Raw genomic sequence first — 72,089 nt, 5'->3', positions numbered from 1 at the left:
CAGTGGCAGTCCAAATGTCCCCGACCATCATCCCAGATGGCCTCTATCGTATCAACCTACCTATTGTATTTATTGTGAACTTGTTCTCGTCCTGAATATGCATGACATATTTGCCACTGGACGTTAAACAACCAACAATCAATCAATCAATTTCAGATTTATGTATAACAATAAATTAGAACTTAAACGGTTTTTTTTACCTTGCATCAATTCTTCAAATGGAACATTGTGTGACTGGTTGAAAAGTTCCGTTGGAACTTTTGGGCTTGTTTGTAAGTTCTGGTTTTGACTTCTTTGCTAAAGAGGACCTTTGTGACTAGTTGGTAAGTCTCTATTGACTTTTGTAATCAGTATATCGGTTACCCTTTTAAAGGATCAAATATAATACGTTGCGCTTAATAAAATATATAATTTGCGGGTCAAAAGCTTAAGGCCTCTATAATCAATACAGAATCTCCAAGTCTGGTCCTTCCCAGAGTGAAACTGGGGAACTCCAGGGACTATTAATGTGCTCAGTTATGCTATTTTATGTCATCTTTCAACATTTTGTCAATTTCTTGACTAGTTATGTCTTTCTAGACAAAAGCAACTCTCCTTGGGGGAATTCGGATGGCCCTGGCTTCACCAGTATCTGAAGTATGCTTAACAATGTCCGTGAGACTTAATTTTTCTTCGGGTACCAAGAAAATATTCAAACAATCTGAATATTCAATTATACAAGATCTGTTATGAAATAAATTGGTGTAAAGTTTAATTACACTGCCCTAATTTAATAAACATGCCTTGGCTGGGCCAAAGTGGTTGATGATAACTTGCTTCCGGCATTCAGAACGTAGCGACTTGAAAGTTACATTGTTTGTTTTTCCATCACACTGGGTGTGAATTACATGTGTTTCAATTATTGCATCTTTTACATTTAAATCAGAATATATATGTTCATTTTCATCTAATATGTCAAGATCATAACCCGTTAAACAATCACGGAGTTTAGCTGGGGGTTCGATGCACGTGTATTTGTCGCGTCCACATTATGTGTTTGAATTTGGTGAGACAACAAAATTAAATATAAATGTGGGTAATTGATAACTCTTACCTATTCTACTGGGTAAATTATTTGAAGCTGAAGCAATGTTATTATTAATATTAGTACAAGTATTAGATTCAGGACATGCAGATCTACGTATAATATACTCTACAAACTTACAACCTAATGCTGTGGTAAGATCCAAAACGTCCATGTCAGCGTTATCGGCCGCTAACGTGTATGGTCACAGTTGCAGTAGGTTTGTCCGAACAACAATTGTGATTTATTGAAAGGATATTCCCCTCTTTTCAGAACAGTTGCTCTGATCTTCTCATGTCTTCTGGGCAAGTATTGTATTGACCAAAAACAAAAAAAAATCTCTTGATTGCTTGCCTAAACTTTTCATTGAAAATGTAAGTAATTTCGTCTCACTTTTATTTCATTTACTTGTAGATCTGTTTCCACAATCCCTTCTGTATTCATTAGTTCATTACTAAACAGTCCTTCAATTTTTACCAGGATCTTCAACATTTGGTTCTTCTATATCCTGTTAAAGTCATGTAAAATATTTCGAAATGAGATTTTAAATTATTGTGAATATAACCCTGTGGTCTTTTTCACAATACTTTCTGAATTTACAGTAAATTTAATTCACTTAAAATATTACCATCAATATATCCTTGTTCTTATATTTTGTAGTACTGAAATCTTATAACATTATTTTTGACTACAGGTTGTCAAATTCCTGCTCACACATAGGTGCTTTGCTCTTTAAAATAGATTTAGCTGTCAAGAAGGGTTACACAAAGACATGTACAGAGGAACCGTGAAAGTGGAATACAGACTTCGTCATAAAGGTTGTCCCGGAATCAATTAGTAATCAATTTCTATAAAGCAGTCAGAGTGAAGACTAAAAGAAAAATGAAGAGGTTTGAAGTGTCCATTGACCAGCAGCAAGAACTTTTAAATGCACTTTACTCATGTTCAACAAGGCCAGTAGCGTTGTCTGCATTTTTGTCCCCACCCATAAACCATATATATTTTTGTATGGGACAACTAAATAAAATCAAATGAAATATAGAAGAAGGTACCAATGTGACCCCAACCTCCTTCTTTTTAAAAACTAGCAACCGGTAGAAATCCCCACCCCTAAACCATTTATACTCTTTTATTGGGTAACAAAACAAATGAAATATAGCGGGATTCTCTCTGGGTCATCCCCACCCCCTTATGTTTGAGAAATTTTAAACGGCTGAGATCCCCACCCCTTAACCATATATATTCTTGTATTGGACAATAATACGAATAAAATGAAATATAAGGAGAGTCCATTAGTGTCACCCTACCCCATCCTGTTTTGAGAACTTGTAAACAGTCAAGATCCAACCCCTTCTTTTCGAAAACTGTCGAAATCCCCACACTGAAACCACATATCCAATGTATTCTTGTACGAAATAATAAAGCAAATCAGATGAAATAACAGGCTAGTCCCTCATGTCCACTCTTACTACTACCTCCTGTCTGTTTGAGAACTTGTAAACTGTCTAGTTCCCACCCATAAATCATGAATATTACTGAACATGATTTCAAGAAGATTTGAATAACATACAGGTGTAATACCTAAACGTCACTTGTGCATATCACTTTACTAGACCAGACCAATTTGTATTGGACTTTGCCAAATGTCAGGCGACCGTTGGAATGTCTAATTTTGAGAGCTTTGTTTGGGAGACTTCAAAGCAGCATCCTGGTACAATTATATCTTGATAGATTTTTGTTCTTCAAAAAGTTAACCACGCAACCTACATATTTACAATCTATATGAGATATTACAATCTACCGTTGCAAACTTTCCATAGGTGCTATCCAGCCCTTTGATTAAAAAAAAAGACTGAGGACAGGGAGTCCTTGATATAATCTCTTACATCTAGCGGGACGGCTGCAGTGCAGGCGATTTGGTGTCACGATATCTCAGTAGCATGGGTTCGAATCCCGGCGAGGGAAGAACAAAATATTTGAGAAAGCAAATTTACAGATCCAACATTGTTGGGTTGATGTTTAGACGAGTTGTATATACATTATGTACACAGCCATGTATCACCATCATTATATAATAATAATATTAATCCATTGATAAAGGAAGCTTTTTCTCTAGCACAGTCTCTAGATTTGACAGGAACTTACTCATGGTATACATATGCAAAAAATATTGTTAAAGAGACTAATGTTGACCTTAATATTCTTTCTACTTGTAAGGACATAAAAGATGTAAATAAATTAAAAAATAGATATGAAGATTTAATTCAAAATAAATTTCAAAACATTGATGATAAAAGTAAATTTTTTTTTTATAAAAAAAATTAAAAAAGATTACAAACTAGAATCTTATCTTAATACATCTAATTTTCAGATAAGGAGATTAATCACTAAATTTAGAATAAGTGATCACTCCCTTTTGATTGAAAAGGGGAGATATTTTAAAATCCCAAGAGAGGAACGACTTTACCATAAATGTAAAATACTAGAGGATGAGAAACAGTTTTTACTCTATTGTGAGTATAATAAAACTCTAAAAAATGATTTTTTTCATCACATATGTACTGACAATAATAACTTTAATAATTTAAATGAAGAAAAAAAATTCAATATTTACTTAATCCATCATCGCCTTTATAAACAAATAAGTTAGGATCCTTCTTGAAAAAGTCATTAGAACTGAGGGCAGGGGACTCTTAACAACTTGTTTGTTGTTAAAAAATTTTGATGCTGTTGTTATTCTGTATGTTTAATATGTATGTTTATTGTGTTAATATATGTTGGTCACAAACTGTAAAGTTTATATGACAATAAAATGTTTGATTTGATTTGATTTTGATTTGTTAATATCTAATCCAACTGTTAGTACACATCAGAAAATTATCTTGATGAAATGACCAATTGAAGGTAACAACAAATAAAATTTTCCAGAAAAATGTGACAAATTATCAATACCCTGATAGCAGGTTTGGTGTATATTCTATAAAACTATCCATTAAATATGGTGTATATTCTATAAAACTATCCATTAAATATGGTTGATTTATGGTTTCATCTAACACAATTATTTCAAAGAGATTTAATCAACTGAAAAAAGTAAATTTTAGCAAAGCTGTGGTTTGTCTTTGTTTATATTCGATCCATCTGTCAGTACATTTCAGAAAATTATCTTGATCAAATGACCGATTTAAGGTAACATCAAATGAAATTGTCAAAACAGATGTCAAATTTACAATAACATATGTTAAAAATACCAATATACCGATGAGAGGTTTGGTGTACATTCTCTGCAAGTATCTATTAAAATATGGTCGATTTTTCAAAGTATCAAAACAGATGTCATATTTAGTCAAATGTAGAAAAAAATAGAATTAAACCGATGTCAGGTTTTGGTGTTAGTCTATACAATTATTTTTAGAATATGATCGATTTAAGGTTTTAACTAGTTCAATTATCCAAAAGAAGTTAAATAAAAAGGAAAATGTCAAATTTGTATCAAGCTGTGGTTTGTTATTGTTTATATCTAATCCAACTGTAACTACACATCAGAAAATTATCTTGATCAAATGACCGATTTAAGGTAATATCAAATAAATTTATCCCAAAAATTGTCAAAATCACATTAAAATGTGGAAAATTATCAATGCATTGATGGCAGGTTTAGTGAACATTCTATACAATTATGTATAAAATATGGTTGATTTAAGGTTTCATCTAACACAATTACCCTATAGATGATTAAATCAACTGAACAATGTAAACTTTTAAACAAACTGTGATTGGTTCATTTTAACATCCGCTACAACTGTAAGTATATATAAGAAAATTATGTTGATCTCATAACCGATTTAAGGTAACATCAATATAGTTATTCAAAAAGGTGTCAAAATCACATTAAAATGTGGAAAATTATTAATGCACTGATGGCAGGTTTTGTGAACATTCTGTACAAATATCAATTGAACGTGGTTGATTTAAAAAAAAATATCAAAATTGTTGTCAAATGTAAAATAAAACATGTATCGCTGAGGTTTGTTATTTTTTATATCTGATCCAACTATTAGTACACATCAGAAAATTATCTTGATCAAAAGTCCGATTTAAAGTTACATCAAGTAAAATTATCCAAAAAGTTGTCAAAATTAGAGTAAAATGAGACAAATTATCAATACACTGATGGCAGGTTTTGTGTATATTCTATACGATTATCTATAAACTCTGTTTTCGCGTATACTTCATTTAAAACATTTAAAAAAATAAGTTGTCATGTTTTCATTGAACAAAAATATCAAATCAAATTTCTGTTGTTCACCCATTACATTAAAATTAAAATCAGAATATGTTATCCTATTTACTGGAAAAATCAGTTGAAAAATTAAAAATCTATGTTCAGCGTTTTATCTGGACACGATTTAATTGATAGAACAAAATGTTTTATTTTAGTTTAAAAGTCAATATATTAAGATATACATTCAAATTTAATGTAACTTGTACACTTCCTTTGTCAATTGATTATTTGTTGAGCTGCTGGCTTTGTTGTTTTTCTACACATGTTCCTTATATCGGTGTTGATGGCTATCATTCCATGGGTCAGATTTTCTGGATTGGGCCCATAACAGTCGATAATGGCATGCTCAATAGCATGTTTTCTTTTTGGTGACAAAACTATCTTTCCGTTTTTGCCACTGTAATTTCTCCCGTTTAATTGGTCAACTGTGTATAACTTCCTGTCTGCTTGAACTTCCCACATGGCAGTCATCTCTACTCTTAATTCGGTATGTTGGTTGCTAAACATTGTTAATAAGTCGGATGCAGATGTTAATTCTAGAATGTTGCTCGTAAAACACGGTTTTAATGTTTTGTGTGCTGACTAGGATGTGGGTATGGTAGAAGTCAAGTTGTTAAATGATGGCTGGTTATTTGGTTTATTTGGTTTATCTGGTGTATCTATATTAAAAGCTAGTTCATCAAGAACTGTTGGTGGTTGTTGATCATTTACCGGTGGATAACACTGTGTTATGGTAGGCTGGTTTTGCTCTTCAGCTTCTGATGATTGAACAATGACAATGTCATCTGGATTTGCCTCTTGTAAAAATGCAGATACAAAATCTACTAAAGGTCTTGGTTCTTGATTCTTTTGCAATAGGCTAATGATCTTGTTGAATTTATGTCGTGTTTTATCTTGTGTAGCTACGTTTTTGTCTTGTGTTGTTGTTGCAGGTAAAATGTCTACAGAGTCATCATTACTGGCAATCGGGATGTCTTGTGTTGTAGTTGCAAGTAAAATGTCTAGAGAGTCATCATTACTGGCAATTGGGATGTCTTGTGTTGTAGTTGCAAGTAAAATGTCTAGAGAGTCATCATTACTGGCAATTGGGATGTCGTGTTGTAGTTGCAAGTAAAATGTCTAGAGAGTCATCATTACTGGCAATTGGAATGTCTTGTGTAGTAGTTGTTGTTGTCATATAAAAGGTCTATCAAACCGGAATCTTTATTTGTTGTATTGGTGTCGTCTTGATGTTGTTTTGTTGCTTTCTCATTACCTATGGTTATTTCTGGAGACATTGGAAACAGTTGTCTATTGCCTCTGATGGATACTTCTTTGGGGCTAGTCACAGTTCTGTCTAAATCCTCTGTTTGTTGAGCTGATGATGTTAATTCTAGAAGTGACATTTGAGTTATAATGGCTCCTGTTGAAGATGTTTTACTTAGCTGCCATGGGTGAAATGCTGCAGCTTCTTCGTCTGATGAGATGAAAACAACAGTTTCTGTCTGTCTGAACACCAACGCTAATCAAATTCTTGCTGGTGTTTGCAATTTGAAGATTAACTAAATCAGCTTCATCAATTGACAAATCTTGAAGATATAAGGGTTTCCTTTGAGGAGCAACCCTAGCATCTGTGTTGTCTCCAAACCCCTCATGAAAAATCGTAAGATGCCGTCAATTAGAGCCCTGAAATGAAAAGAACCGGTTAAGGGTGGTTACAACAATTACTTTAAAACTGGTTTGTTATCAAGAACTATGCTAACTAATTAGTGAATGCAAACTAAGGCTCATCTCCATCTATGTGCAAATGACAAGAATAACATGAATTTTCTCTCTGCACATAACCTCTTTCCCCCTCTTGCAATTACGGCTTACAACATCATACATATTCCATTAATAATATTGTTTTATGCAGGCTGTTAGAAGTTTGCCAACATTGAGACATATGTTCAGCAACAATTCACCAAGGCTAACCGTTAAAAAGCTCATTCAATTGCTGATGCCAGAATTAAGTGAAATAGGTTCAAATAGATTACCACTGGAGAAGAATGTGTATTCATTTTTAATGAGATACATAGGGGCAGTTTCAGGTATGTGGTTCAGTAGTAAAATAGTAGCAAATATTTCTATGTCCATGTAAGCTTGTCTGAACTCATCGGCCATAGGAATTACTGCCATCATTATTTTCCATTCACTATGTAAACTTTTGATTGCTCTGCTTTTTTTTAGTAGGCTTTTCCCTATCACAATTCCAATTTCTATTTTTTTTGCCCAAAAAACAGTTTGAAGCACCTCTGCACACTGTTCAAGTGGTGAAACATTTTAGCTCATTGCTTCAGTGTAATGCTGTTAGTAAGCATTAAAAAAATTACCATCCGCATCCAACTATATAATGTCTAAGTTATTAGTTAAAAACATTGTTTTATTTGTCAATAATTCCTTGCTTAGTTTTCAAGACTAACAAAAAGTTATTGTGTATCTTTGATTTGGATATTTTTCTATAGCTAGTACTAATCCGCTAATAGTAAACCGAAGGGAAATAATTTTCTTCTGTACATAAACTCATCATAGATACCAGGAATACAATTTAATATTTACCCCAGACGCGCGTTTCGTCTAAAAAAAGACTCACCAGTGACGTTCGAATCAAAAATGTTATAAAAGGCCAAAAAAGTACGAAGGTGAAGAGCATTGAGGACCAAAAATTCCTAAAAGTTTTGCCAAAATACAGCTAATTTACCATACAATGACAAAATATAAATTATGTCAGCATAATTTGTGTCAGCATAACAGCATTACACTGAAGCAATGAGCTAAAATGTTTCACCACTTGAACAGTGTGCTGAGGTGCTTCAAACTGTTTTTTGGGCAAAAATAATAGAAATTGGAAAAGCCTGATTCAGTAGTTGAAAAAAATATCAAAAATAAGAATACACAACAACTTCCTGCAAGTAAACAAAGCAATAAATTATAAACGTTCATAGGAATAAACTGTCCGTTTAAAGATGATTTTGTTTTCATTTTCTTATTTATCCATCATCCTTCTGTCTTTCCATTTTGCGTTTATCTTTACTTTTTTTATAGGCTGCCCTTGCAACAACTCTTTGAGGGGTCCGTAGGTGGCCTGTTGCAAGGCAAAATTTCGGTCCCTATCCAATATATCCTCATTTTCTAGTGGTAGTCCAAATTTCCCCGACCATCATCCCAGATGGCCTTTATTGTATCAACCTATCTTCTGTATTTATTGTGAACTTGTTCTCGTCCTGAATATGCATGAAATATTTGCCACTGGACGTTAAGCAACCAACAATCAATCTGTCTTTCCATTTTGCGTTTATCTTTACTTTTTTATAGGCTGCCAAGTAGGCTGAAGATGTTGATTGCATCTTTATTTTTGAATTTTTTCCTTGTTCTTTCATAGCTTTTTATTCTGATTTTGAGTTTAGCCAAGCGGCAGCATTTTGTACAGATTTGCGTTTTGATATATGAGAATTTTCAGTTAATGGTTTTCCATACATTGCATTTTCTTCTTTTCATCAGTTAAGAGTTTTTTTGATTTTTTGCCAGATGAATAATTTCGAAATTTACAGGTTTATGTTGAGAGCTTAAGTTGTCTCTTCTTTTTTTGATTATTATTTATTGAAACTTATTTATAGTATTTATATAGTTTTTCCTTGGTTACCTGTGTCTAGTCCGCCATTATGGACGAGACAGTAAATAGTCATTTGAAACTGACGACTTCTATAACGCATGGGTTCAATGATGTTAACTATTGGTTACAGTTTTCATGTTCATATCATTTACTTTATATCACTCAATCTGGAATAAATAAACTGCTTAGGAAACAAAAGGCAATCTATATTATATAAAGACAATTACATATTTCAGGGCATAAACAGTAGAAACAAGCTGTTTACCAGACACCTCCAAATGAAAGATAGCAGCCCAAACCCTTTGTCAATAATGATCAGTTTCATAGCGATGCAGACCCCAAGGGTGACTGGGGTATAGAAATATGGTCACTTGGTCTTCTCCCGACCGGCAGTAAAACGCTTGCTGAAGTGGGGCGTCCGTTTGGCTGTGCGGGATGTATCAAGTTCGCAGTCCCGTCCGTCAGAAGGGGACGTTAAATCCGATGCCTCTTTTAAAGAGAGTGCCACGCTCTTTGCACGTTAAGAACCCTTGCAACAACTCTTTGAGGGGTCCGTAGGTGGCCTGTTGCAAGGCAAAATTTCTGTCCCTATCCAATATACCCTCATTTTCCAGTGGCAGTCCAAATTTCCCCGACCATCATCCTAGATGTCCTCTCTTACAACAACCTACCTATTGTATTTATTGTGAACTTGTTCTCGTCCTGAATATGCATGAAATATTTGCCACTGGACGTTAAGCAACCAACAATCAATCAATCATAGCGATGCAAGAGGCAATGTCTGACATGCGTGTATCTGCACTGGGAGAAATCGGGTTGGACAGGACCGTCAACCCAATATACTGGATGTCCCAGGAGAAGATTTTAGATAAATTGTTGGGTTTGGCCAGACCAAACAAACCAGTGATTTTACATTTGCGTGGTCAGGCCATGGAGACGATGTCAGACGGTGTATACACCAGAGCTTTGGAAATTGTCCAGAACAACTGTGAACCGGAGCAAAAGATTCATCTCCATTGTTTCCATCGAAGTACGAGACAAATGGACACTTGGCGTCGTGCATTTCCAAACACCTATTTCAGTTTTTCACTAAAAGTCAAAAATTTTCACGAAGATCAAATACAGGCCACCAGGAATGTCCCAAACCACCGCATTTTAATTGAGACGGATTATCCATATTGCACGATCCCATCTAACATACGGATTAATAATCCGCGTAGGATTGGACAAGTCGCAATGATTTTGGCAGGCATCAGGAGCCAACCTGTAGCTGAATATTTGCCATTACCAGGGAGAATGGAAAAAGCCTATATGGCTAAAAAGTGGACTGTATTATATATGTATTAGTGTAACAGCCTGCAGGAGACAGGTTAAATCAGATGAGTATATATTAGTGTTGTCAAATCGTACACTTTTTCCTAACCGGTTACTCGGATAATCGTTCGACCGATTAACCGGTTAACCGGTAGTTTAAGTTGATGTTTGAAAGTTTATCAATAGTACCCTACACATAGATAAGACAGGTATGAGTGTTAACTTGACAACCGTTCATTCAAGTCATATATTTACGCTTACGAAATTAAAGTTTGTCCTTTGGCATTATAAGGCTTGTCTGTGAGGAATCCTGGCGAAGTTTGACTTCTAATAATCCAATACACCGTATCAACTATATAGCGATTCGTCAGATTTCAGATTGAAAAATAAAAAAATACTTCTTGATCTCGTAGAATTGAATATGTCTGAAATCGATTATTCTTTCCTTTTCTCTTGTTGTCTCCGAAAACAATGTGGAGTGTTTCAATTTGAAATGATCAATCATCAAAAAAAGAAAATGTGGTATGATTGCAAATGAGACATTTATGCACAAGAGACCAAAATGACACAGAAATGAACAACTATAGGTCACCGTACGACATGTTTCTTTACTTTGTTTGCTTGTTTCTTTAAATATGTTACTCGTACTATCACGTATACATTGAGTACATTCACATTGGTTTGCATTTCACAATTTTTGAGTTAGAATTTCGTTTAAAATAAGACTTAACCTAGCACTACAGAGGTTGCACATTTAGATGTAGGTTTACACAATATTAGATCAAAAACGAAATAATGAAGTAATTAGTAAAATTTAATCGCATCACTGATTTAAAGTTACTGTTAAAAAAAACATGTATACTAATTATGTTTATTTAAGATCCTGCCCGAGCTCTAATTAAGTTTGTTTTTAGAATTAACAATAGCAATCGTTATACTGGACAATTGATCTGTCGAATTAATTACCACGACGACATTTTTTCTTTCAATACATCATAACTATTTATTGATTTCAATACAAATTTATATCAAATCTATCAAAATTGAAAAAAAGTCCGGTTAACCGGTTAGCGTTTATGGTATTCGGTCGTTTGACCGGTTAACCGGTTTATCGTTGACAACCCGAGTATATATGTATAGATCAGATGCATGTGGACATAGAAAATCAGCTGTTAATTTTAATTGGAAATTAGATCATAAGTGGAATTGTTTACAATATATATATATATATATATCAAGGAATGACATGCTAGTTACAAAGTGAATCCGCAAAGCGAGAACGGAGAAATTGTGAATTTTGAAAATATATATATATACAGGTGTGTTGTTAATATGTCGATCAACATTGGAAAATATACGACTTCAGTATGTATATTAATGAAATTTATCCTGTTGAACTTACTTTAAATAAAGCTAATACTAACAATGACCACTGCCCTTTTCTCGATCTTGATATCTATATCACTAATGGAAAGCTGAATACTAAAATTTTGGCGTTAATATTGAGTCATTGATAAGGTCTTTGCATCGGAACTAAACACATTTATTCTAAAAACAGTTGTTGGCATGACACGGGTTATGTTCTTCTCATATATGTTATGATGGTATGATACTAAACCCCTAACGGGAAGGATTGTGCCTGATGTTCATATGATGCAATCATAATCTTTCAGTCAGTTTAGTTGAAGTCTGGAGCTGGCATGTCAGTTAACTGCTAGTAGTCTGTTGTTATTTATGTATTATTGTCATTTTGTTTATTTTCTTTGGTTACATCTTCTGACATCAGACTCGGATTTCTCTTGAACTGAATTTTAATGTGCGTATTGTTATGCGTTTACTTTACTACATTGGTTAGAGGTATAGGGGGAGGGTTGAAATCTCACAAACATGTTTAACCCCGCCGCATTTTTGCGCCTGTCCCAAGTCAGGAGCCTCTGGCCTTTGTATTATTTTAATTTTAGTTTCTTGTGTACAATTTGGAAATTAGTATGGCGTTCATTATCACTGGACTAGTATATATTTGTTTAGGGGCCAGCTGAAGGACGCCTCCGGGTGCGGGAATTTCTCGCTACATTGAAGACCTGTTGGTGACCCTCTGCTGTTGTTTTTTATTCGGGCGGGTTGTTGTCTCTTTGACACATTCCCCATTTCCATTCTCAATTTTATTCATGATAGTTGGAGATTATTTTTTTTATCCCCATGGTGCGACCAGACGGGATGGACTAAAGGAATATAGTGAATATTCTAATAGGAAGTAAACTCACTCCTTTCAAAGTTTGAGGGAGTGATGTGTAATATAGTATAATGGATTGATTGATTGATTGTTGGTTGCTTAACGTCCAGTGGCAAATATTTTATGCATATTCAGGACGAGAACAAGTTAACAATAAATACAATAGGTAGGTAGGTTGTAATAGAGACCGTCTAGGATGATGGTCAGGGAAATTTGGACTGCCACTGGAAAATGAGGGTATCGTTTGGATAGGGACAGAAATTTTGCCTTGCAACAGGCCACCTGCGGACCCCTAAAAGAGTTGTTACAAGGGTTCTTAACGTGCAAAGAGCGTGGCACTCTCTTTACACGAGGCATCGGATTTAACGTCCCCTTCTGACGGACGTGACTGCGAACTTGATACATCCCGCACAGCCAAACGGACGCCTCACTTCGGCAAGCGTTTTACTGCCGGTCGGGAGAAGACCAAGTGACAATATTTCTATACCCCAGTCAGCCTTGGGGTTAGTATAATGGACGTGACATTACTATGTAGACAGTACGGTAGTTAGATATACCGCGTAGTCCGGTTCCCGGGATGATCCATTGATAACTACCTAACTCAAGATAAGATCTCGAATAGTTACCAGGTTACGAGAGTTGGCGTATTGGCGGGAATATAGCGCAAGATATATTGCCAGAGCAAACTAAGCGAAGAAGATATTCGGTGAGTTAGTACAATTAGGAGCATTGATGTATTACGAATATAAGTATTAAGTGATAATACTCGGAAATCACATCAGTAATATTAATAATAGAACAAAGACAAATGAAAGAATAATAAAACACGATGTTAAGATGATAAACAACATCAATACGCAGAATCTATACATCAAGACCATCGTGTATTATTTGAGAAGTTGATACGGAATATTTATTAACAAGGTCTTACATCGCAAACCTATCTTCAACAGTATTTACATGCCATTTGTCTTGGATCAAACACTTTTATTCTGGTCTTTTTGCAGATTTCATTGATTAAATCCATAACGATTTGATAAAAGTAGAGATAATTGTTTCAGTAATGTTGAATTTTATTTCTGATGTTAACGCCATTAAATCGTTTGCCGTTCAAATGAGATGAACAATTTGATCATACGTACAGTAATGTTGAATTTTATTTCTGATGTTAACGCCATTAAATCGTTTGCCGTTCAAATGAGATGAACAATTTGATCATACGTACAGTAATGTTGAATTTTATTTCTGATGTTAACGCCATTAAATCGTTTGCCGTTCAAATGAGATGAACAATTTGATCATACGTAAATGATAACTTTAACTGTTTCATTTAAACTAAAACGACCAGGTTACGAAACGACATGCATTCAGATATTGTTTGTACCACAGATAAAGCAAAATAATTTTATCGTTTGTAGTAGTAAAGGCTACTTTAATGTATGTACATATTGATAGAGTATTATTTTCAAAAAAATAATGTGGACAGTGGAAATAAAAAAATCTACAGAAACCAAATGATGCATTTGTTGCATTGAGGGTAAGGCAGCTAAATAAAGTACGATAAACAAGATGGCCCAATAACTATTAGGTTTAGTTCATTGCTTGATGTGGTCCACAATTACCAAATGATGGCTATAGACGTCATCGATAAATTAGAATTAATGAAGAAGGGAAAAAGGAAATCAAAGTTTGTTAGACTAGATGGGATCCACAAATACAGAGATATTCTAAATGCCCAAAATTTAAGTGGCCTGAAAGTTTGCCTGGTGTAATTGGTAAAGGAAGAATTACTAACTTGCAATTGGATACAAGGGCGATAGATTCTTTTTATTATAACTAAACATTCTTGCTGCTTACAATTATTTCCATCTAAAATGAACTTGGCCCAGTTTCAGTGTAAAAATGTTAGTAAAAATTTACACATTTTATGAAAATTGTTAAAAATTTACTATAAGGGACAATAACTCATAAGGGCTTTTTAACCTCAGGCATAGATTACCTTAGCTGTGTTTGGCAAAACTTTTAGGAATTTTGCTCCTCAATGCTCTTCAACTTCGTAATTTATTTGGCCTTTTTAACTTTTTTAGATTCGAGCATCACTGATGAGTCATTTGTAAACGAAACGCGCGTCTGGCGTATACACTACATTTAGTATCTATGTTAGTGTATTTACAACCACTGGGTCGATACCACTGCTGGTGGAGATTTATAATCCCGAGGGAACCACAAGCCCAGTAGTCAGTACTTTGTGTGCTGACATGAATTGTCATTGATATGGTTATATTTTTAAATTTACTGTTTTCAATTGTTTGAATTTTTTGAAATACTAAGGCTTTTATACCTCAGGCATAGATTACCTTAGCTGTATTTGATGGAATCGCAGGACATTCAAAGAGAACAGAAACTGAAATGCATTTGTTCTTGTAAGATTCCTTTCAAGAGAAAAGAGCCATGTCCAGGTCACGACAATGTTTTCAAAGCACCAGAACATTGTGACCAGTGCTGTGCTGTAACACACACTAAGGAAAATAAGGAAATCGCTCTTTATAAGCTGACGACCATAGAAAGCAGCACAGAATGTACATAACCGATACGTAAAACTAGATTCTGCTGTTAAGAAAGTTGCTAATTTACGGTGTATTGATCTTGATAATTATTCACTAAAAGATCATATAAAACGACGGATTTAGGTTAATGATTAGGGACTTTCTTGTCCAATTATGCTTTTTCGAATGGCATATGGTGGTTCAATAGGCACTCTTAATTTTGTTTGGCAGACCTCACAAGAAGAGAGTGTTGAAACTTCAGAGCGTAATACCAAAATAATTGCTAAAATTACTTCAACTTTGCCTAAATATTCCAGTAGAGCTATCAGGAGAGATTTTATAAACAAGTATTCACAACTCATTAAAAACTCCAAAAATGTTTTAAGGCATATGTTTTCTACCTTAACTGGTTGTGACATTCAAGCTCAAAATAAAGAACAGGATGAAGTTAATCAGCGGGTCACTGAAATATTACTAGGAAGTGATGACCCCCAATTATTACTTGATTTCAGGACGCTTAATGGCAAAGAAATTGATACTAAATTTGATGTGTTTTACTAGACAAGTATTTTGATGAACAATTGATGCAAGTTCATGAAAGGCGACATTCACAAGAACTGTACATGCCACTGGCAATTTCAGTTGAAGACATACGATCAGATGCTTCTGTTCCAAGTATAGAAACAATACGGTTACAATTCACACCAAATATCTGCTAAAGATATAGTGGAAAATGTGATGTTGAGTTCAGACACGCCATGCAAGGGTTAATCATCCAGATGCACGTTTTGTTGCAACATACTTTAAATATTTGAAAGAATTTTGTGTCAAATTTAAACAATTTACAACATTTGTTTGCCTTGATGATAACGTTATTGTACCAGTCGGGGAATAAGGATGGCCAATATCTACAGGTTTAGGAGGTCACAACAGAGTATTAGCACCAGCATCAGGTCCACAACTTGTAGCTACTGATCATGATTGTCATTTGGGTGAAATAGTTCCATCAGTGGCATTAGTTACCACTATCTCAATACACTTTTTTTAAGGGAACATCAAGGATCACATTTCAGTATTAGAGTATAAGTGATACAACACAATCAAGGGGCTGTATATGAGCTTCGAATAGCTCCCTCATATGAGCGTTAGGACTTGTGACTGGCTTGAATTGCAGAAATAATGCTTCTGAGATAAATGAATTTGATATTATTGATTTTTTTAAAGGTATGAAATATCATAATGATTCGTATAAATGTTGATTAATTTACATTCTGCGTAAAAACAAATGATGAAATTGAGTTGAAACGCACTCTAGTAAATGTCCAATATTCGTAGTGTCAAACTTTTACAAAAACTCGTTAATAACGAATTAATTTTGCTAAACTTTGTTTGAAATCGTTAAAATAAGGTGTAACAACATAGTGTATATTAACAGAAACCAAATCAGTGATGTTATTTTACAATGTATACCTCAAAATTCAAAATTTTTCAAAGTTGATTTTTGTTTCAACTATATTGACTTACTTAAAAGCCCATTTTACAAAAATTACACCTTACGATTTTTTGACGACAAATCAAAATGTAAAGTTTAATCTTTAAATTACCGATACTGTGATTTGACGATTAAACTCCTTAAAGAATCGACTTTTCCTTACTTTGTCACCGTACTAATAGGGAACCCAGTTGAATAAGATAATTCTATGTTTAAAAGGGGAAGTGTATCAATTAGAAAGGGTGAACCTATTTTTCTGGAGTTCGGATTGCAAAAAATGACTTAGTTATCTTAGTGTATATATTTATTTTCAGATAGCTCTACTGAATATAAGATTCTTAGATATACCCGACTTCATTGTACGAAGACAAAGATCTCTTGCTGATCATTCACATTGGAAAGGTATAAACAGTTACATTAAAGTAAAGAAAACATTTGCTATTCTGCATTATTTAGCCAACATAGAATAGGGAACAGAAATGGGAAATTTGACTATAAATCTGATATAAGCTATGGCGTTTGGCAAACTTCAGTTTATTTGTCAAATCGTAATCTTTTTCAAGTGTTATGTACATAAAGTTAATTATTTTTTAGAAATGAAATCGGAGTATTAACCAAAAGTTCTTTTCTGTTTCCAGGAGAAAGATCTCAAACAATGAATTTGCATCTACTAAATCATTTACCTGTATTTGAGAAGATGTACGGCCCATTATATGGATATTCTTGTTTTTTGTTTGAGTCCATGAATAGCTATTTGAAGAATATGGAACTCGGTATATCAATAAACAGATTCATATTTGTATTTTTACACAATAAGTGTTTGCGTGTATCTTAATCCTGGCTTTGTTTGTAAATTGATTTATATTTGCTATTCAAATTTAAACATCTGACATACATATATATAGAACATTTGACTTAAATATGTGCAGATATAAAATTTAAAGTAATTTATTTTGCAAATTTAACTGGTTTTTAAATGGGTTAGGGTTAATAGCGAGTTACAGTTGCTCTCCCAATACATAGCTTGTGCAGCTTTAATAGTTTTTCTGCAAACTCTTTCTTTTTCTCTATATATATAGTAAAATCAGTACCATCTATGCTCTTCAACTTCGTACTTTTTGGCCTTTTTGACTTTTTTGTATTCGAGCGTCAATGATGAGTCTTTTGTAGACGAAACGCGTCTGGCGTATATACTGAATTTAGTCCTGGTGTCTATGAAGAGTTTCTTTGAACATGTTTCTTCTATATTGACAGAAATCATGTCAGGACTCAAATGTTCATTACATTTGCTGGAGAATGCCTCCGACTCTGCTTTCTTATAATTATATACTGATTCAGTTTCATCAGTTAGCATTTGTGTATGACTAAAATTTACATTTACAACATGATGGTCACTGCCATAAGAACTAGTGAGGTCAACTGACCATGTTATTTTACTAGCTAGAGTAGAATGACAAAACAAAATCCAATCCTAGTAGGTGCCTGTACCATCATTTAGAAGTACTATATCTTTATACTCAAGGAAAGAGAACAACTCTTTCCCCTTATAAAAGAAATTGCTGGTGATGATGACACTACAGGTTTTCAAAGGGCACAAAAGTTCTAAGAATAAAACTTGAGAAAAGATCGGACAAAAACCATTTCAAGAAAACATATCAAAACAGTTGTTAGCAACAAAAAAGAATTACAAAGAATTGCCTCAAAGGGTCATCAATCACACAAAGCAGAATTTTTCATATATGGTTGCGACCAGCAGTAAAACGCTTGCCAAAGTGAGGCGTCCGTTTGGCTGTGCGGGATGTATCAAGTTCGCAGTCACGTCTCGTCAAAATGGGGACGTTAAATCCGATGCCTCGTGTACAGAGAGTGCCAGCCCCTCAAGGGTGACTGGGGTATAGAAATATGGTCACTTGGTCTTCTCACGACCGGCAGTAAAACGCTTGCCGAGGTGGGGTGTCCGTTTGGCTGTGCGGGATGTATCAAGTTCGCAGTCACGTCCGGTCAGAAGGGGGACGTTAAATCCGATGCCTCGTGTAAAGAGAGTGCCACGCTCTTTGCACGTTAAGAACCCTTGCAACAACTGTTTAAGGGGTCCGTAGGTGGCCTGTTGCAAGGCAAAATTTCTGTCCCTATCCAAGATACCCTCATTTTACTGCTGCTTCCGGTTATAACTGCGCGGTAATCAGAATAATATAGTTCCTCGTTTTTCCAATGATTGTCAAGTCTGTTTTTAAAGGCATTAGCAGACGGTGCCTTAACCACTTTTTCTGGTAGTTTGTTCCAGGTTTTTGCTATTCTCACCGTAAAACTATTTTTTTCTAAGATTAGTATTAAACCTTTGATGTATGATTTTACTACTATTTGTTCTTGTACTTTGCCTATTCTCTGTGCTCGACATTAGTTTTAGGAAAGTACTAGTTTCCGGGTCATACTTATTGTTTATGATCTTATAAGTTTCAATCATGTCTCCTCTTATTCTTCTGTACGCTAGTGTTGGTAATTTTAATTTCTTTAGTCTTTCTTCGTAGCTTAGGTTTTTAAGTCCAGGTATTTGTTTCGTAGCTCTTTTTTGTACACTTTCAATTTTATCGAAATAATTTTTCTTAAAAGGTGCCCATATCTAGAGGTGTTCTTACAAGTGTTTGATATAATGGAATAAAGATTTCTGCATTTAGATTTTTGAATGATCTTCTTAATGCCGCAAAGATTGAATTTGCTTTATTTACTTTCTCACATATATGCTTTCCAATAATTAGTCTAACAAAGAGTATGACACCTGCACATAGCCTAAAACCAGATGCTCCGCAGGGCGCAGCTTTATACGAAGGCAGAGGTTGAACCCTGAACGGTTGGGGCAAGTATGGACACAACATTCAAGCTGGATTCAGCTCTAAATTTGGATTGTCAGATTAAATAATTGACACAGAATGAATATGGTCTAATGAACTTAAAAGTTTTGTTTTGCCTTTGAGCAATTCACTATGCTGTTGAATATTAATCCTCTCAAAAAAATGTTTGAAGAAATTTTCTTTTTATTAATCTGAAATGAGAAAAATTGACACCCCCCCCCCCCCCCCCCCCTTTCCACAATTTTTTTTTCACATCCCCCTTTCCTTTATTCCAAAACCGATTTCAATTCAAATTTCTAATTGAGTTTGCAACAATTATTACTCATTTAAATACATCATAAAATGTTAAAATAAAAAAAAAGTGCTTGTTAATATCACTGAATGGTAAAGATTGTTTTAATTTATCAGTTGGTAGTAAAAGTGAATATACATTGTATATTGTATAAAACAATGATTTAAGTTTTAACTTAATTCAGATAGATAACCTTATTAAACCATTAATTACCCCAAAAGGGGTATTTTGTAAGATAAATATATAACGAAGATAGCTGTAAATTTGATGGAAATCCTAGTTGCTTTGAAATAGGTTATAATTTTTGAAAGATTACTATCTGACTTTTTGGGGATTTTTTACTGCACATTCTATTATTTTTTACCTAGATTAATTAATCCTTAAATTTGACAGCAATACAGCTAGGATTCAGTAAGATCCATATATAACTGAAATAGCAGTATAATTTTAATATGAAAATCCAAGTTAATTTGAAAAAAATAGTAAACAAAATTTAATGTCTCAATTCAGTCCGACTGAAATTTCTCACATTCTACCTATTTATTAAATCCTCAAATTTGACTGCAATAAATCAAACTTCCAAACAACCTGGCATTCTTTAATATCAATGTGTAATTGAGAAAAATGTAGAATTTCATATTCATTTTTTTTTCAGTAATCAAGATATATCAAGTTGTGAAGTGAGGGAAGGAATACATTTATTGTCCACGCCACAACGTGATTGACTCAGTCAGTTACTTTATAAGGTCGTTTAAATCTTAGTCAGCATTTAAATTTTGAAGTATGTTTTGGGTGTTTTGTATGTTTTTAGTAGATATGTTTGGCTTCGTCCGTTGCAGAACAAAAATTTTAGTTACTGTTAAACGTGAATTGAAAAGTTTGAATGGGGAATTTGGAGAACCAAAAGTAATTCAGCATGATTGTGGGAAGGAATTCGAAGGGGAAGTTCGGATTTTTCTGAAAAATAACAAAAATCAAGCAGATAACGAGCCGTCCATACCACCCGCAGAGTCAGGGAAAAGTGGAAAGAATGCATTTAATTTTGAAAAATAAATAGCATTTGACTTATTAGAAATGAAACAAGTAGGAGTCAACTGGGTTAGACAATTACCAAAATATGAAAGGAAAATAAATGATAGTCCCAAGGAATGTTTAGTTTAAACATATTTATTTATAGTGGATTGGGAAACAAGTTTTGCAACTTATATTAATCCCTTTCCACTTTGCGGGTGCGAGTGCTGCCTTGTAGCGGCATTAGCCTGCTCTTTTTCGAAATCTACAAGGGTGTCTTTAACGTGCAAGAGATATGGCTCTCTCTTAACACGGGTCAGCCATTTATCGTCCCCTTCCGACGGACTATCATCGTTTCCTCGAGACCATACTCGCAATGGTGTCAAGGGAGAGCCGAAAATTCAGTTCCTGAAATTTCATCCCAGACGGGAATCGAACCAGGAACCTTTGTGTTAGTAGTCCGATGCACTAACCACTATACCATGTTTAGCGTGAAAGTGTCCATTTGAAATATATTATGGAAGAACTCGCCAAAGTAATCTGAGAAGATCGTTTAAGTCCCCACAAGTTTGGGAGGATCGTGTGAAACATAACAGAAATTGAGCACAGAAAGCAACGAAGCATTGTAACCAAAGAAAAAAGGCCTGGATGAAGAAAAGTAAAACACCGATTTATGAAGTCGGGCAACAAGTTCTAGTGCGATACAGAACTCGAAATAACAATCTAGTTTCAAATAAGGCATGGGCTTTATAAGGTACTGTCATAAAAGCTGAGAAGAGAAACCGTAAATATCAAGTCTCCGTTGTACCGAAGTGTTATAAGAAACAGTGACTCTATGTATCTGATATAACTGGATCAAGTTTGTCTGGACGCAAAAATAGTTCTAACCAACAACATGGACAGAAAAAACACTCAAATTATAAATCGCCTTACTACATGATTTTGACCCCAAAAGATAAAACTTACAATCTTATATCTGATTTTAGATTTACAGTTGCTTTTAATCCACCTGGTGATAGTTATTGTCAATTTGCAGCCATTTTACATCAGTTGCAAAGAAACCTCTTAAAATTTGAAATTTATTGAAATTCAATTTATATTAAAAATTCTTTGAATTTCAAATTTAATTTACATAAACATTTCTTTAAATTAGAAATTTATTCAAATTTAATTTACATAAACATTTCTTTAAATTAGAAATTTATTAAAATTTCGTCTATATTTAAATTCTTTAAATTTGAAATTTATTTTGATTTAAAGATACCTTTAAACGAGGTTGACATTTGGGAATCTATTTGCAATTTTAAATTTAGTTTAAATCTATATTAAATTAATGAATATATAATATGTTTCCGTATTTATGGAGTTCCGTTGACAGCCAGCTTCCGTAAGATGTATTCTGATTGGTTGAATTTGGCGGTAGAATTCAAGTCAGCCACTGCAACAACATTCATTTATCGTCATGTATGCAATGATTCAACGGCCTGATAAAGGATCAGGCTTGATAAATTTAGCAAACGTTACTTGTTTGAAGAAGAGAAACGTATCAGAATATAATGTTACAAAAAGAGGAGGAGAAGAATGGTTAGAATCATATACAGGTTTCAAAATGTGACTGTTTGTATCATTCGCTAACGCAACCGTTTTATTTCTCCTATTTCATACCTGTAACATTCTTTAGGAAGCTCCCCCAAGGGTGACTGGGGTATAGAAATATTGTCACTTGGTCTTCTCCCGACCGACAGTAAAACGCTTGCCGAAGTGGGACCTTCGTTTGGCTGTGCGGGATATATCAAGTTCGCAGTCACGTCCGGTCAGAAGGTGGACGTTGAATCCAATTCCTCGTTTAAAGAGAGTGTAACGCTCTTTGCAAGTTAAGAACCCTTGCAACAACTCTTTTGAGGGGTCTATACGTGGCCTGTTGCAAGGCAAAATTTCTGTCCCTATCCAATATACCCTCATTTTCCAGTGGCAGTCCAAATTTCCCCTTCCATCATCTTAGATGGCCTCTAATACAACAACCTACCTATTGTATTTATTGTGAACTTCTTCTAGTCTTGAATATGCTTGAAATATTTGCTAATGGACGTTAAGCAACCACCAATCAATCATATTAGAGGCCATTTGTTTTCTGTAACCATATTTCTATTCCCCAGTCACCCTTGGGGTTGATCCAAGATGAACATTGAATGTCTCTATAAAGGACGGGTAAATCAATCAAGCTCGTTTCATGAAACTGAATAGTCACAGCAAACAGATGTTCGCATGGCCAGTGTGAACGAAGCCATTCCTCAGACTGGAATGATGGCACTGCCAACATATGTGATGATCTGATCTGTAAAACTACTGTGTGTAAACAAACCATCCTCCCCTTGTTTTTGTAAGAGTAGATTACTTTAAGTGATTTTGGCATTTCAGTTATACGACAGTTTTACATGTGTAGTTAATCATTTGTAATTGAAGAATATAATTGTATGGTTATTGGCACAGGAAATGCCTGAAATCTCCATAAAAATGGGAGAAGAGCTAACAAACATACGAGGTACATGAAAACATGTCGGTATCTGTGTTTAAAAACATGGAACGACAAAAATATTTTCAAATACCTGTGTGATAGACAAAAAATAATTGACACTTATTGTACCTGGTGTTTAAAACATAAAATTCATGAAAAGTACAGAAACAGAGATTGTTGTATGAATTTGCTATAAACCGGTGCGAACGCATGGAAAGATAATCACATGTGATGCTATCTTAAAGGTAAAAAAAAAATCGATAAATTAAATTTAATGGTAATCTGATGTTATAGTATTTTAAGGTGACTACATATTCTTTGATTTCTAACTCTTCTGAACACTTTGTGACAAGTCCTTCCATTTCAGGTTTAAAGATTAAAAGAACTACACAATTCAAATAAAACTGATCACTGTTTCGCGATTATGAAAATGGTTCATAAGAGATAAATTTATATACTCCAGTAAAATTTGAGAAATGTGTAATGCAGCACCAGAAACGTTTGATATGAGAACTGTTATAGGCATTGTTCTGTCGAGAACAACCTCATGCGAACCAACCCTCTTCGCAGCACATCAATAAAATGGTCCTGTCAACTTATTTTTATTTAACTTTTATTTAAAAGGCATCTTTCCAATTTTTTTGCCATTTGCATTAGCAAAACAGTCTATGTGTGGCGGCCTGTTGCAAGGAACAATTTCTGTCCCCATCCAATAAACCCTCATTTTACAGTGGCAGTCAAAATTTCCTCGAACATCACCCAAATGGCCTCTGTTATGACAACACCTACCTATTGTATATATTGAAAACTTATTCTTGTCCTGAACATGCATGCAATATTTGCCACTGAACGTTAAGCTACCAATCAATTAGTCTATGCGTGTGTCCGTTCTTGCCCAATGGAAAAGAAATATTTGACTAGAAGATGCATACACAAATATTTCGCGTTCATTCATTCACCACTCCAGAACTGAACATGACATGCGACACTTGATCATACAACATTCATATACCACTCCTGCACTGAACATGACTGTCATGTCACACATGATTGAATGTTGTATAATCAGGTGTTACATGTCATGTTCAGTACAGAAGTGGCATAACCAAAATAATCACAAAGTACGTACACTACAGCACAGAGGCACGGGAGTTTGTAATTTATGTGTTAAAGTTTATGTTTGAATACCCAAGTATCACGATTTGTTGACCACCAGAGCACATGTTTGCTTAGTCACTTCAAATAAATTATGTTGGATAGTAATCGTATGACTAACAAATGATACATTCTGAGACTCTTCCACTGTGAGACTTTTCAAAGTGTGGTATGGGACTTAAAAAAATTGTTCTGACGAATGCTACCTTGGGAGACTTTAGCACTGTGGGACTAAACATCAGTCAGGGGTACTACTTATACAAGTGTATTTTTTTTTACTTCTACAAGTAAATTTAAATTAATGTGTTTACATAAATATTAATTATTTTTACAAGTAATTTTTTTTTACTCATACAAGTAAAAAAAAATTGAGTAAGAGTTGTTTCCCTTACCTAGAACAATTTTTTAACTTGTACAGGTAAAAAAAAAATGGCAATGTTAAGCCTGTATTATTGTTTGAATTGTCTCCCCTAAAAAAAAGTAAACACAGCCATTATTTTCATTTTTTTATTCAACTATAATCAACAAAATATGTGAACACAATATTGGCATAGGAAATTGTCACTCGCATTCAGATTTTTTATACATTCCTGACTAATAATAAAATCATGATATTGATGAAAAGTAAACAAAATGAGTCAAATCATATTGGCAATACTTTTATTTTACTATTTTTTGGCGTGTTTTTCACAATATTATAACCAAAATTTTGATCTAACAACAAAAATCATAATTGAAAGTTATCAGTTTAAATATTTTTTTATTTACTATAACACATTTAAAATACATTTACCATAATATACATGTATATATACCATGTTTTTGCTCCTGTCCCAAGTCAGGAGCCTCTGGCCTTTGTTAGTCTTGTATCATTTTTAATTTTATTATTTGTATGAAATGGAAATAATTCATGTAAATATAGCGTTCACTGAACTAGAATATAATATTTTTTTATGGGCCAGCTAAATGACGCCTCTGTGTGCTGGAATTTCTCGCTGGATTGAAGATCTATTGCTGACACATTCCCCATTTCCATTCTCAATTTTATATAACAACAATAAATGCTATAGATCATTTTGTTTAATTTTACATTGATTTTATCTTTACCTTTCATGTAATGTTGGGATTTTCCTGGTCTTTGATGGTCCTGGTTTCTCTCTGAAATATTATACAAAGACATTACTGTCATGACTGGTAAAAGAAACTCTGTATCAATACAATTTGTTTTCAATAACATTAGCTATCTTCAATGTTCTTTTAATTTGAACTTTATTTGGCCTTTAAGTAGATATTGGAAGATGTGGTATGAGTGCCAATGAGACATCTCTCTATTCAAGTAACAATTCATAAAAGTAAGCCATTATAGGTCCAGGTACTGCCTTCAACATGAGGCCTTGGCTCACAATGAACAGCAAGGTATAAAGGGCCTAAAAATTACTACTGAAAAATATTTAAACTGGAAAACCAACGATCTAATCGATATAAATACCAAAAACACTTATGAACTATGTAAACGGACTACAACCACTGTACATCAGATCTTATATATAGAAGAAACATGCCTTTTACCTACACATTTACTTCACCTGGAATAATTTTCACAGGTAGATTGTCAAGCGAGTCCTTTTGGATTTCAGCAAGGGTCCTGCCACTGCCCCTACCGAAATTAAAAAGGTCCTTCTCAGGTGTCAAAAATTCTATCTTCTCATCTTTCTCTACTTCTGGCATTACTTTTTGCTTCCGGTTCATATATGGCGGATAGTCTGTGAGAGGTTCACCTTTTATGAACCTCTCACAGAGTTCACCATATCCAAAACATCTGTATAAGAGGCTGCCCCTTTTACGTACAATGAATAAGGTGTCCACAGGCTCATATACCTGTTCATGCTCCAATTTTATTGCCATTTTTTTCAATTGAGTCATGATACGTGATTTGGAGGCATTCAAAGCACTAATTTTGCAGTTTAATTTCTCTAAATTGTTGTTGTATGTTTTCAGTACTCCTGGTTTATGACGACTATGTACACTTTTAGACCGAGGCTCCTGTCTCTCTCACTGTTTCGGAAACTGAAATGTAGAAGATAAAGAAAAATAATTATGACATTAACATGAAGCAATCATAACATCACTTATACCATAAACACTGATGAATAAAATACATGTTTAACCTGCTGCATTTTAAATACACCTTGATTAAGGGAGGATTGTGCGGCTCAGTATATGTCATTTGTCTATGGGGTTCATATGTTGTTTTTTTTTTTAATATATAGATTAGAATGTTGATTTTCCAGTTTTTAGTTTGCTGTTCAGTGTGAGCCAAGACAACATGTTAAAAGTTGTACTTTGACCTTTAATTGACATCTCAATTATATTAATCAATAGACAAACATGGTATTTTTTCACATTTTGATATTCCATTTTTATAATGGTTGTGACAATCTATCTCCTACCATTATGTTTGATTGTCTGTTGCCTTTGTAGCAAACATTGACATCATTAAAAGAGAACCAAATTGTAGATATGATGTCAATATTTCCGTAACCAACAATATTAAGCTGATTCAGGACAGATGCACAGATTGATAAACATTGTCATAAATGAAAGTAAAATGTAAATTTATTATTTAAATTTGATTATTTTCAACTACATATTCTATTAGACTTTAAAAGGCATCAGCACCAAGTATTAAAATTAAAATGTTAATTGTGAATGCATTGCCTGATACTTGCCATACATGCCATATGCTGTTTATACATGCATCCCTATTGAAGTTCTAAATATGTATATCTATTGTGTTATCATTGTTTATTTAGTAAACTAAATAGCTTTCCCTTTCATATGAATGTGAGAGTGCTGTAATTTACCTGAATTTTGTCACTATATTTGTTACTATGTATAAATATATATCAGCTGCAAGCATTTCTCTAAATATAAAATCATGCAAACCATAACAAAATCACTTCCCACATTCATTTAATGGAAAACTTTCAGATTGAAATACCTTGCTTGAAGATTTATTCGTAGCTTTCTCTGAATCACTTGCAAAAATACCAGCAACACAAAGAAGAAAGCTGACATACATGCCATTTGCAAAGAGTCGTCATTCAACATGCGATCTGAAAAAAATGTTATGGATAATGGTTTAGACAGGTTTCACACGAAGGAGTACAACATGCAGATATATTGCCAATATAATGCAAATAAGACATGAATGATACTCAAAAGGGTAAAAGGGTGCAATATAACATACATGACATATCAATTTAAGTTATTAAGAAGCATTCATAACAAAGTTAAAGATAGGTTAATGAGGAAAATGGATAGAATCAGGCATAGCAGGCTTTTTTCATGAAAAATGACAAATTGGTGGTTTGATTCTGAAATTCATGCATATGTAAATCATCAACATGCAAAAATAATGCAATAAGATTGGTACCTATTTATGACTTATTTATTGCTGGTTCATTTCATTGTCAAAATCAACTGTATTGTCGGTATGCAGAGCAGTTTTGACTTCTTGCAGAAAGTGAATGAGTCTTCCCCTTTGTTTTCACTTCCTGCTGATACATTTTTTTTATGGTAATCGGCTTGGTCTGTAATTTGATTTAAAAGTTTTGAAATTTCTTCCTGAATTTTATTGATAGTCATATTGCTGGTACTATACAACTTCTCTCTCTCAAAAGGTGTGACAGGAACCGGATGTCTAAATGTATAATGTTCAGGTTGTAAGGGTAAACCTAAAAATTCTGATTTTAAAATATGGATTCGTTTCCCTAATGCTGCCTGAGTAAATCCTATTAACCCTTCATCAAGAGCCATGCCAGAAATAGAAGTGTGGTCTGTTGGTTTTGACAAATAGTTTGTTTTTCTTAAGAGAACTCTGTAGGCAAGGACAGCATCATCAATACACAAAGAGCGTGTACCACTTTTGGATGAAGATATTCCTAATACATTGAGTGAGTGGTCTTTAATGTTCTCAAGTAAGGTGTTATTTCTGCATACAGTCTGCCATATGTCATCAGTAGGAACACCTTTTGGTATCCAAGATTTTAGCTGTTTATTCTTTTCCTCGAGAACAAAGTCAAAATCTTCTCCTAGTGAATAATTCCCGCTCGTTGTTATGGAGGAGTAATCATACAGATGTTTTACTTCTTCTGGCATCAGTTTATATTGAATGACATCATACAGTTCAATTATTTGATATTTAGGGTGCTGCCTTCCGTGAAACAACTCTTTTGTCATATACTTTGAACTCCATAATAATGATGCATTATTTCTCCGCGTAGCCATGCGAAGATTTATTATTCCTTGAGAGTATTTACAAACTTGATCCATTAGGTATGTAAGGTTAGGATACTCCTTTGAACTGTACAATCTTGCATTAAAACTTAGAAATCCCTTTGCAGACGGTGTTAATTTCAGCTGTAAACAATGGCGTACATATGGTAAAACCAGTTCTTGCAGACTTCCAAGATGGAAAATGAGAAGAAGACGCCAACTCTTATGGTGGTCCTTGCATCTTTTTGCAAATAACTTAGATGCATCAGACTCAAACCCCATCTCTTCACACATTGATTCAAGGAATGGTACCCAGTTTAGTTCAAAGAAAGACTTTACCAGATTCATTTCATAATGTCCAGACCAATCTTGAGGTACAACCAGTCAAACTCAAAGACATATTTCCTCTGCTCTTCAGGGTGAGACTGCTCAGCATGCTTATTGTATTCATCAAGTGTTAAAAATCTCTTATTGCAATCAGAAAATACACAAATAACTGCTTCTTGCTTTAGCTTTTTTATTATCATATATGGAAGACCATCACAACAGATGAAAGTCCAATGTCTTTTGCGTCCTCCATATCGTAGTATGTCATTCTCTACTCCAATCTTTCTTAAGACTCTTGCAACTGTCAAACTGCTATTTGGGTTGCAAAATACTGGATCTGTCAAAAACAATTCATGCTTTCCTTGATGGTTTGATAATACATGGTCAAACTGAGAGAATTCAGAATGCACTTCAGTCGTATCTGAGGTTTTCTTATCATGCTCAAAAACAATCTTCTGAACCATTTCTTTCTTGGTACTCTTTTTTATTGCTTTAGCTTCTTTTATACCGTCTCTTTCCCCACATCCAATACAAACTCTTTTCCGTTTTTCATTCAATGTTTTACAATTTTTGCAAGTTATGTATGTTTCTTCATTATAATTCTTCTTTACTAAATCGTCTATTGAATCTGTAAAATTTCCGCCATTCTTTGTTTGATCTTTTAAAACAATCTGTATTGCATGGTTTATATGGTGATACAACTGTTCATTGTGTTCTGTTTCCATTTTGAGAAAGTCTTCACCATCCTGGTCAATCATGTCTGAAATGATAGACTTCATTTTGTCATTCTCCTGTGTCTTTTCTACGGGTTCCTCTTCAGTATGGTCATTCTCCTGTGTCTTTTCTCCTGGTTCCTCCTCAGTATCTCTTAATGGCTTCATTATCATTTCTGGTTTTAAATCTTGTTTACATTGAATATTTTCTTTGGCAAGCAATTTGACATATCCTTTGTTTGTAATTACAGATATTGCAACCTTATTATGTGGCTGTATAGAATAAGTCTTGCCAATGACTTGTTCGTTATCAAAAACATTCGTTAAATCACAGGCTGGAATTACTGGCAGTTGACTTCCTTGGTACTTTAGCCAATTTGCAATTGTCTTGTAATGACCTGAGGGATTTGTGTTACCAATCATATCAACAACTACTTTGCTCCCTGTGAATGCATATGCTGATATACTCATTAAAAAAGAGACTGGTGATATCAGTTTCTTATTACTTAAAGCGTACAATTGCTCCAATGCACGTGAAACTGAAAGAAGATCAGAAGAAAATAACCTTTCAAGATCAATAGGAACACTTTCTGAAATTTCATTTCCAAGAATACCAAATATGACAAAACGCTCTTATCTCGAAAAGTTAACCATTTTATTACGCTGAAGTTTGACACTGCAATCATGTCTTTATAAAGCAGTGAAAATGATTCAGCGTCTGCAGAAATATTCTTCTTTTGTTTTCTGCCTATGCAGTTGCATAATAAATTCATTGTTTCAGGTGGCATAATGTCCAACAATTTAAAAAGCAGACTTTCAATTTGACTATTTGGTGTATTCAAAATTAGGACTTTCAATTCTTCCATCAAACTATCAGCATCAATATGTGGTGATATATTTTCTGCTGCCAAACTTGTTCTCTTGTTCACCCGCCTCTGCCAGGTCTATTAAATAACTGTCAAAAGGTTCTGCATCATACTGATCATTTGATTCAAAAGTGGATTGATCAAAGTGATCTTTCATTTCAGTTGCAATTTCCTGACTGTTTTGAAAGACATAATTCTCATTTGTTGTGGTTTTCTCATCATTTACAGAACCAATTAGGGATAAGTTATCCGCTCCAATTAAACCGCATGAAGTAATCTGCTCCGTTGGTAAATTTGATACAGGCAGTTCAAAGAACTCCATAAACTTACTTCTTGAGATACATCACAAAAACTGTTAAAGACTTCCATTCTGTACAGCAAGTGAGGTGGTTCACCTTTATTCGTAAACTCAAAGTGTATATGACTTAAATGCCTATTTGAGGTAGAACAAAATGACTTACCAGATTTTTTTACAATCCTGGCAGGATACTTTTTGCCATTAAATCGTGCAGTCACATCCTCTCCTTCTGCGTATTCCGAATACTCCTTTCTTGGGGTTTCTACTGCCCTATATGATATGACGCTAAACATATTTTCCTCGGTCCATTCAACTAATAGAAACATTTTTATGCCCCACCTACGATAGTAGAGGGGCATTATGTTTTCTGGTCTGTGCGTCCGTTCGTTCGTTCGTCCGTCCGTCTGTTCGTTCGTCCGTCTGTCCCGCTTCAGGTTAAAGTTTTTGGTCAAGGTAGTTTTTGATGAAGTTGAAGTCCAATCAACTTGAAACTTAGTACACATGTTCCTTATGATATGATCTTTCTAATTTTAAAGCCAAATTAAACTTTTGACCCCAATTTCACGGTCCACTGAACATAGAAAATGAAAGTGCATGTTTCAGGTTAAAGTTTTTGGTCAAGGTAGTTTTTGATGAAGTTGAAGTCCAATCAACTTGAAACTTAGTACACATGTTCCCTATGATATTATCTTTCTAATTTTAATGCCTAATTAAATTTTTATGCCCCACCTACGATAGTAGAGGGGCATTATGTTTTCTGGTCTGTGCGTCCGTTCGTCCGTCCGTTCGTTCGTCCGTTCGTCCGTCTGTCCCGCTTCAGGTTAAAGTTTTTGGTCGAGGTAGTTTTTGATGAAGTTGAAGTCCAATCGACTTCAAACTTGGTACACATGTTCCCTATGATATGATCTTTCTAATTTTAATGCCAAATTAGAGATTTCACCCCAATTTCACGGTCCACTGAACATAGAAAATGATAGTGCAAATTTCAGGTTAAAGTTTTTGGCTTCAGGTTAAAGTTTTTGGTCAAGGTAGTTTTTGATGAAGTTGAAGTCCAATCAACTTGAAACTTAGTATACATGTGCCCTATGATATGATCTTTCTAATTTAAATGCCAAATTAGAGTTTTGACCCCAATTTTACGGTTCACTGAACATAGAAAATGATAGTGCAAATTTCAGGTTAAAGTGTTTGGTCAAGGTAGTTTTTGATGAAGTTGAAGTCCAATCAACTTGAAACTTAGTATACATGTGCCCTATGATATGATCTTTCTAATTTAAATGCCAAATTAGAGTTTTGACCCCAATTTTATGGTTCACTGAACATAGAAAATGATAGTGCAAATTTCAGGTTAAAGTTTTTGGCTTCAGGTTAAAGTTTTTGGTCAAGGTAGTTTTTGATGAAGTTGAAGTCCAATCAACTTGAAACTTAGTATACATGTGCCCTATGATATGATCTTTCTAATTTAAATGCCAAATTAGAGTTTTGACCCCAATTTTACGGTTCACTGAACATAGAAAATGATAGTGCAAATTTCAGGTTAAAGTTTTTGGTCAAGGTAGTTTTTGATAAAGTAGAAGTCCAATCAACTTGAAACTTAGTATACATGTTCCCTTTGATAAGATCATTCTAATTTTAATGCCAAATTAGAGAATTTATTCCAATTTCACAGTCCTTTAAACATAGAAAATGATAGTGTGAGTGGGGCATCCGTGTACTGTGGACACATTCTTGTTTATCCAATTTCATGGTCCATTGAACATGGAAAATGATAGTGTGAGTGGGGCATCCGTGTACTTTGGACACATTCTTGTTTTTTATAATTTTGGAATTGTGAAAAGATCAATTTGGCGGTATTTTCTGAAGAGGGAAGACGGAAGTGGAATCAACCAATCGTTTTGCATTTTCGGATTTTTTCCCAAAACGCCGTCCAATGAAAACTGGGGTAACTTCTATCAGTCGGGTCTTGTGCGGGAAAGAGGCAGGATTCATCACCATCAAAATAAATGGTTTGACGCATTATAAATTCCAGATATGTTCTCGATCTTTCATCAAAGAGGACTGTTTAACATCGAGTGAAGTAAATGTGTTCATTTCTGACATCTAATGAAGTTTGATTCAAACGCAAAAACGATCATGATTATTATTAGTCCAAATAATTATAACGTCTGGGACGGCTATTTTATTTTTTTTCTGGGACGCCTTCCTACGACCAAATAATTATGACGTCTGGCAAGGCTATTTTAATTTTTTTTCTGGGACGCCTTCCTACAACGTCATAACGCCGAAGCCATTTTTTACGTCTGGAGTTTGAGAGCAAATTTTGGGGGGAACTTTGAAACCTAATTTTGACAAGAAATTTTTATTGCCGGTTAGAAATTTTTACGTAGTTACAAAGTCCTACCTTTTTTGTGCTTATTGATGTAAAATATTTCCAGAAATATCCAAAAGAAAGGATAAAACAAGATAAGATTCCATTTGAAGTGGGGGAATATTTATTTTGTTAGGCAAAGATTTCCCACAATTACCAACGGCACGTGATTTCCGGTGAATATAAAATTTAAAATCCGTTAAAATTTGACAGACCCGAATTTCCGGATAATGTAAATCGAACGTTCCGGAAATTCGGAGCCATAAAAACTGACCGGATTTTAAATTTTATATTCACCGGAAATCACGTGTCATTGGTAATTGTGGGAAATCTTTGCTAAACAAAATAAATATTCCCCCACTTCAAATGGAATCTTATCTTGTTTTATCCTTTCTTTTGGATATTTCTGGAAATATTTTACATCAATAAGCACAAAAAAGGTAGGACTTTGTAACAACGTTAAAATTGCTAACCAGCAATAAATATTTCTTGTCAAAATTAGGTTTCAAAGTTCCCCCCAAAATTTGCTCTCAAACTCCAGACGTAAAAAATGGTTCGGCGTTATGACGTCGTAGGAAGGCGTCCCAGAAAAAAAATAAAATAGCCGTCCCAGACGTTATAATTATTTAGGAAGGCGTCCCAGAAAAAAAAATTAAAAAAGCCTTGCCAGACGTCATAATTATTTGGACTAGATTATTATGAACAGGTTTACGGACGGTCTGTTTTCCTATTATATATATAAATTCACCTGACGGTGAATGTTGTTTGACGTGCTTTTCAAGCAAAATAAAAGACAACTACGATCGATATTCGAAGCTATCCGACGCCACGTAATATTGCGCAATAATGTCTTCCTCCAGTACCGACAGCAATGATGAATATAAAACACCACGAAAAGCGAAAAGACGTTATCGGAGGACCATTCACCATGGAATATCTGAAAGAATGGCTAAATACCACCAACAAGCCCCACCAGCCACATCTGAGTCACTTGCCGCTGTCCGTACGGAAATGTCTTTTTCCGACGTCCGTGACCGTGGTGCTGCAAGTGCATCCACCCCTCAAGAAGTTGAACAGATCGTTACAAGAGAAACTTCAAGTTCTGATAATAACTTTTCTTACCATTCAGACACATCAACTTCCGACCACACAGTCTCAGAGGAAGAAACGACTGAATCCACATTCTCATCAGTTTTTGACTATACTGATGAAGATATGGATATTTCTGATAATGGCCAAGAAGAAGCATTTCCAGAAATTTTAGACCCACTAGACATTTGCGAAGATGAAATGCCAGTATATGATGGCAGCAAATTATCAAAGAAGGCATCATATACTATGGTTATGATATTTGTTACTAGATACAAGTTGCCCCAAAGTGGGTTTTTACACTTGTTACAGATTTTAGCTGCCCATTTACCAAAGAGTTCTAGCTACTGTACATCTGTATATAAAATTAAGGAAAAGCTGAAGAAATATATGGATTTCAAAGACCCTGTTATTCATAAATACTGTGAAAAATGTCAGCAACTTTTACACGATGGACAAAGCTGTACTCGAGATATTTGTGTTGCATCCTCGGCTAAAACTCTTGAGTTTCATGATCTACAAGTAGCAGACCAATTAACGACAATGTTCAAAGGTAATTAATTCACCCTGTATAAATGTGAATTTAGTATGTGAAATATTATATGTATACTGTAAAAAAAACTACGTATGATATGTATGTACTTGTAGATGAAACAAATTATAGATACACAAATGTGTAGAGGCAAATTAAAAACACATCCAAAACAGCGAGGTACCTAAACTACACCAGATGCAGCGGATCTATAAAATACATACAATGCCGACAAAAATTGTAAAAATGGGTTTAAAACCTGACCAACCGCATTACAGCTTTTGTCAGATGGTAACAAATGACAAAAATTCCCATAGAGGGACTTAAGTACATGTGTATATATACACATTTGGTGATAAACAGCTCTAAATATAATTACTTTACTTGTCTGCAAATATAGAATTTATTTGGACAAGCTTAAAAACAGGAAGAAATGCAAGGTTTACCGAGCATTTCTCGTCTGTTTCATAGCGAATACAAAAAAAAATTTATATTTCTATTTGTAATTTTTCCGACAGGGAATGCATGTACATGCATGTTGTTTTTATACTGCAATTCAAATAATTAAAAAAATACCTAAATAAAACAGAAAAACATAGGTTTCAAACGCCAAAATCTGCAGAGTATAATATGTTATGGCAATAATTTACTTATCTTGCATGTACGTAACATCACAAGCAAAATTGTATTTTTATAGATTCTAATTTGAGGCCAAATTTAGGTACCAGGAGACTTTATACATGCAGTTATTTACCGTGTAAACAAAAGTTTATCTGACCCCTTTATTTGTTCAGTAAAGTTATACCAATTGCAGTATATACATTGTAGCACAAACATATAAACCTATGGCACTGGCTACGATTACTCGGAATAAGTAACAATAAGAAATTCTTATTGTTTCTCAAACGACTAATTTCCGGTTGGGATGCCGGATACGGAGCCATTTTCACGGAATTTTGCCGAATAACCGTAGACATTTTTTCAATACTTTACAATAACAATAACGCCGAGTAACCATAGAAAAAATGTCTACGGTTACTCAGCAAAATTCCGTGAAAATGGCTCCGTATCTGGCATCCCACCTGGAAATTAGCCGTTCGAGTAACAATAAGAATTTCTTATTGTTACTTATTCCGAGTAATCGTAGCCAGTGCCTAAACCTATAGGTGCCTTGCATTTAATCGACATGAAGTTTTTGCATGTTTTTGTGAATGGATATATATATATATATATATATAGAAGTGGATCTAATAGAGATCTATTTTTTCTTTACTTTAAAAGTTTTTTTTCAGATACAACACAAAATGCATAATCTATTAGTTATCTTTATTGATATTGCAAATCCTAGTTTCATCAATGCAATAAAAAAAACAGAAGGACAGGAGGGATAACTTGAGTGAACTGGGTGATATTTCCAAAACAAACAGTTACAAGGAAGTAATGCAGGGACAGAAAAAAGCTGATGTTCATTTAACATTCACAATGAATACAGGTAGGTATATAGAATGTGTATTTAAAAAATTACAATATGTATTTGATGCATGTACAAAACAAAATGTATATAAATGATATTGTACACAGTGTAAATTTTTGTAAAATCACTTTTTATATGCTTCATGTCAGATGCTTTTGTAGCTTTGATTGCTTTCCAGTCTGCACTATATGTGTGTTGGATGAAGACCAATTTTTTTTTCAAGTACTGCATGTATATGTGCATGAAAAAAAATATTACAGCAGACCATGCGTGCATGGGTTTCCCCGTGGACCAACACATGGTCTGCTGTAACCAATTTTAGGATCGTGTAGACAGCGTTAAAATCAATCAAGCAATTCAATTTAAAGGATATAAGTGTAACACAAAAAACATGCAGGTTCTATACGTGCAATATATTTTATGTCAGATAAATTTTTAAGTCTCCCAAACAACAGGAGGGAGGGGTTTACTATAGAACCCTATGGGATTTTATATTTTTAAATTTTCAAATGACTTTTACTTAAAAACAGTAAGTGATAAAGACACTTGGTCTTCATTTATGATCACAGGACAATATAACAAAGCAAATACAATAAAGGGTGAGTCCCTAGGGGTCAACCCCTGCCCCCTTCAATTTTAGAATGTTCTAATATCTTGTAAACGGTCCAGATCCCCACCCCTAAACCATATATATTCTTGTATGGGACAATAAAACAAAACATATGAAATATAGGGTGAGTCCCCGGGGGTCACCCTTACCCCCTCCTGTTTGAGAACTTGTAAACGGTAGAGATCCCCACCCCTAAACTGTATATATTCTTGTATGGGACAATAAATCAAATGAAATATAAGGGGAGTCCTTGGGATCACTCCAAATCCCTCCTGTTTGAGAACTTGTAAATGGTCGAGATCCCCACCCCTAAACCATATATTTGGTCAAGATCCCAACAAAACTTTCATTAGAAAACACAATCATTTCAAATTTTCATAGTCATCAAATCCTTTATAAGCAAATGAGATTGGACAGCTATAATGGGAAAAATTATAGTAGTACCATAGTGTTTATAATTACAGGGGCTTTGTTTGGGAGACTTTGTAACAGCATCCTGTTACAATTATGTATTTTTTATGTATGAAATATAGCCATATCAATCTTCATTGGAATTTTTAACAAACAACGTTATGGACATCTAGCCAGTACCTAGATGCATTTGTTACCAAAATTGGTTGAATATTTTTTCATGTTTATTTTGTTGTTCCCTATATATGTATATAAAAGTACGAAGTAATTATAATGATCAGCAGATTGTGTTTAATATTTCTTCATTGTGTAAAGTTAATCAAATCATCATTGTTAATTTATATATGTTTATTGCAGATGGTGTTTCGTTGTTTACATCTTCAAAAAAAGGAAGTCTGTGGCCTGTCTACCTAGCAATTAATGAACTTCCAATCAAATTAAGGTAAGAGTAATATGTAAATTTCAAATATTTTTTTCACATTATAATTTATTCAGAACTATATACCAATGTCAAATAATGACCAGGAAAATCCCTGTTAAATATAAACTTTCGAAATTACCTTTTGACTTGAGGTACAGTACTATAGACATTGCCTATTACCATGATTACAGTATTAGGGTTTTAACATCTATGTGTTAATGTATATATGTTGACAGATGTATATTAATTGTCGAAAATATAGCACATTATTATCATTTATAACATAACTTTTGTATGTGAAACATAATGTTCATAGGCAAATACAGAAAAAAACACAATGCTACATAGAATGACTTTGTTTTCTTTATATTTATATTAAGATTTCTGTACATCCTGTTTATGCACATTCTCATACAGTACATGTGTGTATATATATTCACAAGATTGTACAAAATCACTTCAAATTGGTACAGTCAAGACTTATTGATACATTGATTTATTTCTTGTAGATTTGCAAGAAAGTACTTGATACCCTGTTATCTCCACTGTCAAGTAGAAAAGCCAAATATGGTCTCGTACTTAACACCAATGGGAAACACCTTAAAGGAATTACAAGTCCCTGGTAAGCATTCTCCATTCTTGTACTCTAAACCATATATATTTTAACCATACTTTTATATAAATTTGATAAATGTGAATAATCACTTGAAGAAAATTCATGAAAGCAAACAATTTTTGCTCAAATATCTTCATTTTTTTTTACAGTATTATACCTCTTTTTTTCCATATTATACATCTATACTACTAAAGGAAGAGACCGATTTCATTGAGCCGCAACTCCTCTGAAACCATACAAAGTTGGAAATATTTGTGATATGACGTATATATGTAGTGTTTTGTACTTCCTTAATTTGTCTATGAAACAATCTTTTTTCCACAGAAAACGCCAATTTTTGAGAAAATATCCAAATTCGGAGACTGTTATCGATCCGTGTCTTATACGCTTTCGCGCATGCTCAGTCGACGTACTGCCTGCGAAATCTAAGTGAAAGTAAGACGAAAGGATATAAAGATCCTGTATTGTATTGTTTTGCTAAATTAAACGACATCCACACACTTTACTCAGGTGCAGAACTGTCCAAAAATGAAATGGGAGTTGAACGTGTCGAAGTGATCCTCCCCCCCCCCTTGTTATGTGTAAACACGGCACCCGACGTCCGAACCCTCCCCTTTTTTATTTTTAACTCCCCTACCCAATTTTACCGCGATTTCGCAGGCATCCTCTAGTACAGATACTATGTTGGCAAAATTATCATAGAAAAAGGATCTGTGTTTGGATCTTTGTTTTAAAATTAGTTTGTTTTCACTATTGCATGGTCATTATTTATTTTTTTATCAGGGTTGACAGTCACCACTTCAAATGGTAGTGTAGTACTTGTTCGCGCCAAACTAATGCTTGTGTCTGTTGATTTGCCAGCAAGAGCACTTGTCCTTAATATGAAGCAATTCAATGGAAAGTATGGATGTAGTATCTGTCTTGATGAGGGAGAGTCACCAGCAGGGCAACCTATGTTGAGGTTCTATCCATACAAAGACACATCTACTCCAAGAACCCACCAATCTATGTTGACAGATGCAAGAAAAGTCGTTATGGAAGGTGGTACTGTAAGTAATTGTGTTGCAAAAAAATTCAATCACTAATGGTTTGGGGTTTGACATTGAAAAACTTGATCTCAGCTTTAAGATGGATGGATGGATGATTTGGTTTTTAATGCCAAGTGAGCAATATTTCAGCTATATCATGGCAAGAACAAGTTATGATATGTAATGAGATGAGCCCTGCCTTGTACTGGACCAACACGCTGAGCTGGATTTTTAATGTGCTAGCACACGAGATAACAGTCAGCAGGAAGACATGTCACCCATTCGGACACATTATTCTGATTCCGAGCAGACCAGTCTTTGCTCTCATTCCTTAATGCTGCTTGCTTAGCGGAGAAGCAGCAAATATCAATTTTAACGTCTTTGGTTTGACCCAACCGGGGATCAAACCCACGATCTCCCGCATTCAAGGCGATCACGCTAACCATTACACCACCAAGGCGGTCCAGCTTTAAGAACAAACTGGACCCAAATGCATGACATTTAGCAAATTGTTAAAACCAACAGAAATTAATTACCAATGGTTTACAATATTTTGTTTATTGTAATTCATATTCTCTTGCCCTATAAGGATCTATTTTTTGTTTTTATTTTAGTCTCGTGGAATAAAGGGTATAAATCCATTGATGATGATACAGTATTTGGATATACCAAAAGCGACAGTTGTTGATTGGATGCACAATGTTCTTCTTGGAGTAACAAAAGCCTTATTAACCTTCTGGATCAACAGCAAATACAAAGATAGAGACTTTTTTTTATTGGTAACAAGGTATTTTAATTGTTTCATTTTTTTTAAATTGAAAAAAAAACCATTTGGAAATGTCTAATTTCCTATCAAAATTGAATATGTGGGAAGTGGTTATATTTATAATTTATAAGCAGGCATTACAAATATTTCCAAAAAATATTTTACACCACTGCATGTTGACTTTGGGTCGTGTAATTATTCACAAAATAGCAATAAATAATTAAAACATAAATGTAGTGGTATTGAATTGAAAGGTTGCTGTGGTGAAAATAAGTAACATACGCCCCCCCCCCCCTTTTTCAAAGAGAGAGGATTGTTAATAATACTTAATGGCATATGTTACATATTTTACAGATAGACTTGTTGAACAAAAGATTTTTAAAAATAAAGATTCCAGGATATATAGCAAGACGACCAAGAACGCTTCATGACCATTCACACTGGAAAGGTTAGTACATGTATATATACAGAATTAATGACAATTGCTGAAATTGTTTTATTGTTTTATTTACATATTGCTATATTACAACATACTACATGTACTATAAAACTGGTTTAAAAAGAAGAAATAATAAATCAGTTACATTTTACTGTAAATTTGACCATTTGTTTGATAATTGTAATTGGTGTTATCTTAAATCGGTCATTTGACCAAGACAACTTTCTAATATGTATTGATAATCTCTATTTATAGTTACCTTAAATCGGTCATTTGTCCGAAATACTTTCTAATATGTATTATATCAATTTGAACAAATCAAACCTTCATTATAGAATTATAATACTTTTTTATTAAATTTTACCACTATTTAGATAATTCATTCAGATGTTACCTTTAATTGACCATATTTATAGGATAATTTTAAAAAATACAACAGCAAGGCTGTTGTTGGTTTATTGATAACTTTTCGATATTTTACTGTAAATTTTTTTTTTTTTTATACAGGTAATTGATGTTACTTTAAATCGGTCATTTGACCAAGACAACTTTCTAATATGTATTGATAATTGTATTTGATGTTACCTTAAATCGGTCATTTGACCAAAATACTTTCTAACATGTATTGACAAATGCATTTGAAGTCAACTTGAACAAACCAAACCTTCATTATAGAATTATAATACTTTTTTAGTCAATTTTACCACTTTTGGGATAGTTCATTCAGATGTTACCTTCAATTGACCATATTTAAAGGATAAGTTTAAATAATACAACAGCAAACCTGTTATTTCTATATTGATAACTTTTCGACGTTTTACTGTAAATTTGAATTTTTTTTGGATAATTCTAATTGATGTTATCTTAAATCGGTCATTTGACCAAGACGACTTTCTAATATGTTTTGTTTATTGTATTGAATGTTACCCTAATTCGGTCATGTGACCGAAATACTTTCTGACATGTATTGGCAAATGCATTTGAAGTCAATTTGACCAAACCAAACCTTCATTATAGAATAAAATACTTTTTTTAGTAAATTTTACTACTTTTTATTTTAGATAATTCATTCAGATGTTACCTTAAATTGACCATATTTAAAGGATAATTGTAAATAATACAACAGAACAGTTATATTGATAACTTTTCGACATTTTACTGTAAATTTGACCATTTTTTTATATAAAGTATAAAGTTTACCACTTTTGGGATAATTCATTCAGATGTTACCTTCAATTGACCATATTTATAGGATAATTGTAAAAAATACAACAGCAAACCTGTTGTAGGTATATAGATAACTTTTCGACATATTACTGTAAATTTGACCATTTTTTTATATTTGTAGTTGATGTTATCTTAAATCAGTCATTTGACCAAGACAACTTTCTAATATGTATTGATTATTGTATTTGATGTTATCTTACATCGGTCATTTGACCAAGACAACTTTCAAATATGTATTGATCAATGTATTTAATGTTACTTTAAATCGGTCATTTGACCAAAATACTTTCTAACATGTATTGACAAATGCATTTGAAGTCAACTTGAACAAACCAAACCTTCATTATAGAATTATAATACTATTTTAGTCCATTTAACCACTTTTGGGATAGTTCATTCAGATATTACATTCAATTGACCATATTTATAGAATAATTGTAAATAAAACAACAGCAAACCTGTTGTTTGTATTTTGATAACTTTTCGACGTTTTACTGTAAATTTGATTTTTTTTTATAATTGTAATTGATGTTACCTCAAATCGGTCATTTGATCGAAATACTTTCTAACATGTTTTGACAAATGCATTTGAAGTCAATTTGAACAAACCAAACCTTCATTATAGGATTATAATACTTTTTTAGTAAATTTTACCACTTTTTCGATAATTCATTCAGATATAACCTTCAATTGACCATACGTATAGTGTAATTGTAAATTATACTACAGCAAACCAGTTGTTGGTATATTGATAACTTTTCGACATTTTACTGATTTTTTTTTTTTATAATTGTAATTGATGTTACCTTAAATCGGTCATTTGAACAAGTCAACTTTGTAATATAACTTAACTGTATAATTTTAAAAAAAAATCAATTAATTTAACCACTTTTTGGACAATTTTCTTATATGTATTGATAATTTTATTTGATGTTACCTTTAATCGGTCATTTGACCGAATACTTTCTAATATGTATTAACAAATCCATTTGAAGTCAATTTGAACAAACCAAACCTCCATTAAAGAATTATAATACTTTTTTAGTAAATTTTACCACTTTTTCGATTATTCATTCAGATGTTACCTTAAAGTGACCATATGTATAGGGTAATTGTAAATTATACTACAGCAAACCTGTTGTTGGTATATTGATAACTTTTCGACATTTTACTGATTTTTTTTTTTTTTTTTATAATTGTAATTGATGTTTCCTCAAATCGGTCATTTGATCGAAATTCTTTCTAACATGTATTGACATATGCATTTGAAGTCAATTTGAACAAACCAAACCTTCATTAAAGACTTATAATACTTTTTTAGTAAATTTTACCACTTTTTAGATTTTTTAGATAGTTCATTCAGATGTTACCTTCAATTGACCCTATTTATAGGATAATTGTAAAAAATACAACAGCAAACCTGTTGTAGGTATATAGATAACTTTTCGACATTTTACTGTAAATTTTACCAATTTTTTGATAATTGTAATTGATGTTACCTTTAACATGTATTGACAAATGCATTTGAAGTCAATTTGAACAAACCAAACCTTCATTAAAGAATTATAATACTTTTTTAGTAAATTTTACCACTTTTTAGATAATTCATTCAGATGTTACCTTCAATTGACCATATTTAAAGGATAATTGTAAATAATACAACAGCTGTTACAAGGTATATTGATAACTTTTCGACAGTTTACTGTAAATTTGACCATTGTTTTGATAATTGTAATTGGTATTATCTTAAATCGGTTATTTCACCAAGAAAACTTTCTAATATGTATTGATAATTGTATTTGATGTTACCTTAAATCGGTCATTTGACCAAGACAACTTCCTAATATGTATTTCTAATTGTATTTGATATTACCTTATATCGGTCATTTGACCGAAATACTTTCTAACATGTATTTACAAATGCATTTGAAGTCAATTTAACCAAACCAAACCTTCATTAAAGACTTATAATACTTTTTTAGTAAATTTTACCACTTTTTAGATTTTTTTAATAGTTCATTCAGATGTTTCCTTGTATTGACCATATTTATAGGATTATTGTAAAAAATACAACAGCAAACCTGTTGTAGGTATGTAGATAACTTTTCGACATTTTACTGTAAATTTGACCATTTTTTTTATATATGTAGTTGATGTTATCTTAAATCAATCATTTGACCAAGACAACTTTCTAATATGTATTGATTATTGTATTTGATGTTATCTTACATCGGTCATTTGACCAAGACAACTTTCAAATATGTATTGACCAAATGTATTTGATGTTACCCTAAATCGGTCATTTGTCCGAAATACTTTCTAACATGTATTGACAAAAGTATTTGAAGTCAATTTGGAGCAAACAAACCTTCATGGTATAATTATAATACTTTTTTAGTAAATTATACCACTATTTAGATTATTCATTCAGATGTTACCTTCAATTGACCAGATTTATAGGATAATTGTAAATACTACAACAGCAAGCCTGTTGTTGGTATATCGATAACGTTTCGATATTTGACTGTAAATTTGATTTTTTTTTTGATAATTGTAATTGATGTTACCTTAAATCGGTCATTTGGGCCAAAACAACTTTCTTATATGTATTGATAATTGTATTTGATGTTACCATAAATCGGTCATTTGACCAAGACAACTTTCTAATATGTATTGATAATTGTATTTAATGTTACTTTAAATCGGTCATTTGACCAAAATACTTTCTAACATGTATGGACAAATGCATTTGAAGTCAATTTGAACAAACTAAACCTGCATTATAGAATTATAATACTTTTTTAGTAAATTTTACCACTTTTTACATAATTCATTCAGATGTTACCTTCAATTGACCATATTTGAAGGATAATTGTAAATAATACAACAGCTGTTACAAGGTATATTGATAACTTTTCGACAGTTTACTGTAAATTTGACCATTGTTTTGATAATTGTAATTGGTATTATCTTAAATCGGTCATTTCACCAAGAAAACTTTCTAATATGTATTGATAATTGTATTTGATGTTACCTTAAATCGGTCATTTGACCAAGACAACTTCCAAATATGTATTTCTAATTGTATTTGATATTACCTTATATCGCTCATTTGACCGAAATACTTTCTATCATTTATTTACAAATGCATTTGAGTCAATTTAACCAAACCAAACTTTCATTAAAGACTTATAATACTTTTTTAGTAAATTTTACCACTTTTTAGATTTTTTAGATATTTCATTCAGATGTTACCTTCAATTGACCATATTTATAGGATAATTGTAAAAAATACAACAGCAAACCTGTTGTAGGTATATAGATAACTTTTCGACATTTTACTGTAAATTTTACCATTTTTTTGATAATTGTAATTGATGTTACCTTTAACATGTATTGACAAATGCATTTGAAGTCAATTTGAACAAACCAAACCTTCATTAAAGAATTATAATACTTTTTTAGTAAATTTTACCACTTTTTAGATAATTCATTCAGATGTTACCTTCAATTGACCATATTTAAAGGATAATTGTAAATAATACAACAGCTGTTACAAGGTATATTGATAACTTTTCGACAGTTTACTGTAAATTTGAACATTGTTTTGATAATTGTAATTGGTATTATCTTAAATCGGTCATTTCACCAAGAAATTTTCTAATATGTATTGATAATTGTATTTGATGTTACCTTAAATCGGTCATTTGACCAAGACAACTTCCTAATATGTATTGATAATTGTATTTGATATTACCTTATATCGGTCATTTATGGAAGCGCATATGGTACACCCCTTGTAAAGTTATTTTGTTGCTAATAAGTCGGAATTATTAGTCAAGTTGTGTGTTATAAGCTGGAATCTTATTATCAAGTTGAAGTCAAGTTGTCGGAATGATGTAGAAAAATTGTTTTACAATGTCGACTTGCTGATATAAATATAATGGCATAGTAATAAGAAGTCGACACGTTGAATTCAACTTATTAATTGATTAAGTCGACAACTTGTTTATTTGATATTAAATCATCATGTTGAAGTCAACTTGTCGGAATGATGTAGATAAAGTTTTTATTACAATGTCGACTTGCTAATATAAATGTAAATGACATAAAATAAGAAGTCGACTTGTTGATTAATTAAGTCAACTTGCTTATTTGATGTTAACTTTATTCGTTCTCACGGTCAGATTCCCACGGTCCGTATTTTACTTCCTGTGCTGACACATTAAAGATGGAGATCGACAGCAACAACATCAGCGGGAGCAGTGGAAACGAGTCATAAGTAAGTTTATATTTGTTTTCTTTGGAGACTTAGCGTTATATTTTAATATGAAGCAATACTGAACACAAAATGAAAAAGATCATAGGGAGAAAAAACGTTATTGTTTGAATGAAAGGGCATTGAAAAGTTACAGTTTAACGTGACCTGTGATAAGATCTAGAGTAAGACGTCTGCTATTATTAAAGATATATTCTACTTAAAGGGTTTCACCCCTCTCGCCACCATCCCATCACAAGTACACTACCCGTTCTGTACGACTGTCAATGAAAAATGGAAAAAAACTGAATGGTCCCTCCCTTTCGCCTTTCAGAGTCCTTTGTAGATCAATCTCCATGACTCATTTAATTCATAACAGCTAAGCAAATAAAAATTAGTAATCTAAACAAATAATTTGATTCACAACTAGCAGGGTGGATCTTGTCATTTATAAGGGTTGGGTATGGGGATCCTAGCCCACGATAAAGGGGAGTTCCAACTATATGTCCCCATTCAATTGCATTGATCTTCCAAATAAATGTAAAAAAGGGTTCCAACCCCGGACCCCCTGGATTCGCCACTAATGCCAGGTAGAAAAGCATGATGCGAAACGAAATATGTGTTCACTTTATTTTGATATTGACCGATTAGAAGATTTTGCTATTCATTAAACATTTCAATTGAAGAAATATCGTCTATTTCAGCTGCTTGGTCACCTGCCCGTCTAATAAATGGTCAAAGACTATGGAATCAAGCAATATTTTAAAGGTAATGTTGAAAGTAAAACAAAGAAATATGTTGCTGACATCGAACATCAAATCAACACACTTTGGCTTAAAAACAAACAAAATTTGTCAAAACTTTCTTGTATAGTTTTTATAATGTTTTTCTTCATTTAGACTAATCAGCTCCATCTTCGTGGAAAGTATGAAAAAGGTTTAATACTGTATTGTGATTTATTTTTTGTAAAAACTGCACCTTAAACGGCCAAAAATTACAAAAAATAAAGGATTACCAAAATAGGAAAAATGAGCACACATTTACACGGCTCTAGCGAAAAATATAGTGAACCATGATATAAAGTTTTCTTCATATTTTGTCTAGCATGCGCAGTAAAAGCGAGACATGTAGGTACGGTTTTACAGGCGACGGTGAATATATGGCGTTAACATTGCAACCAAGTTTGCTGTTCATGTCTTTATCTCGTGAAGCATAACGAGTAAGGTTCTTATATTTAGGATGCAGATTTCCTACATATTGTTCTTGCCAGTCAGTCATGTGCCATTTATCTTTGACCTATTTTAAATGCTTGAATGACCCTGAAGAACTCTAATAGTCAATTTTGCAACCGAGTTTACTGCTTAAGTCCATATCTCAAGAAATAGAAGTCTAAGGTTGATAATATTTGGCATTAACGTCTCCAACTACAAGGGGATGATAGTCTGAAGTGTAATTTTAGCTTTGACTTAGGTTGATGATATTAGACAAGGAGGTTCCCCACTACCAGGGGATGTCATTTTGATACCTGTAATTTGATCTTGGCCTTGTTTTTATGGTTGATTGACTTTGACAATATGCGACTAAATTTTATAAATTAGTCAATGATTGATAAAGAACTAGATATCATGTTTAAGGAGGCATGATGTTACAACAAATTTAGCAAAAATTGAAACATATTTTTTTCATAACAAATTTTATTCATTAGGTACACTATTCGTTGTTTCTTTAAGATATGGTACAAAAATCAACCAAACAAAATAAATTCGTTTAGGCATCAGATGACTTTTAAAATGTTTATTCGATTGCAATATGCTGGAAGAAGATATGTCCTCTTGTTTGAAAATGAAAACATGTTCAAATGTAAAAATATCATATGCTTATACCTGATACCTATAACGGGTAAATTTAAAAATGAAATATGTTATAAATATCGCCATGAAGATTTATTTTGGATTGTCAAAACTTACTGTGTATTTTTCCATTTCGTATTCCATTAAATGTGAAGGCGCAGCGCATTTCCTAGTAGTTTTATAGTAAGCTGATGACGTCACAGTGAACACCCTATTTAGATATCAAGCCAATCGGATTTTTCATTTTATCATTACATCATACGTGTAATTTCTATCTTTATGTTTCAGTTACTCTGTTGTCTCCTTTGTGTTGCTGATCATGACGTTACAGGAATACCTTACCCAGGCGATGATGCTTCTGTGCCTGAACTAGTCCAATACTATCATCAATTATGCTACCCGTCCCTTCAAATATGTGGATTTCTCTTGTTTGTTCACGGAACATTCATGAGTTGTTCCATGTTAAAAAGACTTAAGAGAAGATTAAATATCAGACGGCGTAACAACCAGTCGCCATTACCTACAGTTGTAAGGACAATCCTGGCTTTACACCGTAATGGCCTGTCTAATGTTGGATACAGGTATATGTGGAGGACTCTGAACATAGGCTTTGGACTTTGCGTCACACAATCAAGAGCAAGGCTTTGCTTAAGAACAATAGACCAACAGGGTGTACTTAACAGATCGCATCGAGTTCTTCGAAGGAGAGTGTACTACAATAGAGGACCAAACTATCTGATTCATGTCGATGGTTACGATAAATTAAAACCCTACGGCATAGCTATACATGGGGCAATCGATGGATACTCTCGTAAACTTTTATGGTTGATAGCAAGTCCCTCCAACAATAACCCCAGATATGTCGGTTACTGGTATCTTAATTGGATCAAACAAAGAAAGATGCTTCAAAGGGTTGTTCGATCGGATGCAGGAACAGAAAACGTCATAATGAGGGATTTACAAAGATCGTTGCGACATAATCAAAACGATGAAATGTCGGGACAAAATTCTTTTCTCGTCGGCAGATCTGTTGCAAATCAAAGAATAGAAAGGCTTTGGGGTACACTAAAAACGAGTTTCACCCAGTTTTGGAGAAACCGTTTCCAGGATTTCCAAGACACTGGACTTCTTAATGTGTCGTGTCCAGTACATAAAGAATGTGTTCGATTTTGTTTCCTCTCCGTTATCCAACATCAATTGGACATGTTTGCTGAGAACTGGAACTCACATAGAATAAGAAGACAACGTGCTGAAGTTGTAACACCAAGTGGTATTCCAAATATGTTATACTATCAGCCAGAGATCTTTGGTGGAAGAGACTGTTCATTTCCTTTACCATGTAACTTACAAACAATTGACAATCTCATAGAGGAATATACAGAGAACTTTCCAGAGCATGGCTGTAGCAATGAATTTATTAACATTGTCGAGTTGCTTACTGGAAACAGACGAGATCAGTTTCCCATCATCACATCATACGATGACGCAGAGCTATTGTTTCGGACATTGATTGCTGCCTTACCGAATTGAACATTTGCTATACATTTTTTATACAATAATGATTTTGCATAAACATTTTTTTAGAAATTAATTACATATATAATATAAGTAGGTTTATTATTTGGTTTTACCATACAAGAATTAAATCAAACAAAATTACTAGGAGTTACTATATACTGTTTATTGGTCTAGATTTTTTGTTGTTGATTATGGTAAATATAAAAGAAAATACTCTCTACGCCTAGTGCAGCATGATACGATCACATTTATCAAGGGAACAAACAGTAGGGCAAGTGTTGACACCAAGCTCATGCCTGATTTGTAACGCCTGGTCTCGGCACAAAAAAGTTTGCCAATGGGATATGATATTCCTATGTTGATCGCATTCGTTTGAATGGTTTTGTTTCTACTTTCTTGTACTCATGGATATAGTTTAATGACAAACTTTTTGCGCCAATACTTTAGGATATGAAACAAAAGACTATTAAGAGGCTGTATCGCTCACATCAACCGTGGCTACATAAGCCAGCCCAATTTAGACCCCGATATAATAGGTATGTTCCCCGTTATTGCCCATCAAGGATGGATATAGCACTGCTTGAAAAGTGTTCATACAAAATCAAATGTTATCAAGTTTGGTCTCAGTAGTTTTGTTTAAGATCTTTGATCCCCCTGGCCCTCAGCTCAGGGTCCAATGTTAAACTATGTTGTTAGTAATTCCTGCAATCTTGGGTTATAGTCTTGAACCTACCAGACATAGTTTGCCTGTGCATTTTAAAAGATCATTGTGACCAAGTTTCATTGTAATTTGCACTGTACTTTTAGAAAATATCTTTCAATAAATTTCGCCATATGGTATAATCTCAACTACGTTCGTCACTGGCAATCAAGTTGGATTGTACCCTGTCCTGCCGAACACAATTTTGCTAGAAGGCCATCCAATGATAAGTTTTGCTTCAATTTGCTTAGTAGTTTCTAAGTAGAAGATCTTTCTATGCATTTCCAAATAAGATGCACTTACACTACGTTTTCCGCGGGCGGCCATCTACGATTGGAGACATACCTGACAGATATATTTATTGTAAGGATTTACTAGTAGTTTGTTTGCAATTAGTTCTATAAATTCTGTGTAAAAATGTGCTCCGTAGAGCGTAGCAAGTAACGACCGTATAAAGGGTACATTCGGGTAAGTGTTGACACAAAGTAAATGTAGACATATTAAATTGCTAGACTCCATCCAATTCAATCGCCCCGAAAGGGCCAATCACATCTTTAGACCCGATTTGGGCCTCTTGTTTGTTGGAAACGATAAACTAAAAACTTAAAAAATTAAGTAAAACACAATGTATGAAATCTACAAAATAAAAATATAAATCTATAAAGTATACACATGTCGAACAACATTTTTCGTTTCATCAAGTTGAAGCATTTTCAGTCTAGATCCTTTTTGGTACTCTTCTTTTTCAAAACCGCCAACAAATTACATAATCCATTAAAATACCTTCATATGATTTCTGTTCCAAACATCTTCATCAAAATCGGACAAAAAAAAATTGATTTCCAATTTGTTCTTGGTTCACCCCTTTTGGCCTTGTGTTTCTCAAAAACGGTAAATTCAACATCAAATATTTAAAACTATCTCCTACAGGGTCCAATGTGAAATCGTTGTTCCCCTCGGAGGCCTTGGATCAAACCAAAACCGGCCTAAAACAATTTGCAAAGGGAACTAGGTTTTGTTCCAATTGGTTGTTTTGAGCAACTGTTTAACTATGTTCCCGCTATGCCAGATCGTTTAAAAAGAATCAATACAAGAACCAATGTAAACAAGTTTGGTTCCAATTGACCTATAATTGTTAATGTTTGTGTCATTTTGGTCTTTTGTGGATAGTTGTCTCATTGGCAATCATACCACATCTTCTTTTTTATAAGTAAGTTCAGAGAAGATATTTGAATGCATTTCATACAAGTGTGGCAGTTAGTAGATAGATATAGGAAGATGTGGTGTGAGTGCCAATGAGACAACTCTCCATCCAAATAACAATTTAAAAATTAAACCATTATAGGTTAAAGTACGGCCTTCAACACGGAGCCTTGGCTCACACCGAACAACAAGCTATAAAGGGCCCCAAAATTACTAGTGTAAAACCATTCAAACGGGAAAACCAACGGTCTAATCTATATAAACAAAACGAGAAACACGTATATATTACATAAACAAACGACAACTACTGTACATCAGATTCCTGACTTAGGACAGGTGCAAACATTTGCAGCGAGTTTCTGATTTAGGTCTGGCATATCTGGAAAGTAGGATGAAAACAATTTTAAAACTAGATCATCATTGCTGAGTGTTATCCATGCCCGCCGTCATTTTACACCAAATTTATGAAATTTTGGAAGTCTTTTCGAATATTCTCTAGAAAATCTTCAATGGGTTTTTAAATTTTTATTGTAAATATACACACTGCAGTTTAATATTCATAGATCAGTAAAAAAAATATATTGTACTCTTGCATCCAATTACGGCGTTTCTAAGTTGACTTCCTTCATCTGCCTTGGGTACACAAAAGGCCAACCTAATGTTGGGGAAATGTAATATATTGTAGTACCGGTTTCCCTTTAAATGATGTTTTAATTTATTTATTTTTTTTTTTTTTTTTTTTTTACAAAACTTTGGAATTTGCCCAACAAATTTTGCATGCAGTATCACAATAATAATGATTTGTCCTCTGAAACGTCAAATATTACTTTTGAATCATATATTTTCTTGTTTTCCAAAAACAAATGCGTTAAATTTCCATCTTAGAAACTGCCAACTTTAAGTTTGAGAGTTTTACTCGAGGATGGTATTAAATTTATGTCTTCATCAGTCCAATGATCAATTATATGTGCATCGAAAATTTTAATAAAAAGAGTCAATAAATAACAAAATGATTTTGGTTTTGGGATTTAAAGGTGACTACTAACACCGTAAATTGAGGTGTATACCCAATTAAAAGTGCCAAAATACAAAAATGTGACCACAAAACTTTTTATGAACAGAAAGAAATTTAAATCTATATACTGATACTAGGCTATCATTTAAAACAATTTGCAGCCGTGTTTTATTCCGGAACTGTTATATTATAAAAAAGAAGATGTGGTATGATTGCCAATGAGGCAACTATAAATATCCACAAAAAAGACCCAAACATTAACAACTATAGGTCATCGTACGGCCTTCAACAATGAGCAAAGCCTATACCGCATAGTCAGCTATAAAAGGCCACGATAAGACCGGTAAAACAATTCAAACGAGAAAACTAACGGCCTTATTTATGTAAAAAAAAAATGAACATTAAACTGTTAACTAAGCGTCTCTTTTGAGATCAGTTGCAGTACTGTAATGCCAATTATATAAAGAGGCACAGCCTGGACACTGTGTTATGTCTGGACGACCTGATCACTATTAGGCATCAGCCACATTTTGTAGCTGGGTCCTAATAAACCAATACATAACTGAACATACAAAATGCGTTTACAAAGAAAGATACAAGAATAACAGATACTAATAACATCTGTTTCATTGTTAATTTTGACTCAATCAGTGCCCAGATGAAGTATAAAGTCAAGTATATTCAACTTTTTAAAATGAATACTTGAATGTTTTGATAACCCAAGTCAAAGTGGACAGCAGTTTATTAGCATTCACAGTTCTAACTAATGACAGCACTTCATTAGCATTCACAGTTGACAAATTGAAGGCAATGGCTAGTTTGCATAATAGGCATTTCATAGCAGTTTATTTAGCCTTCACAATTATTAGCAGGTTTTTGTGACGAAAATTTTAAATGAGATAAATGTACCCAAAAAAAACTGATGTCAGCACTGAATATTCATGAGAACTGGTATACTAACAGCTATCAATAATGCATATTCATACAAAGTGCTAAGTTGATTTTCTAAGCTGTACATCAGAGAAACAGATTTCACCACTAATAACTCGTGTATTACAATATTTCTCCATTCTCCACAGTAAAATTTAAAAAAACTAAGAAAGTCTAGCACTTAAAATATTGAAAATTGACTGTCTCCAGTGGAGAAATATTGCAACACACTTGTTGCAGTGGTGAAACTATATTAATTCTCTTTCTCTTTTGGATTTAAAAAAAAAAAAAAATAATACACGTAATAATAATGTTATGTAATATGTAAAACATTGTATTATGTTTCCAAAATTATGTTTCCAATTTTGGAAACAAACTTCAGTAACATACATCAACTTCGTTAAAAGAGGGACGAAAGATACCAGAGGGACACTCAAACTCATAAAATGGATTGTTTGGTCAATATTAACCATAACCAATCGGCTATTTGCAGCCTATGTTTACCTAATACTCCCTCCCCGTTTTTCAAGTCTTGAATAATGAATATGATGTATTTTTGTTTTTTAACAAAATCATATTAAAATAGTCGTATCTTCATTTTCAAATAACATCTTGCACTGCAAGTATATGATATTAGTTTATTACATTCCTGCCAACATCAACTATTCTATTTGAATAAACCAGTATCCCCCCTTTTTGGGCTGTCTGTGTGATTTCTGTTTTCCCCTACAAATTTATGTCAGAATATACACATGCATTAACTGTAACTTCAACTTACTGTACTGTGGGTTTGTGAATGCATTCCATTTAGCCTAAATTATAATTTATAATTGACAAAAATAGTTTTTCACTAGCAAGAATTTACACACAGTTTGGAGCCAAAAATGCACATTTGATCATTCAAATGAAGGTTTACTTTCAAGCTGAAAACACAAGTCAGGTCCAAGCATTTTTATAACAAAGATTAAAATCCAATCAGCTATCTAACTGCTATGGAACTGCTGTCATAACTGTTGTCCAATTGACAACACTTTAAAAGGTACCATGACTGCTAAGAAATGGTCAAATTAGACAGTTTTTTCAAACTGGTATTATATGGAATGCTAAGAACAGCTAAAATAATGCCAAAAATATGAAGAACTGGTAAATAACAGCTATTAGCTAACGATAGCAGTTCAGTTTGACTTGGTAAATTCATAGTTTGGGTGGAATTAATAAAGTGATGACTTCACCGAATATTAATCACATTTTTTTCAGCAACTACCCATCTTTGAATCCTGATGGACAATTCATTATGTATTAATGCCATACCCTGGGTGCAATGAGAGAGCAATTAAACATTCACTTCCTCTTTATCGTGGACTTCATTTTATATGGCCTCAAACAGTTTTCGTGGTTGCATATTGGTATGGCTTTTTTTTTTTTTTTTTTTTTTTGTCATGAATTGTGAGATCTGTTCCTTCCTAGGCCAATTAGAACCAAACTCTATCACAAGTATTCACGGATGGCGTCCTTTAAAAATTGTGTCTGGTAGGTTCAATCTATAAGATTACTGCCAGCATGGAACATAGTTAAACATTGGACCATAAGGAAAGTCTTTGAAACTACTTGCCAAATTGTAACCAAACATGGTCAAAATGGGTATCCAGATGGTTCGGGTCCGATCCAAGATGGTTAACAACATGCCACAGATCTTAATTGAACATTTGAACTTAAAAGGGAAACACAATCTAAGATAGCTGAAAGTATTTGGCCAATAAGGATCAAAATTGATCATGGTGGTCCTTGGAATGTAACCTTTTTATGCAGTTAAGCTGCTTTATGCAAGCACCCTGGATTTGTGTTCTACCCAATAAATGCTGAAATACTTGCCATTGTCCTTATCTAGCTGGTAACTTTGCTATTTATAACTTAAAGGATAGTTTTTTCATACTTTTCGTTCTGGATTACAAAAGATATGACCAGAAAAACCTTAAATGATCGATTTTCCCAAAAGTTTTGAAGTTGCACATAGGAAGTAGAGCACATTAGGATTCCTTATGTTGTTTATAATCCCCCGAGTCGAAACAGTCGAGATCCCCACCTTTAAATTAAACCATATATATTCATGATTGAGAACTAATCAAATGAAATATAGGGAGAGTCCTTAGGGTCACCCTACAAACTCCTGTTTGATAACTTAGAAACAGAAATTTATATCCAAAATTTTCCACTTTATTTCATCTGGATTAGAAGTCTGCTAGTCACTGATGTTTCAAATAATGCTTCCTCAACCATATATATCCATGTATTGGACAACATAACAAATCAAATGAAATATACTAGGATCATCCCACCCCACCTGTTTGAAAACTTGATAACGATTGAGATCCCCACCCCAAACCATATATATGCATGTATTGGACAAGATACAAAAACATTAAATGAAATATTAGGGCAGTCCCTAGGGTCACCCCATCCCCTCTTGTGTGTGTTTTGAGAACTTGTAAAAGATTGAAAAACCAACTCCTAAACTAAAGCATATTCATTCCTGTTTGTCATTTCAAAAAGATTGAATGACATACAATGTCAATGTCATAGGCGTCACATATGCATGTCTTTCTATGTTGTGATGTTATGCTATTGTTTCTGTAAAAGGGAGAAGGTTTGGATCCATTAAAACGTTTAATCCCGCTGCAAATGTTTGCACCTGTCCTAAGTCAGGAATCTGATGTACAGTAGTTGCCGTTTGTTTATGTAATTTATACGTGTTTCTCGTTTCTCGTTTTTTTTATAGGTTAGACCGTTGGTTTTCCCGTTTGAATGGTTTAACACTAGTTTTTGGGGCCCTTTATAGCTTGTTGTTTGGTGTGAGCCAAGGATCCGTGTTGAAGGCCGTACATTGACCTATACTGATTTACTTTTGAAATTGTTATTTGGATGGAGCGTTGTCTCATTAGCAGTCACACCATATCGTCCTATATCTATGTCACTTTGATAGACCTAACCAACGTGTACTAGATCTTGCCCAATTTTCGGTGACCATAGGAATGAATAATTATTGAAGTTTTGTTTGAAAAACTTCATAACAGCATTATGTAACAATATTTTTTTTTGATAATTGTAAAATTTTATTGATGGAAAATAATTAGTAGGTTTAAAGAATTTCCCTTAATTATAATTTGAATTATTACTGGTCCTATAAAAATGTGCATTTTTATATGGCTCATTATAAAGAAAACATATCGTTCAAGCCCAAGAATGTTTGACCAACTGTTTTTATAATTACCTGCCATTTTATTCCAAACTCAGACATCATAAACTTGGGGTGAAGGTGGGGGACATTAACATTTACTATGGACAGGTTAGTCAGACCTCACCTTTGATCCTTGTAGTAGTAAACATTTGTCTGATTTGTGTCTCATAACTTTTGTACTGTTGAACACAAACTCAGTTTTCTTTCCAGGGAAGCAAGTCCATTCATACTTTTACGAGCTCGTACTAAAGGCAACTTGAACTACTAACAGTCAACTTATACCAACGTTAACTATCAACTAGAAGAACTACAATCATTGCAAACTTGTACCACTGCAGACTCATTACCATGAAAAAAATATACTTAATATATGCGATGCTTTTAAAACTTTGACAAAATATGAATTATTTGCCTTAATGATTAATTCATTAAATGAACATAAATGTACAATATATGACTGTCTATGTTTGTTCATTTTAAAAAAATCTTTAAAACAATTGAAGCAACATTGCCACAGTTTTTATAATTATGTTTGGCTTGGGTTTTGGTTAACTGCCTACAGCGCTTACGGTGCTTTGATTAAATTATGTCAGCAGTTTATGGTACCATCCAAGATTACCGCAAGAGGGAAACATTAAAACATTCGACCCTATAGGAAACATTCAAAGATATTTTCCAAGATGACCAACAGCTGTTAACAGAGTTTAACATTTAAACCTATGGTAAAACTTTCACAATTGTTTCCCTCTGGAACTAAATGGTCAATTAGAACCATACTTGGTCTCAACGACTCTTAAATGGTACCCTTTGAAAATTGTGTTCGACAGGTCAAGGTCCGTTCCAGTACATATCATACATCATGGAACTTAGTTTAACAATGGACCTTTAATAAGGAAAAATACTTCAAAGATCTTTTCTGAAACTTAGTCACAATGGTCCTTGGATCACTTGCTTTAAAATGTTAGTCCAGTAAGTTCGTTTCTAAACAAAAATTGTTGACAACATACATGTAACATATCTTAACATAACAGGACCTTAACATTGAAGAATCTTTTCCTCTGAAATTACTTGGCCAATGGGGTTATTGAGTGCAAACAATACATTTTCTTTTAAGATAGGGTTGTTGTATATCAAATGAAAGGTCATGATATGAACATATGAAATATCAAATTCCCGACCTCCAAAAATAAGTTGAATAGGGTTATATAGTGCAAAAATCAAACTTTCTAGAACATGGAGTTGTCGCATATAAAATGAAAGCTCATATACTTTATGTTACATATATCATACTTCCGATCTAAAAAAAATTAGGCGGATGAGACCATTAAGTGTTATAAGCGAAAAGTTTTAGAAGGTATGCTTGTCGTATATCAAACGAAAGGTCGTACAAAGTACATTACGAAAACATCACTTTAACAGGAAAGACCTTTCAATTGTTTTACAAACAATTGAGATACTAGTTCTAGTTTGTAAACTGATGTAATAGAAATGACTGATGCCAAATGTGATGCGCTAAAATATATCTAAGTGAATGAAAACCAAAAACTGAAAACAATATATAATTTAATTAACAAAGTACAACTTTTATTATCACATGCCAAAGGTAATCAGAAATGGAGCATTCAATATCTTCAAACTCGTACTTCGAAAGCATGTAGCAAATGCACTAATGTACTATGGAGGCATGTAGCAAATGCACTAACCTAAATTCTGTTTTGAGAGCTTGGCTTTCCTTGGTTGGACTGAATATCAATCCTTAGAGAATTCAAGATAATAATCTAAAACAAGAGGCTGGCTGTCACAACGACAGCAAACCGGATTTATTATCATTTATTTTTGTCCTGCCAATATCACAAGAACCATAACTGATGGACGGTGAAAGTGAAAATTGTCAGTATCAAATTTGACCTCCACTTTGTCATCAATATCAACATATTAAAATTTGAAAAGCTTAGATGGAATGGTTCATGAGTAAATGCAACCACTTGAATGGAAATGCCATTTCACATTCTTTCAAGAACCATAACTCCTAAACGGTAAAAGTCAAAATCGTCATTATTGAACTTGACCTTCATTTTGTCATCAATAATAACATATTAAAATTTGGGAAGATTTGGTAGAACAGTTCATGTGTAAATGCATAGACACGACTGGAAACTTCAATATTCTATCTTTCAAGAACCATAACTCCTGAACAGTAAAAGTCAAAATCGCCATTATTGAACTTGACCTTCATTTAGTTGTCAGTAACAACATATTAAAATTTTAAAAGCTTTGGTTGAACTGTTCATGAGTTAATGCACGGACACGACTGGAAACTCCATTTTTCCATCATTTAAGAACCATAACTCCTGAACGGTAAAAGTCAAATTCGCCATTATTGAACTTGACCTTCATTTAGTTATTAGTATTTTAAAAGCTTTGGTTGAACGGTTCATGAGTTAATGCACGGACAACATTTGATTGCCGCCCGCCCGGTCGCCGTACATCCCCAATCAATAACCGACATTTTTGTCCCTAAAATCCGAGTTCTATAAAATATATAAGTTTCTCAAAGGTTTTGCGACGGTGCAAATATTAAACTTTACAATATAAATAGATATCCTTTACCAATGAATTCAAATAGCAAAAGCTATGCTATTTAACAAATATATAGCGAATAAGCTTCATCTAAATCATCAAATAAAGAAATATGAAATTTATAGTTTTAAACAAGGGAAATAATGATGACATAATAAATTTTGTTTATATAGATTAGACCGTTGGTTTTCCCGTTTGAATGGTTTTACACTAGTAATTTTGGGGCCCTTTATAGATTGTTGTTCGGTGTGAGCCAAGGCTACGTGTTGAAGGCCGTACTTTAACCTATAATGGTTTAATTTTTAAATTGTTATTTGGATGGAGAGTTGTCTCATTGGCACTCACACCACATCTTCCTATATCTATCTACTAACTGCCACACTTGTATGAAATGCATTCAAATATCTTCTCTGAACTTACTTATAAAAAAGAAGATGTGGTATGATTGCCAATGAGACAACTATCCACAAAAGACCAAAATGACACAAACATTAACAATTATAGGTCAATTGGAACCAAACTTGTTTACATTGGTTCTTGTATTGATTCTTTTTAAACGATCTGGCATAGCGGGAACATAGTTAAACAGTTGCTCAAAACAACCAATTGGAACAAAACCTAGTTCCCTTTGCAAATTGTTTTCGGCCGGTTTTGGTTTGATCCAAGGCCTCCGAGGGGAACAACGATTTCACATTGGACCCTGTAGGAGATAGTTTTAAATATTTGATGTTGAATTTACCGTTTTTGAGAAACACAAGGCCAAAAGGGGTGAACCAAGAACAAATTGGAAATCAATTTTTTTTTGTCCGATTTTGATGAAGATGTTTGGAACAGAAATCATATGAAGGTATTTTAATGGATTATGTAATTTGTTGGCGGTTTTGAAAAAGAAGAGTACCAAAAAGGATCTAGACTGAAAATGCTTCAACTTGATGAAACGAAAAATGTTGTTCGACATGTGTATACTTTATAGATTTATATTTTTATTTTGTAGATTTCATACATTGTGTTTTACTTAATTTTTTAAAGTTTTTAGTTTATCGTTTCCAACAAACAAGAGGCCCAAATCGGGTCTAGAGATGTGATTGGCCCTTTCGGGGCGATTGAATTGGATGGAGTCTAGTAATTTAATATGTCTACATTTACTTTGTGTCAACACTTACCCGAATGTACCCTTTATACGGTCGTTACTTGCTACGCTCTACGGAGCACATTTTTACACAGAATTTATAGAACTAATTGCAAACAAACTACTAGTAAATCCTTACAATAAATATATCTGTCAGGTATGTCTCCAATCGTAGATGGCCGCCCGCGGAAAACGTAGTGTAAGTGCATCTTATTTGGAAATGCATAGAAAGATCTTCTACTTAGAAACTACTAAGCAAATTGAAGTAAAACTTATCATTGGATGGCCTTCTAGCAAAATTGTGTTCGGCAGGACAGGGTACAATCCAACTTGATTGCCAGTGACGAACGTAGTTGAGATTATACCATATGGCGAAATTTATTGAAAGATATTTTCTAAAAGTACAGTGCAAATTACAATGAAACTTGGTCACAATGATCTTTTAAAATGCACAGGCAAACTATGTCTGGTAGGTTCAAGACTATAACCCAAGATTGCAGGAATTACTAACAACATAGTTTAACATTGGACCCTGAGCTGAGGGCCAGGGGGATCAAAGATCTTAAACAAAACTACTGAGACCAAACTTGATAACATTTGTTTTTGTATGAACACTTTTCAAGCAGTGCTATATCCATCCTTGATGGGCAATAACGGGGAACATACCTATTATATCGGGGTCTAAATTGGGCTGGCTTATGTAGCCACGGTTGATGTGAGCGATACAGCCTCTTAATAGTCTTTTGTTTCATATCCTAAAGTATTGGCGCAAAAAGTTTGTCATTAAACTAGATCCTTGAGTACAAGAAAGTAGAAACAAAACCATTCAAACGAATGCGATCAACATAGGAATATCATATCCCATTGGCAAACTTTTTTGTGCCGAGACCAGGCGTTACAAATCAGGCATGAGCTTTGTGTCAACACTTGCCCTACTGTTTGTTCCCTTGATAAATGTGATCGTATCATGCTGCACTAGGCGTAGAGAGTATTTTCTTTTATATTTACCATAATCAACAACAAAAAATCTAGACCAATAAACAGTATATAGTAACTCCTAGTAATTTTGTTTGATTTAATTCTTGTATGGTAAAACCAAATATCAAACCTACTTATATTATATATGTAATTAATATCTAAAAAAATGTTTATGCAAAATCATTATTGTATAAAAAATGTATAGCAAATGTTCAATTCGGTAAGGCAGCAATCAATGTCCGAAACAATAGCTCTGCGTCATCGTATGATGTGATGATGGGAAACTGATCTCGTCTGTTTCCAGTAAGCAACTCGACAATGTTAATAAATTCATTGCTACAGCCATGCTCTGGAAAGTTCTCTGTATATTCCTCTATGAGATTGTCAATTGTTTGTAAGTTACATGGTAATGGAAATGAACAGTCTCTTCCACCAAAGATCTCTGGCTGATAGTATAACATATTTGGAATACCACTTGGTGTTACAACTTCAGCACGTTGTCTTCTTATTCTATGTGAGTTCCAGTTCTCAGCAAACATGTCCAATTGATGTTGGATAACGGAGAGGAAACAAAATCGAACACATTCTTTATGTACTGGACACGATACATTAAGAAGTCCAGTGTCTTGGAAATCCTGGAAACGGTTTCTCCAAAACTGGGTGAAACTCGTTTTTAGTGTACCCCAAAGCCTTTCTATTCTTTGATTTGCAACAGATCTGCCGACGAGAAAAGAATTTTGTCCCGACATTTCATCGTTTTGATTATGTCGCAACGATCTTTGTAAATCCCTCATTATGACGTTTTCTGTTCCTGCATCCGATCGAACAACCCTTGGAAGCATCTTTCTTTGTTTGATCCAATTAAGATACCAGTAACCGACATATCTGGGGTTATTGTTGGAGGGACTTGCTATCAACCATAAAAGTTTACGAGAGTATCCATCGATTGCCCCATGTATAGCTATGCCGTAGGGTTTTAATTTATCGTAACCATCGACATGAATCAGATAGTTTGGTCCTCTATTGTAGTACACTCTCCTTCGAAGAACTCGATGCGATCTGTTAAGTACACCCTGTTGGTCTATTGTTCTTAAGCAAAGCCTTGCTCTTGATTGTGTGACGCAAAGTCCAAAGCCTATGTTCAGAGTCCTCCACATATACCTGTATCCAACATTAGACAGGCCATTACGGTGTAAAGCCAGGATTGTCCTTACAACTGTAGGTAATGGCGACTGGTTGTTACGCCGTCTGATATTTAATCTTCTCTTAAGTCTTTTTAACATGGAACAACTCATGAATGTTCCGTGAACAAACAAGAGAAATCCACATATTTGAAGGGACGTGTAGCATAATTGATGATAGTATTGGACTAGTTCAGGCACAGAAGCATCATCGCCTGGGTAAGGTATTCCTGTAACGTCATGATCAGCAACACAAAGGAGACAACAGAGTAACTGAAACATAAAGATAGAAATTACACGTATGATGTAATGATAAAATGAAAAATCCGATTGGCTTGATATCTAAATAGGGTGTTTACTGTGACGTCATCAGCTTACTATAAAACTACTAGGAAATGCGCTGCGCCTTCACATTTAATGGAATACGAAATGGAAAAATACACAGTAAGTTTTGACAATCCAAAATAAATCTTCATGGCGATATTTATAACATATTTCATTTTTAAATTTACCCGTTATAGGTATCAGGTATAAGCATATGATATTTTTACATTTGAACATGTTTTCATTTTCAAACAAGAGGACATATCTTCTTCCAGCATATTGCAATCGAATAAACATTTTAAAAGTCATCTGATGCCTAAACGAATTTATTTTGTTTGGTTGATTTTTGTACCATATCTTAAAGAAACAACGAATAGTGTACCTAATGAATAAAATTTGTTATGAAAAAAATATGTTTCAATTTTTGCTAAATTTGTTGTAACATCATGCCTCCTTAAACATGATATCTAGTTCTTTATCAATCATTGACTAATTTATAACATTTGGTCGCATATTGTCAAAGTCAATCAACCATAAAAACAAGGCCAAGATCAAATTACAGGTATCAAAATGACATCCCCTGGTAGTGGGGAACCTCCTTGTCTAATATCATCAACCTAAGTCAAAGCTAAAATTACACTTCAGACTATCATCCCCTTGTAGTTGGAGACGTTAATGCCAAATATTATCAACCTTAGACTTCTATTTCTTGAGATATGGACTTAAGCAGTAAACTCGGTTGCAAAATTGACTATTAGAGTTCTTCAGGGTCATTCAAGCATTTAAAATAGGTCAAAGATAAATGGCACATGACTGACTGGCAAGAACAATATGTAGGAAATCTGCATCCTAAATATAAGAACCTTACTCGTTATGCTTCACGAGATAAAGACATGAACAGCAAACTTGGTTGCAATGTTAACGCCATATATTCACCGTCGCCTGTAAAACCGTACCTACATGTCTCGCTTTTACTGCGCATGCTAGACAAAATATGAAGAAAACTTTATATCATGGTTCACTATATTTTTCGCTAGAGCCGTGTAAATGTGTGCTCATTTTTCCTATTTTGGTAATCCTTTATTTTTTGTAATTTTTGGCCGTTTAAGGTACAGTTTTTACAAAAAATAAATCACAATACAGTATTAAACCTTTTTCATACTTTCCACGAAGATGGAGCTGATTAGTCTAAATGAAGAAAAACATTATAAAAACTATACAAGAAAGTTTTGACAAATTTTGTTTGATTTTAAGCCAAAGTGTGTTGATTTGATGTTCGATGTCAGCAACATATTTCTTTGTTTTACTTTCAACATTACCTTTAAAATATTGCTTGATTCCATAGTCTTTGACCATTTATTAGACGGGCAGGTGACCAAGCAGCTGAAATAGACGATATTTCTTCAATTGAAATGTTTAATGAATAGCAAAATCTTCTAATCGGTCAATATCAAAATAAAGTGAACACATATTTCGTTTCGCATCATGCTTTTCTACCTGGCATTAGTGGCGAATCCAGGGGGTCCGGGGTTGGAACCCTTTTTTACATTTATTTGGAAGATCAATGCAATTGAATGGGGACATATAGTTGGAACTCCCCTTTATCGTGGGCTAGGATCCCCATACCCAACCCTTATAAATGACAAGATCCACCCTGCTAGTTGTGAATCAAATTATTTGTTTAGATTACTAATTTTTTTTTGCTTAGCTGTTATGAATTAAATGAGTCATGGAGATTGATCTACAAAGGACTCTGAAAGGCGAACGGGAGGGACCATTCAGCTTTTTCCATTTTTCATTGACAGTCGTACAGAACGGGTAGTGTACTTGTGATGGGATGGTGGGGAGAAGGGTGAAACCCTTTAAGTAGAATATATCTTCAATAATAGCAGACGTCTTACTCTAGATCTTATCACAGGTCACGTTAAACTGTAACTTTTCAATGCCCTTTCATTCAAACAATAACGTTTTTTCTCCCTATGATCTTTTTTCATTTTGTGTTCAGTATTGCTTCATATTAAAATATAACGCTAAGTCTCCAAAGAAAACAAATATAAACTTACTTATGACTCGTTTCCACTGCTCCCGCTGATGTTGTTGCTGTCGATCTCCATCTTTAATGTGTCAGCACAGGAAGTAAAATACGGACCGTGGGAATCTGACCGTGAGAACGAATAAAGTTAACATCAAATAATCAAGTTGACTTAATTAATCAACTAGTCGACTTCTTATTTTATGTCATTTACATTTATATTAGCAAGTCGACATTGTAATAAAAACTTTATCTACATCATTCCGACAAGTTGACTTCAACATGATGATTTAATATCAAATAAACAAGTTGTCGACTTAATCAATTAATAAGTTGAATTCAACGTGTCGACTTCTTATTACTATGCCATTATATTTATATCAGCAAGTCGACATTGTAAAACAATTTTTCTACATCATTCCGACAACTTGACTTCAACTTGATGATAAGATTCCAGCTTATAACACACAACTTGACTAATAATTCCGACTTATTAGCAACAAAATAACTTTACAAGGGGTGTACCATATGCGCTTCCATAGTCATTTGACCGAAATACTTTCTCACATGTATTTACAAATGCATTTGAAGTCAACTTGAACAAATCAAACCTTCATTATAGAATTATAATACTTTTTTTGTAAATTTTACCACTTTTTTTATAATTCATTCAGATGTTACCTTAAAGTGACCATATGTATAGGGTAATTGTAAATTATACTATAGGAAACCTGTTGTCGGTTGAAATTCTTTTGGATAATTGTATTTGTTGTTATCTTAAATCGTTCATTTGACCAAGTCGACTTTGTAATATAACTTAACTGTATAATTAAAAAAAAAATCAATTAATTTAACCACTTTTTGGACAATTTTTTTTATATGTATTGATAATTTTATTTGATGTTACCTTTAATCGGTCATTTGACCGAATACTTTATAACATGTATAGACAAATGCATTTGAAATCAATTTGAACAAACCAAACCTTCATTATAGAATTATAATACTTTTGTAGTAAATTTTACCACTTTTTGGATAATTCATTCAGATGTTACCTTCAATTGACCATATTTAAAGGATAATTGTAAATAAAACAAAAGCAAACCTGTTGTTGGTATATTGATAACTTATCGACATTTTACTGTAAATTTGACTATTTTTTTGATAATTGTAATTGATGTTACCTTAAATCAGTCATTTGACCAAGACAACTTTCTAATATGTATTGATAATTGTATTTGATGTTACCTTAAATCGGTCATTTGACCGAAATACTTTCTAACATGTATTGACAAAAGCATTTAAAGTCAATTTGAACAAACCAAACCTTCATTCTGGAATTATAATACTTTTTTAGTAAATTGTACAACTTTTGAGATAATGCATTCAGATGTTACCTTCAATAGACCATATTGATAGGATAATTGTAAATAATACAACAGCAAACCTGTTGTCGGTATAATTGTATTTGTTGTTATCTTAAATCGGTCATTTGACCAAGTCGACTTTGTAATATAACTTAACTGTATAATTTTAAAAAAAATCAATTAATTTAACCACTTTTTGGACAATTTTTTTATATGTATTGATAATTTATTTGATGTTACCTTTAATCGGTCATTTGACCGAATACTTTCTAACATGTATAGACGAATGCATTTGAAGTCAATTTGAACAAACCAAACCTTCATTATAGAATTATAATACTTTTGTAGTAAAGGAGTAGGTCCGGTAAGGACCGATTTTGGCCTCAAATTTCATGTTAATCTGACGAAAGATTTTGACCACTTTTTAAACACTTAATTGTCTATTTCATTTGAATCAATTAGTTTATGTTAAAGATTTTAACTGATTTAGTCATTAAAAACGATCCGATTCAAGCTCAAAAATGAAAAATCTACCAAATATGCCAAAAAAATGTCACTTTTCAGATGGTTTTTGTCAAAGATGAAAGTGGCCGCATCCGTGTTCATCTTCAACCTTTATATATGTTATGTCTTATCATAAAATACAACTTACATTTCAATATTAAGGATGAACACGAATGCGGCCACTTTCGTTTTACACGAAAACCGTCTAAAATTTAACTAAAATGCTAGAATTGTGAAGATTTTAGTAATTTAGCATGACTTAATGGTGCTAGTACCCAATATGTGTGCATTATATAGTCAAAAACAGCCCAAATTTATGTAGCAGAAGCATTCTACTGTTCAATAAATAAATAAAAGTTTACATTTAAACAATTTTGTAAAACTGCTATATTTTGGGGCCAAAAAGGGGTCTTACTGGACCTACTCCTTTTACCACTTTTTGGATAATTCATTCAGATGTTACCTTCAATTGACCATATTTAAAGGATAATTGTAAATAATACAACAGCAAACCTGTTGTAGGTATATTGATAACTTATCGACATTTTACTGTAAATTTGACTATTTTTTTGATTATTGTAATTGATGTTATCTTAAATCAGTGATTTGACCAAGACAACTTTCTTGATAATTGTATTTGATGTTACCTTAAATCGGTAATTTGACCGAAATAATTTCTAACATGTATTGACAAATGCATTTGGAGTCAATTTAAACAAACCAAACCTTCATTATAGTATTATAATACTTTTTTTAGTAAATTTTACCACTTTTGGGATAATTCATTCAGATGTTACCTTCAATTGACAATATTTATAGGATAATTGTAAATAATAAAACAAAAAACCTGTTGTTGGTATAAAGATAACTTTTCGACATTTTACTGTAAATTTGACCTTTTTTTTTATTATTGTAAAAACCAAACCTTCATTATAAAATTGTAATACTTTTTTAGTAAATTTTACCACTTTTTAGATAATTCATTCAGATGTTACCTTCAATTGACTATATTTAAAGGATAAATGTAAATAATACAACAGCAAACCTGTTGTTGGTATATTGATAACTTATCGACATTTTACTGTAAATTTGACTATTTTTTTGATAATTGTAATTGATGTTATCTTAAATCAGTCATTTGACCAAGACAACTTTCTAATATGTATTGATAATTGTATTTGATGTTACCTTAAATCGGTCATTTGACCGAAATACTTTCTAACATGTATTGACAAAAGCATTTGAAGTCAATTTGAACAAACCAAACCTTCATTCTGGAATTATAATACTTTTTTAGTAAATTGTACAACTTTTGAGATAATGCATTCAGATGTTACTTTCAATAGACCATATTGATAGGATAATTGTAAATAATACAACAGCAAACCTGTTGATTGTATATTGATAACTTTTCGACATTTTACTGTAAATTTGAAATTCTTTTGAATATTTGTATTTGTTGTTATCTTAAATCGGTCATTTGACCGAAATACTTTCTAACATGTATTGATAATTGTATCAGGAGTCAACTTGAACCAATCAAAACTTCATTTTTAAAATTTAAAAAAAAATCCACTAAATTTTACCTTGTTTTGAACAATTTTCTTATGTATTGATAATTTTATTTGATGTTACCTTAAATCGGTCATTTGACTAAGACAACTCTCTAATATGTATTGATAATTGTATTTGATGTTACCTTAAATCGGTCATTTGACCAAGACAACTTTCTAATATGTATTGATAATTGTATTTGATGTTACCTTAAAACGGTCATTTGACCAAAATACTTTCTAACATGTATTGACAAATGCATTTGAAGTCAACTTGAACAAATCTAACCTTCATTATAGAATTATAATACTTTTTTTGTAAATTTTACCACTTTTTTGATAATTCATTCAGATGTTACCTTAAAGTGACCATATGTATAGGGTAATTGTAAATTATACTACAGCAAACCTGTTGTCGGTTGAAATTCTTTTGGATAATTGTATTTGTTGTTATGTTAAATTCGTTCATTTGACCAAGTCGACTTTGTAATATAACTTAACTGTATAATAAAAAAAAATCAATTAATTTAACCACTTTTTGGATAATTTTTTTATATGTATTGATAATTTTATTTGATGTTACCTTTAATCGGTCATTTGACCGAATACTTTCTAACATGTATAGACAAATGCATTTGAAGTCAATTTGAACAAACCAAACCTTCATTATAGAATTATAATACTTTAGTAGTAAATTTTACCACTTTTTGGATAATTCATTCAGATGTTACCTTCAATTGACCATATTTAAAGGATAAATGTAAATAATACAACAACAAAGCAAAGCTGTTGTAGGTATATTGATAACTTATCGACATTTTACTGTAAATTTGACTATTTTTTTGATAATTGTAATTGATGTTATCTTAAATCAGTGATTTGACCAAGACAACTTTCTTGATAGTTGTATTTGATGTTACCTTAAATCGGTAATTTGACCGAAATAATTTCTAACATGTATTGACAAATGCATTTGGAGTCAATTTGAACAAACCAAACCTTCATTATAGTATTATAATACTTTTTTTTAGTAAATTTTACCACTTTTGGGATAATTCATTCAGATGTTACCTTCAATTGACAATATTTATAGAATAAATGTAAATAATACAACAGCAAACCTGTTGTTGGTATATACATAACTTTTCGACATTTCACTGTAAATTTGACCATTTTTTTTTCATTATTGTAATTGATGTTACCTTATATCGGTCATTTGACCAAGACAACTTTCTGATATGTATTGATAATTGTATTAGATGTTACCTTAAATCGGTCATTTGACAAAGACATCTTCCTAATATGTATTGCTAATTGTATTTGGAATAACCTTAAATCGATCATTTGACCGAAATACTTTCTAACATGTATTGACAAATGTACTTGAAGTCAATTTGGATCAACTTAACCTTCATTATAGAAGTATAATACTATTTTAATAAAGTTTACCCCTTTTGGGATAACTCATTCAAATGTTACCTTCAATTGACAATATTTATAGGATTATTGTAAATAATACAACAAAAAACCTGTTGTTGGTATATAGATAACTTTTCGACATTTTACTGTAAATTTGATCTTTTTTTTATTATTGTAAAAACCAAACCTTCATTATAGAATTGTAATACTTTTTTAGTAAATTTTACCACTTTTTAGATAATTCATTCAGATGTTACCTTCAATTGACTATATTTAAAGGATAAATGTAGATAATACAACAGCAAACCTGTTGAAGGTATATTGATAACTTATCGACATTTTACTGTAAATTTGACTATTTTTTTGATAATTGTAATTGATGTTATCTTAAATCAGTGATTTGACCAAGACAACTTTCTTGATAATTGTATTTGATGTTACCTTAAATCGGTAATTTGACCGAAATAATTTCTAACATGTATTGACAAATGCATTTGGAGTCAATTTGAACAAACCAAACCTTCATTATAGTATTATAATACTTTTTTTAGTAAATTTTACCACTTTTGGGATAATTCATTCAGATGTTACCTTCAATTGACAATATTTATAGGATAAATGTAAATAAAACAAAAGCAAACCTGTTGTTGGTATATACATAACTTTTCGACATTTCATTGTAAATTTGACAATTTTTTTTTCATTATTGCAATTGATGTTACCTTATATCGGTCATTTGACCAAGACAACTTTCTAATATGTATTGATAATTGTATTAGATGTTACCTTAAATCGGTCATTTGACAAAGACAACTTCCTAATATGTATTGCTTATTGTATTTGAAATAACCTTAAACCGTTCATTTGACCGAAATACTTTCTAACATGTATTGACAAATGTACTTGAAGTCAATTTGGATCAACTTAACCTTCATTATAGAAGTATAATACTATTTTAATAAAGTTTACCCCTTTTGGGATAACTCATTCAGATGTTACCTTCAATTGACAATATTTATAGGATAATTGTAAAAAATACAACAAAAAACCTGTTGTTGGTATAAAGATAACTTTTCGACATTTTACTGTAAATTTGACCTTTTTTTTATTATTGTAAAAACCAAACCTTCATTATAAAATTGTAATACTTTTTTTAGTAAATTTTAACACTTTTTAGATAATTCATTCAGATGTTACCTTCAATTGACTATATTTAAAGGATAAATGTAAATAATACAACAACAAAGCAAAGCTGTTGTAGGTATATTGATAACTTATCGACATTTTACTGTAAATTTGACTATTTTTTTGATAATTGTAATTGATGTTATCTTAAATCAGTCATTTGACCAAGACAACTTTCTAATATGTATTGATAATTGTATTTGATGTTACCTTAAATCGGTCATTTGACCGAAATACTTTCTAACATGTATTGACAAAAGCATTTGAAGTCAATTTGAACAAACCAAACCTTCATTCTGGAATTATAATACTTTTTTAGTAAATTGTACAACTTTTGAGATAATGCATTCAGATGTTACCTTCAATAGACCATATTGATAGGATAATTGTAAATAATACAACAGCAAACCTGTTGATTGTATATTGATAACTTTTCGACATTTTACTGTAAATTTGAAATTCTTTTGGATAATTGTATTTGTTGTAATCTTAAATCGGTCATTTGACCGAAATACTTTCTAACATGTATTGATAATTGTATCAGGAGTCAACTTGAACCAATCAAAACTTAACTATAAAATTTAAAAAAAAATCCACTAAATTTTACCTTTTTTTGAACAATTTTCTTATGTATTGATAATTTTATTTGATGTTACCTTAAATCGGTCATTTGACCAAGACAACTCTCTAATATGTATTGATAATTGTATTTGATGTTACCTTAAATCGGTCATTTGACCAAGACAACTTTCTAATATGTATTGATAATTGAATTTGATGTTACCTTAAAACGGTCATTTGACCAAAATACTTTCTAACATGTATTGACAAATGCATTTGAAGTCAACTTGAACAAATCAAACCTTCATTATGGAATTATAATACTTTTTTTGTAAATTTTACCACTTTTTTGATAATTCATTCAGATGTTACCTTAAAGTGACCATATGTATAGGGTAATTGTAAATTATACTACAGCAAACCTGTTGTCGGTTGAAATTCTTTTGGATAATTGTATTTGTTGTTATCTTAAATCGGTCATTTGACCAAGTCAACTTTGTAATATAACTTAACTGTATAATTTAAAAAAAAATCAATTAATTTAACTACTTTTTGGACAATTTTCTTATATGTATTGATAATTTTATTTGATGTTACCTTTAATCGGTCATTTGACCGAATACTTTCTAACATGTATAGACAAATGCATTTGAAGTCAATTTGAACAAACCAAACCTTCATTATAGAATTATAATACTTTTTTTGTAAATTTTACCAC

General features: G+C 32.9%; 2 protein-coding genes and 1 long non-coding RNA gene across 4 annotated transcripts; 2 read left to right on the top strand and 1 right to left on the bottom strand.

Annotated features, from left to right (window-relative positions):
• Positions 1 to 36,297: 36,297 nt before the first annotated feature.
• Positions 36,298 to 40,262, top strand: LOC143051978 (uncharacterized). The gene is made up of 4 exons (XM_076224951.1): positions 36,298 to 36,349; positions 37,710 to 37,745; positions 39,173 to 39,456; positions 40,032 to 40,262. Exons 1-4 carry the CDS (start codon positions 36,298 to 36,300, stop codon positions 40,260 to 40,262), a joined length of 603 nt encoding a protein of 200 aa, XP_076081066.1.
• Positions 40,263 to 45,807: 5,545 nt separating this feature from the next.
• LOC143051926 (uncharacterized) lies at positions 45,808 to 48,875 on the top strand. Its single transcript, XR_012970952.1, has 3 exons — positions 45,808 to 46,131; positions 46,812 to 46,875; positions 48,246 to 48,875. It is a non-coding gene; the product is annotated as an uncharacterized LOC143051926 (long non-coding RNA).
• A 12,544-nt stretch (positions 48,876 to 61,419) lies between these two features.
• LOC143051923 (uncharacterized) lies at positions 61,420 to 64,931 on the bottom strand. 2 transcript variants are annotated; one of them, XM_076224909.1, is made up of 3 exons: positions 64,814 to 64,931; positions 64,070 to 64,133; positions 61,420 to 62,699 (listed from the first exon to the last, which is right to left on the bottom strand). In XM_076224909.1, the coding sequence occupies exons 2-3, from the start codon at positions 64,091 to 64,093 to the stop codon at positions 61,458 to 61,460; spliced, it is 1,266 nt and encodes a 421-aa protein (XP_076081024.1). In that variant the 5' UTR covers positions 64,094 to 64,133; positions 64,814 to 64,931; the 3' UTR covers positions 61,420 to 61,457. The 2 variants fall into 2 exon arrangements, with proteins under 2 accessions (XP_076081024.1, XP_076081025.1); XM_076224910.1 differs by lacking the exon at positions 64,814 to 64,931 and having other exon boundaries at positions 64,070 to 64,220.
• Positions 64,932 to 72,089: the final 7,158 nt, after the last annotated feature.

Source organism: Mytilus galloprovincialis, chromosome 11 (genome assembly GCF_965363235.1).
Source record: "Mytilus galloprovincialis chromosome 11, xbMytGall1.hap1.1, whole genome shotgun sequence".
In the NCBI taxonomy this organism is placed as follows: domain Eukaryota; kingdom Metazoa; phylum Mollusca; class Bivalvia; order Mytilida; family Mytilidae; genus Mytilus; species Mytilus galloprovincialis.
This window is presented reverse-complemented; position numbering and strand designations above follow the sequence as displayed.

Coding starts and splice junctions, on each gene's coding strand:
- LOC143051978 (XM_076224951.1), top strand. CDS start 36,298: ATGCAGGGACAGAAAAAAGCTGATGTTCATTTAACATTCACAATGAAT. Junction 36,350..37,709: donor AACATTCACAATGAATACAG/GTAGGTATATAG, acceptor TGTTTATTGCAG/ATGGTGTTTCGTTGTTTACA. Junction 37,746..39,172: donor TACATCTTCAAAAAAAGGAA/GTCTGTGGCCTG, acceptor TTTTTTTATCAG/GGTTGACAGTCACCACTTCA.
- LOC143051923 (XM_076224909.1), bottom strand. CDS start 64,093: ATGGAATCAAGCAATATTTTAAAG. Junction 62,700..64,069: donor AATCAAGCAATATTTTAAAG/GTAATGTTGAAA, acceptor TTTATGTTTCAG/TTACTCTGTTGTCTCCTTTG.